This window comes from Chlorocebus sabaeus, chromosome 7 (assembly GCF_047675955.1).
Source record: "Chlorocebus sabaeus isolate Y175 chromosome 7, mChlSab1.0.hap1, whole genome shotgun sequence".
NCBI lineage: Eukaryota > Metazoa > Chordata > Mammalia > Primates > Cercopithecidae > Chlorocebus > Chlorocebus sabaeus.
The window spans coordinates 120,612,125-120,684,213 of record NC_132910.1 but is presented as its reverse complement, the minus strand read 5'-3'; the positions used below and the strand labels follow the sequence as shown (position 1 = coordinate 120,684,213).

At 42.3% G+C, this 72,089-nt stretch overlaps 1 protein-coding gene across 3 annotated transcripts; it reads left to right on the top strand.

Annotated features, from left to right (window-relative positions):
• Positions 1 to 16,606: 16,606 nt before the first annotated feature.
• On the top strand, positions 16,607 to 56,744 carry MFAP3L (microfibril associated protein 3 like). Of its 3 annotated transcripts, XM_008000250.3 has the most exons (4): positions 16,607 to 16,924; positions 36,932 to 36,969; positions 37,051 to 37,362; positions 50,997 to 56,744. In XM_008000250.3, exons 1-4 carry the CDS (start codon positions 16,878 to 16,880, stop codon positions 51,926 to 51,928), a joined length of 1,329 nt encoding a protein of 442 aa, XP_007998441.1. In that variant the 5' UTR covers positions 16,607 to 16,877; the 3' UTR covers positions 51,929 to 56,744. The 3 variants fall into 3 exon arrangements, with proteins under 3 accessions (XP_007998441.1, XP_037849697.1, XP_007998445.1); XM_037993769.2 differs by lacking the exon at positions 36,932 to 36,969; XM_008000254.3 differs by lacking the exons at positions 36,932 to 36,969; positions 37,051 to 37,362.
• The last annotated feature ends 15,345 nt before the right edge of the window (positions 56,745 to 72,089 follow it).

The following is a 72,089-nucleotide window of genomic DNA, read 5'->3' as shown; positions in this document are numbered from 1 at the left end:
ACTGGTGCTAACCCTCCGTAGGCTGGTTATTGTCATTGTGTCCCCTCAAAATTCATGTCAACATCCTAACCCCAAGAACCTCAGAAGTTCAGCTTATTTGGCTGTAAGGTTGTTGCAGATGTAATTAGTTATGATGAGGTCATGCTGGAGTAGGGTGGGCCTTAAATTCAATACGACTGGTGTTCTCATAAAATGGGAATATGTGGATACAGATGCACACAAAGGGAGAATGCTGTGTGAAGACTGGAGTTTGCTGCCACAAGACAAGGAACTACCAGAAGTTGGGAGAGAAGCCTGGAACAGATGATTCCTTAGTGCCTTCAGCGGGAGCATGGCCCTGCAGACACCTTCATTGTGGACTTCTAGCCTCCAGATCTGTCAGACGATACATTTCTGTTGTTTGAGCCACGTCTGTGTCCACATATTCCTGTTTTATCGGAACACCAGTCATATTGAAATTAAGGGCCCAACCTACTCCAGCATGACCATGTCATAACTAATTACATCTGCAACAACCTTATATCCAAATAAGCTGACATTCTAAGCCTCTTGGGGTTAGGATATCAACATGAATTTTGGGGGGACACAATGACAATAACCAACCCATGGAGAGTTAGCACCAGTAGGATTCTGGAAGATTCTTGGGTGCAACCTGTTTATGGTACTTTGTTCCAGCAATCATAGCAGACTAATAACACCTATCAATCAAAACACACTGCTTTTATCTCAATATTTTATACATATAAACATATACAGTGAAGTCCAACATAAGCAGTCAGAGGTAGTCACCCCATTAGACTTGGAGATTGGGGAGAAACTCATGCAGAGGACTCTAAGTAAATTCTCATTCACCAATTTATTTATTTATATTTATTTATTTTGAGATGGAGTTATTATTATCTCATTATCTGTTAACCGTATTTCCCTATAGCAGGCTCAATAACAAAATATAACTCCTTATGTAGGAAAACTCACTTTGTGAAAAATGTTTTGTGTATGTGTGTTTCTGACTTGCTCTTGTTGCCCAGGCTGGAGTGTAATGGGGTGATCTCGGCTCACTGCAACCTCTGCCTCCCAGGTTCAAGCAATTCTCCTGCCTCAGTCTCCTGAGTAGCTGGGATTACAGGCACACACCACCAGGCCCAGCTAATTTTTTTTTTTTTTTTTTTTTTAGTAGAGACAGGGTTTCACCATGTTGGCCAGGCTGGTCTCGAACTCCTGACCTCAGGTGATCCACCTGCCTCGGCCTCCCAAAGTGCTGGGATTACAGTCGTGAGCCACTGCACCAATTTGAAATTAAGTGTGGCTGGTGGTGGAGGCCAGCGAAAAAGTAGCAAAAGGGTCCATATGAGGCTACTTTCTGGGTTTCGCAGGAGGTAGAAGGCTGGTTGCACCAATGCTCTATAAATCATCAGCTTGTTAGAACATCATCCTGGCTTTAGGTGTCCACACTAGCTTTCGAGTCATTTTTCTTCTTCTCGGCCAAACATTGCCTCAGCTGATTCATGTACCCTGTGCAGTGGAACTGGGCTTTTAGCTTGGACTACCACTCTGCAAGATGATCCAGAATGCCCCTGATACTGATCTTCAAACCTATGACTCTCCATCTTCAGGGTTAGTACTGTGCTGATTCTGAGAAGAAAAAAAAAAAAATCTGTCCATATATCCTTGTTTATTTAGTGTACTTATTTCATTGGCATCCCTGTTTCCAAAAAGGACTTGAAATGACTTACAATAAAAACACCTGGCCAAGATGAACATTATCAACCACGTGGCTTGAAACGGACAGGGTAGTTACACATTCTGTCCAGTCAGCTTTCATGGAACGGTAAGTTCTACTCAGATACCAAATGGAAATGCATGCCTGGTCTGTGCTATTAGAGCAACATAGGATTATGTTTTGGGATCTTTGGGGTGCTGCTGCTTCTTTGGAGTGTCCGGTGGCACCTTTGCCCAAGTTCTTGTCCTACGTCCAGGAAGAATCCAGGAAGAATGAGGTATGTAGACAAATGAAGGGTGAACAGGACCAAGAGGAGCTTTATTAAGTGCTGGAACAGCTCAGTGGAGAGTCACAGTGGGTGGCTCCTTTCTACAGGAAGGTTGTCCCATCAACTCTGCAGCTCTCAGCAGAGAGGAGGCTCCTCCCAACGGGTGCTCAGCTCTCAGCAGATAGGGTAGCTCCTCTCTGCAGCTAGTCGTCCCATCATCTTCCCAGCTCTCCACAGAGAGGGCAGCTCTTCTCTGCAGCTGGTCCTCTAGGGACTCTTCGTCCTCTGCTCTGTTCTGGCTGAGCTGGGGGGCGGGGTGGGGGTTGCGTTTATGGACCTCATAGGGTAGGAAGCATGTGCCAGTTGGTTCATGGGCAGGTCCAGAAAAGGCACCACAAGTCCCCACTCCAGTCGGTAGATCTGGAAGCCCCTTCTGCAGGCTTCCAGCCCTCCCTGGCCCCTTCCACCCAGGAATCTGTCTGCCTCCTGCCATTCATGGCACCCAGGCTTGGCCAGACTTTGCTCCAAGATCAGAGCTGGTGCCAATAGTAGGGAGAAGCCACGCAGCAGGAGCAGGGACTTCCAAGCCTGCAAGGGCAGGGGAGCCTTCCTGGGCTCCCAAGAGTGCAAGAGTATCTAAGTCTGCAGCCACTGGTTTGGGCACCTGCAGCTGCGAAGCAGATAGGAACAAGGGCAGGGCTTCGCCTTCTCCCAGCCCCTAAGAGCCCCCAGCTGCACATTGGGATCCCTCTCTGCCTGATCTCCCTGCTCCCCTGTTGTGCTGCTCCCCCCTGCAAGCTGTGGGGGAAAGCGAGTGGGCTGTCCGCCTCCTCCCCATGCCCTGCAGCAGCTGGTGTGACGGTAGCCGCACAAGACAGCTGCTGCCGCTGCCATCACTTTCAAAGCCTGAAACAAGTTTTATCTGCCAGGACATTACTTTTTACATAAAGCAGCTAATCAGAGATAAATTGGTCAATATAATGGCAGAGAAAAGTGGGGGGATGTTCTCATTTCTCATTCTTATTATCTGTTAACCATATTTCCATATACCAGGCTCAATAACAAAATATAACTCCTTATGTAGGAAAACTCACTTTGTGAAAAATGTTTCATGTATATGTGTTTCTAACTTGCTCTTGCATATACTTTTTTTTTTTTTTTTTTTTTTTTTTGAGATAAGGTCTCACTGTCTTGCTCAGGCTGGAGTGCAGTGGCATGATGACAGCTCCCTGCAGCCTAAAACTCCCAGGCCCAAGCAATCCTCCCACCTCAGCCTCCAGAGTAGCTGGGCCCAGAGGCATGCACCACCCTACCCAGCTAATTTTCTTATTTTTTGTAGAGACAGGGTCTCCCTATGTTACCCTGGCTGGTCTCAAACTCCTAGGCTCAAGCAATCCTATTGCCTTGGCCTCCCAAAGTGCTGGGATTACAGGCATGAGCCACCACGACTGGCATTTGTATGTACTCTTAAGTGACAGCACTAAAAAACAAGACACAGAAAAAACTATAATCTGAACCAGTTGTATAACAGGAAAACAAGGAATACAAAAAAAAAAAAAAAAAACCAGTAGAAATAAAAATGAATTAAGTCAGTGAATAAATAATTGTTTCTAAGGAAATAACAATACAAGCACTACAAACACAGTTCAAGAAAAGAGGTAGGGGTAGGGAATGATTTATGTAATTTAAATATTTTAACAAACTAATTTTGATTTTAAAAGAAGAAATCAGAGCCCAATAATTTATTTTAGAAAGAGCCAAATGATCATGGGCCTTTTCTCTCAGATATCTTGAATTATACTAAAGTGTCCCAAAACAAACTAACAAAAAAGAACCATTCTTCAAAAATACATATATACAGTAGGGTTGCATTTGAAACACAATTCCACATGTACCACCTACACATTACTCCATGGCAACATGGCATGCTCTACTCTGACAGCTTCATTAAATCACATCCTTGCAGAAAGAAAAACTCAGCCAGTCATCTCAGCAGCCCATTGCACTAACATGACACTAATATTGGCCCCTTCTTGAATTGTTAATCCATTGTCTTGTTGTAAGCCAATTCCTCTGTACTGGCAGACTTGAGTCACAGTAAGACTGATGAAGGTTGACACTATGTCTGTTTTGGATGAATGTTTTCTATTTCTTTCTTTCTTTCTTTTTGGGACAGGGTCTTTCCCTGTTGCAGAGGCTGGAGTGCAGTGGTGCAATCTCGGCTCACTGCAGCCTCCTCCTCCTGGGCTCAAGTGGATTCTCCCACTTCATCTTGTCCAGTAGCTGGGACTACAGGCATGCAGCACCAGACTTGGCTAATTGTTTATATTTTTTGTAGAGACAAGGTCTCACTATATTGCCCAGGCTGGATGAAAGTTTTCTTCTGCTCATATGTGCACAGTTGTCACACAAACCCAGCAGAACTGAACCCATGACTTTTGAGTCTGCAATCCAGGCTGTGATTGTGCTAACCATACCACCACTAAAGTCATGGGACACTTTTATATGGAGCTTCACTTTCAAATGGTGCACTCCACACTTACATACATGAGGTCACAAGCATCTGAGAGAAAGACCATTATCCCCATTGTGGAAATGAGGTGATGACTCAAAAGGTGGGAACACACAGGCGCGAGGAGAGAAGGGTGCATTGCAGGCTGGCCAAGGATGCTGGCTGGAGGGCCGTCTGCAGAAGACTCCTTCTCCTGAGCAATTCAGTGCATTGGGGGGCAGCTACTCTGCCTCCATGTAATGCCAGCCCATTGGAAAGGAGTTTATTATATTGCACTCTAGGTTGGAGGTATGAAGTGAAATGAAAATGAGAAGAGCACAAAAATTTATGGAGCCCATAGAATCATGCTCTCCATCACTTCATTTTTGCTCAACAGTGTGGCAAATGAAAGTGCTCTTGTGACCCCCAGGAAACCATTCTGAAGCTGAAGCTCTTCATAGAATTTTCAGGAATAAATCTCATTGCTCATCAGGTCGCCATGGTTGCTGATATCTGGAGCTCAAACTTAAGTCAGCATTCCTGGCAACTAAACCATTGTTTCAGGACAAAACTTGCACGAGTTTGACCATACAGGTTCTTCATGCCCCGAAATACAAACAAGCTACAAACAAGGCCCTGGATAGGCCTTAAATTAGTAAGGATCTCATTAAAAGAAAGGCTGAGAAATGTACAGCAGGCTCACACCAATGGACAGAAATACTCCATCTCTGCCCCAAAACAGTAGTGATGAACTTTGGATGCATAATCCACTTTAGACTGCTCACCAGATTTTGCATGTTTTCCCCAATCATGGTGACACATTGCACTAGTACACTATGCCTTATACGGTCCCATGGCCATCTTAAGATGGTTGGACAAAGTCTTCCTAAGACCCAGAATAACGTGAAATTAAATTTCAAACATAAATGATATTTTGGTTTTACTGTCATACTGTAGTTCATCATGATCTGAGAGCAGTAACCAATCAAACAGGACTTCATCAAGCAATTCTTTACTGGGTCAAAACTTCTCTGAGCAAACCCCACTCCAGGATGGCTAAAGCATGAAGCTCTAGCAACTGTGAAAGGATGGAACTGAATCCGAAAACTGCCATGGATCTCCAGTCTCCTTTCACATCAGATAAAACCATATTCATAAGATAAAGGGCAGCAGGCTCCCTGACTTGAGCATCTGGCCCTTCCCTCCATAACACACAGAAAAGGCGACTCCTTATCAGTTTTAAACCTCATAGTGATACATATTAAAGCCATCACGGTTTAATATTAAGGCTGAATGGAGTAAATTCTGTGGGCAAGCAGGAGCCCCTGGGACATCTCGCCCTAGCCTTTGCTTACCTGGCAATTTGACAAATCCCTTCAAGACAGATGGCTCTGATTGTCACCCAGACATTGGCATAGGGACTTCCCTTTTATCCCTCATTTTGGAAGTTTTTGTGTGCATAAGAATTACTGCATAGATTATACACTCAAACATATGTTAAATTTTATGGTCAATGCAAGGGATTTTCTAGATTCATTTTTACTATGTACTAACTTTGGAACCTAAACCTCCCTGAGAAGCCACCTCCGTGAATACCAACTGGCTTCTAACCAAATAATCTTTTCTTTTTTCTTTTTAGAAAGGAAGAAAGAACAGCTACTCAAAATGAAGTCATTGCCTTTCTTTCACATATCTAGCTCCTAATATAGAACAGTTTATTTGAAAACTGTGTACATCAATAGTAAGTTTATATTTTCACTAACAGGCACTCAGCAATACCTTTATGTGTAAGACAATACCTGGATGCAACAGCTGCAAGAACGTGAGCTGTGTCCTTTGTTCTCAAGGGGCTTTAGTCCTAGTTTGGGAAGATGGGCAATGTACATTAATATAGTTTGCATAATGAAACAATTTTAATCTGAGTGATAAAAATAATATCACTTATTTTGTTGTGCAGCAAAATTCTTCAGACTGATTAAAAATGTAAAATTCATTTTATTTTTATTGTTGCTGGTATTTTTTTTTCTGTAATTCTGTCACTGAAAATACATTCCTCACGCTTAATGTTTTTATTAATCTTCCACCATAAATAAATCATGGGATAAGAGTCACTGTCCAATTTATTTTACGGCTTAAAAAAAAGGCACTCTAGTTCTTTCATAAATGAACTGTCACAATAAATTATGCAATGTTCCTAAACTGTTAGACAAATCTGGCATATTTATTTTAAATGAATTAAAATGTATGCAATGGACTAGATTTCCCCACTTATTCACAATACTCGTTTCACTGGTCCGAAATATTGAATCTAATCCATTCTAAAATGCATGAATCATATGGCTAATTTCTCGTGGTGACATTAAGAGCAAATCGTACTGAAGCTCATACAATATTTCCCAATTTACCACTTCAGAGACACAGTGGTGATGTGTAGTCATCTTAATGTCTAGAATGATACAGTCTGAGAGTTAATATGCAACAAATGAAAAATATTCTCTCCCCAAAACAATCAATATGCATTTGTTTATATTAAATATATTGATTCCATTAAAAAGTTACACTTGGTTGACAAGAGCATAAGATGAAGACATACCTACCTGCTTCTTAAATTCTGTTTCCTGTCATTCCAGGGTCCCACCCCTAGGCCTCTCTCAAGCAACTTCTTGTTCTAACTGTAACCCCAGACAGAGCTGCAATTCTGAGAGGAAGACTAGATTTTAGGGGATTCTGAGGAAATCCCCAGGGGTCATCCATAGCACCCAAGGTATCTTGAATAAAACTGGGGCAGGTGTAACAGTGCCTGAAGAAACTGGCAAGAAATTAGCAAGCCCGCAGCCCATGCTCGGGGAAGCAGGGACAAGAAGAGGAGAGTGGAAGAGTCCTTTCAGCCCCAACCCCGGGCTTCAACCTCTTCTGCCATCAGGAGGGGCTGGGAGGCCATTGGGTAGTTAAGGGCAGTGGTGAATGACTACCTCATTCTTCCATCATCCTCAACCCTGGTGATCAAGGACAGGGGCCAGGAAGTGGCTGGAGCATGAAGCAGGGTAGGACACTCCTGACCAAAGGTGACCTTGAGCACTCAATAGGCCTCCATCCTCCTGGACTGCTTCTCAGCTTCCAGGCCCCCAGGCACTGCTTGCAGAAAGGTATACTCACACCATGGCCTTCTCCTTGAGGAAGTGAGACCCTGATGGAGCCAGGGGCAGAGGCACTTTAGGGGAAGCTGGGGACCTTAAAAGGGAGTTGGTAATACAGCAGCCTCTTTGAAGCAGGCAATATTGATTTCTTAACAGTTAAATGCATTCTGTAGGTTGATCTCACAGATAAACAAATGGTATATTCATGGTGAGTTGAAGAGCCAGAGATCCTTGAATTATGTAACTTATGTGTTCCTGACTTTGTATCATATCTTATATCTAATGCCTTAGGTTAGACAACAACTGCTATTTAAACAAACCTATGCCTGAGCCAGTGTCTTATAGGAAATAATCAACCATTTATGCCTGTAGCCTTTGAAAACTGTCCTGGAAGTCAGGCCGACAGGAATGCTGTTGGAGGCTACAACCTGGCTTACATCTGAGAAGTCTCTCGGACGCTTCTAGTAATGGTTTTGGTTCCTCATTTTCCCATAAGTCTTCCTACAATATTATGAAAGAGGGCAAATAACGTTCTCAAGAAAAATAAGTAGCATGAGAGTTAATGCGAGCAAAAACAAGAAGTAGAGACAGAAAACCAGATTAAGCCCTTTATAACTTGAAGCTTCCAAGTACCAAAACTAGCAGGCAGTCAACGCACAAACAAGTCCAAGCCATAAAATGAGTGTAAGGCAGGGCGGAGGAGCGTGATTGGTCTGTGATGACTATTTTGGTACTCTTTTGTAACATTGACTTTTTTAGAGCTGTCTTTGATTCTCCCACTTTTCTGGTGCCCTCAGAACGGGGGCCTGGTGCTGGGTGAATCACAGGCTGGTTACTGGCTAAGCAATAACCAGCAGTTTTGCTCGGAGTAAACTCATTACCTACCCTGTCTCTTATGGGCAATAAGCTACAGTTGACTTTCAATATAATTAAATGTAATATTAATGTAACAGTCCAAGACTCCTGAAGGCATCTGGCAATTCCCTTTTTAATCTTAGTCCATTTTCAGTAATTAGTACTACAGGCCAAAAGCACATACACACACAGCAGTATACATCACTGAAATCAATCACATTGACAGAGATCTGCAGGGTCCTTTTATACTCCACTTTCTCTCTCTCCCCATCATTGCTAACCCACATCATTATGCTTATTTGCAATTCTTAACTGCCCTTCTTACCCTATGCTCCATACTTCCGAGCAGCAAGTTGTAATTTCTATTCATTTTAGGAAACTGTCCCATTTCATTCATAAACACAATGACAACATTCTTCAAATTTTAGGGATGGTTAATTTCCACATGCTTTTAAAATTCCTATTAAAGCTGCAAGGAAGGCTCACTGGAATTAGTAGTGAGGAAGGCTCACTGGAACAAGTAGCAAGGAGGGCTCACTGGATTTAGCAGCAAGGAAGACATTGGAATTAGCAGAAGAAATGCCCACCTATGACGAGAGAGCCCATAAACCATGATGCTGAAAAAACAGTCATTGCTTCAAGGTCATCTGTACATTCGGCCATACGTTCATCGTGGGTTAATCAATTTTGTCTTTTTGCTGGATGACTGAAGTCAGGGAGAAACATGCTGGTAACAGATCTGAAACATGTCACTAGAGAGAAAAGCAGAATCAATACCGAATAGACTTGAGGCCAAAGTCTGAATGATATTTCAGACAAACCAAGTGGACTGATGGTTATCTGTATTTTAAAATGCCTTCCTCCAGGATTCTCCAGCATGAGGTTCTACCAGCAACTTCCAGCAGATAATTCAACAAAATGTATTGGCATCTCTTGTGTGCCAGAAACTCTACTAGATTAGACCAAAAAGACTCCTACAGAAAAGCTGCAAAGCTTATAAATGCCTGAATATCATAAAAGAAACATAATTTCTTAAGAAATTAGGTCCAAATAAAGAAACCTACTTCCTCAGCTGGATAATTGCAGTTATGATATATGCTCCACATAATCCATAAATAAAGAAAAATTACTGATAAGCATATTTCTCCATGATGGAGAACAAAACAAACCAGCCAATCATTCCTGGAATGAAGGATAGAAATGGTATTTATTACTTTGGGAAGACAAGGCCAGTATCATACTGAAGGTGACAGCATTTGGCCTCTTATGATGGGGGAAAAAAAAGGTTCAATTTGTTAGGAAACTTCATTTCTGGGGTTGGATCAAGTCAAAATTGTGACATCATCTAAAATAGACTTTAGTGTCAAACACACTTTCCCATTGTGACAATCCACTTGCACGTGGTCTGGGTCTTTGGGCTCCCCACTGTGGAGCCTCTCACAGTGGACCCAGGCTTTGGATAGCTGGCTCCATGCTCTAGCAAAGCCTCACTTAGCACTGGGGAGGTCCCAAGAAGAGAAACCAGATACCCATATAAAGCAAGCCTGCTTAGCCTTCCAGGGTCCTTCAGCTCTTCCCAAATGAAAGCCAGCTTGCTCCACCTACTGCCAAGCCAGCATCTTATTCTCCCCATTCTTGTCTCTGTAAGTCCCCCAGATACCACTACAAAGGCCTTTGTACACCTCTACCATCCACTTCAGCCTCATCCCTCCCGGCCTTGCCCATACCTTGGGGCTTCTCCTCAGCCTCTGCCTTCAAAAGAGCCACTGTGCCCACACTAGGATTTTTGGCGTCACGACTATCCAAAAGATCAAAAGACAAGGCTGGGTGTAGTAGTCCATGCCTGTAATCCCAGCAGTACTTTGGGAAGCCAAGGTGGGAGGATCACTTGAGGCAGGAGTTGGAGACCAGCCTGGGAAACATAGCAAGACACCCATCTCTACAAAAAATTGAAAAATTAGCCGGGCATGACAGTGTGCACCTGTAGTTCCAGCTACTTAGGTGGCCCAGGTGGGAGGACTGCCTGAGTCCAGAAGTTGGAGGCTGCAGTGAGCCATGATTGCACCACTGTACTCCAGCATGGGCAACAGAGCGAGACCCTGTCTCAAAATAAACAAACAAACAAACAAACAGAATTCTGTTTCTTCTCTCTTAATTCTAGTAAACAACTACTCAAAAAAAGAGAGCCATGAAAGTTACCAGCCTAGAAAATTACAATCAACTTCATGAGCTTCATTTGGATTTCTCATCATGCTATAGCAAAGTCACAGTTATTCCTACTAAGATCACAATGGCGCTGTCAGAGCCTCCCCTGAGCTTGAGAGCACCCCTCTTCTAAGCAGCATTTGGAGGTGAGTGGCACGGCCTCCCTGTCAAGTCTGGGGACAAAGGATTCACCTGGTGGGCCGCACTCCTGGAGAATATGTTGGCATCTTTGTATGTTTCTTTTCCCATATGTTGACTGCTGATGTTTGTTTCCTTGCTTGTTTGTTTACTTGGGTCACCCAACTCCAACATCCTCCATTGTATAGTGGGAAAGTGGATGTCTGGCTTTCCTTCCTTCCTGAGGAAATTATGAACTAGAAGAACAAACTCCAAGCTAAATACAAGTCATGACTTTTCCAGAATCCAAAAGCAAAGTAACTGTGAAGTCAGATTCTTTACAAAGGGGTCCCCTCTAGAGCTCAGCCATCCCCCTACTCGGAGCCTCCAGGGCTCTGTTTCATACTTCTCTCACCAAGACATTCCTTTTCTAACCTTCCTCTGCAAATATCCACCCACCTTTCAAGAAATGCCACCCCTACACACAGGAGGCAAAGTTCCAGATGCATCCTTTCTCCTGCCAATAATCCATGGCCCCACATCTGCGTTACTGACTAAAGTGAAACCCTGGTGGGGTGGGAGGCTCAGCTGTGATGGTCATTAATGTCCCAAGCTGGCAAACTGTTCAGGAGGCAAGGGCTTTGGTGTGGTCTCAGAGTGAGGTCCAGGAAGGATGTGAGCCTTCACGCTGGGTCTTCTGCCCGCTGTGAGTTGCAAGCATGCAATTTGATCTCCTGATTCTTCCAGCTGGATAACCACTTAACCCACACACATGCACACCCCTCCAAGGGACCAACGTCAATGCTGAGTCCAAACTCAGAATGAGGAAGGGGAACATCTTCCTAATGCAGTATTGACTCAGCCTTTTCAAGAGGCCTTGCTCTCCTTAACCAGCAAATCACAAGACTAGAGAGAAGTACGGGCTTTCTTTCATTCTTCCCCTAACCCTCCTTCTAATTGTGCTGTTTCAAACTCCCAGGAATAAGGGAAAGCCTAATGTAGGTAGGATCATACACGTTTTAGTGTCCTCTTCCAGGAAGAGTGTGAAGTCAAAACTTCCAATGCTCCACTCACTCTGTTGGAGGGGTTAGAATTTAGGAGAAACTGGAGAGTACAACTGGGCCTTGCATCGATTACCAAGTAAAATCTCTCTGTGGTTCAACAAGTGGAAACACAAGCAACTACTTTACCAGCTTACTCTTCTATGTTCTCCAGACCCTCTAATATAAGCCAAAGCTATGTAATAAGCACAGATATAAATAACGCTTTTATTAATGGGCAGATACCTCTCCCACCCACATAGATCTCTCTGCCAAAGAAAACCCAATACAGGGGCTACTTGAAGTTTTTGACCAAGAGTTATTATTCTTCCTTTTATCCATATGACTTAGAACTGTTTCTCACAAAGAGTATGTAGAGTCACCAGGAAGACTTGTTAAAAATCACTGCCTCCTGGACTACTCTATCCAGAGGTCTGGAATGGGAACTTCATCCCCCAGGTGATCCTGAAGCTGGTGATCAGTTCGCCCACCCATAGTGAGTACCAGGTGCCCCCAGCAGACACTATGAGCTGATAGAACTGTAAAAATTATGCTCATTCCCAAAAGGCTAGTCTGCCCTCCTGGGGTGCCATGCTTTCAACAGAAAAAAATAAACTAAATCTGTTCTAAGGAGTAACCACATAATTAGAAGGTTATTACTACATTGTGGAAAGAAATAAATACAGTGATAAAGAAGAATGGAATCTGCGGGTTAATTAGTACTACAGTGCTGAGCTTCATGCAGTTACAGACCAATAAAACAAGGACATCAGACTGGCTCACAAAATACTTCCTCATTTCTGAAGCTGAAGAAAATTCATTGGGCTTAAGGAGGTCAAATTTGACAGCTCACTTTTCTTAGTCTCCTAACTTAGGGTTAGGAGCATAACCATTCAGCAAATATGATGTGACTTCATTCTGGCATTTTTGCTTTGCAATCTGTTTATAATTCTCAGCAATAATTTTTTTTAATTAATAAACTTTAAACATTATATCAGTCCATATGTTTAATATTCATTTATTAAGTAAAATTCTATTGAAGACTAAGAACGAAGATACAAAGATTGCTGAGACACAGCCCTTGCAATCAGGTTGCCTACAGTGTAGCGGAGGAGATGAAAGAAAATCAATCAAGGTTAGGTGTCAAATGAAAACAGGTGAAATACTCAAGAGGAGTTCACCTTGGGAAGATCAGAGGACACCCTGCCTGAACTGGATCTCCAAGGCTTAACAGCTTGTCAGGTGAACAAAGCAGAAAGAGAGACAAAAGATCTAACAGGCATATGGAGGCGTGAATTCACATGGCAGGTAATTTGGACTGGTGAGGATATGGGATATTAGGAGACACAGGCTGGAGACTAATCTGGAAAGGAAGGCAGCAGCCAGTTCATGCTTCAAGTTTGGACCTTATCCTGAAGGCATTATGAATTCACTTCAGGATCTTTAGCAGACATATTGTAATATAATTTGCTTAAAAAAAAAAAAGTCTGGGGAGCTATGGAGGACGGACTGGAGGAGACAGAGAGAGGATCCATCTAGGAGTCTCTTGGTCTGTGGTTGATCAGGAAGATGATGGGGACTGAAGTGAGCAAGACAGGCAATGAGGCAAGGAAGGGAGGTGTTCAGAGATTAATAAGGACGGGATAGATGATGCCAGGCGACCAGCTGGATGATGGGGGAAAGGCAGATGGATGAATCAAGGGTAACGCCAAGATTCGTAATGTAAGTGACTGAGAAGAAAGGGGTACCTGCTAACCAAGCTAGGAAATACAAGCAGAAGAGTAATTGCAGGTCATGAGTTCTGTTTGGGTCATACTGCGTTCAGTTTCCTGAGGATCATACCAGTTAAGATATTTGGTAGATCACATATGAAAATCTGAACTCGGGGAGATGTGGAGAGGAAGATGTGATTTAGGATAAAGATGACATCCAAAATATTAACAAACAGGCCTGTAATCCCAGAACTTTGGGAGGCTGAAATGTGTGTATCATTTGAGGTCAGGAGTTCTAGACCAGCCTGGCCAACATGGTGAAACCCTGTCTCTACTAAAAATACAAAACAATTAGCCAGGCATGGTGGTGGGCGCCTGTAGTCCCAGCTACTTGGGAGGCTGAGGCAGGAGAAGTGCTTGAACGAACCTGGGAGGCGGAGGTTGCAGTGAGTCAAGATCATGTCACCGCACTCCAGCCTGAGCAACAGAGTCAGACTCCATCTCAAAAATAATAATTATACACACACACACACACACACACACACACACACAGAGTATGGATAAAGGGAAGATGCTGACCAATCTGAACATCTACCTGATCAACCAGAAAGGATTCCAGAAACGAACACCTAGCATGCCCATGTGAGAACATACCAGCTAACACCCCTTTGACAGCGGCAATCATCAGAGAGGATGACAGCCCTCAGGGAGAAGAGACCACAGAACACCTACAATGGGGTGGTGCAAAGGATGAAAACCTGGAGGAGGAGGATGAGAAGAAACAGTCAGAGAGAGAGGTAAGAGAACCAAGAAAGATTAATGTCATGACAGACTCAGCAACAGAAAGCTTCAGATGGATAGAAGTGGCAGTAAAGACTGTTGAAAAGACATCTTGTCCACCTTTGTAAGGCTAGGCTATTCGTGGTGTGAATGTCAAGGGGCACCTGGTTCAAGGGCAATGCTCAGGGCATACCAGCAACAATGGATTCTCAAAGCACAGGAGGAGGACGAAGGGGACACTCCAGCACAAGCTAGGATTCCATGGTGGAAGCAGCTAAGTAAATGTATCCTTCCAGTGACCTTCCATAGAGATAGTGTCTCTGACCAGGCTGAAGCTGAACTGGAGCTGGGCAAGGCAGAGAGGTTCAAATGAAGGGTGACTCCCACTATCATACCAAGCCTCACTGGGCAGCTGTCCTGCTCATCCTCTCCCTCCTTAAGACAGAAGGCGAATTCCATTCGCCTTCCTGCTCTCAATGAAAAGCTCTCTTTGGGTTCTTTACTAATCTCGAAACTGTAAAAGTATTTTCCCTGTGACTTTTCTCTATTTCAGTGCTGTCTTCTCTAAATGAGAATTAAAAGCAAGTTCCCCACGCCGACCTCAAGTGGTTTCTAAGATAGCAAGAGTGCATTTTGCAGGTTCTGAGAATTTAAAAGAGACGGGGGAGGGGAGGAAATAGAGTGAATGCAGAAATGCTGAAGAAAACGTGATATAATACTGCGGAATATTTTCATAGTGGGGACACAAATGTAACAATCAATAAAGCAGGTGGAAAGTTTGTGCTCTGGTGCAATTGTAAAGAATGTTTATTAAATACTTAAAAACAAAGAAGATTTACGTTTCTCGAAAGAACAGCTGAAAAATCCCTTGAGCTAAAATGTGTTGCTATTCGAGATGCCATAAAACTGTTAAAATATGATATCTCATTTCAATCTTTTTGGGGGAAAAAAATCAGGCTTTGACTCACTCGTAAGACAGATCCCACGCACCCACCCACCAACATGGCCCTTGGCATGGGCGACCTGCCCACGTGTCGATGCAATCGTGCCTCTCTAGAGCCCTGCTTCCATCCGTTTCCCGAGCTTCAATGTCGTGACGAGAGACCGCGGCTACATCAACCTTGGGCAACCAGATGCAGCCGCGTGCGGCAGCCTGGCACTGCCCGGAGCATGCTCAGTCGGGTCCTGACCCACTTCTGCAGGTCCGACCTGGGGGCGTGGGGTCAGAGGCATTACTTTGTCAGTTTGCCAGGAACAGAGAGGAGCAGAGAGACTGAGAGTTGCTAAAGCTCCTCTCTTGACACAGCAATCCCTGACCCGGCGGCGGAACATGCCCAGTCTGGCTGCCGGAGTCGCCAGGCGCATCAATGTGCAAAGTCCACCTTTCCGGGTCTTCGCAGCAACCCACCGGGAAGAGGGCGGAACCGGAGTAAAAGGACCGGAGTGGGGCGTGGCCAAGGGGGCGGGCACTAAAAAGCCTGGGGGAGGAGCCTGGTCCCGCCCCAGAAATTGAGTCTCTCTTTTTAAAATTAAAAAAAAAAAAAAAAAAAAAAAAAAAAGACGGGAGGTAAAGAGGGGAGGAAGCCACTTACATTGCAGGATCGTGAGGCAAAACTTCTGTAGGTACTTAATAATTTTAGAGTACTCTACTTTTTAATTAAAAAATCAACTTATGGTTTATCAGAAAAAAAGTCGAAATTACAAATAATATTTTTAAAGAAAATGAAAAAAAAAATTCCTGGAACCCCACCACTCATAAGTCACCAGGGAACGTGCCGTTGGGTTTTCTTCCAGACTCTTTCATCTGTGAACTTTGCTGTAAGAGACGTTTAAGGCTGACAACGCAGTCGCCTGGGAAGGCCTGAGAAGCTTTTGGATGCAAGGCGGTTTGCTCGTGATCGCATTTGATTGCAAGGAGACAGGGTAGGCTTGGGGGTGGACTGATTGGTTCCCATTCAGTGCCCCAGCATAGGACCTTAAGAAGCCTTTTCCTGGGTGTCCTTGAACACGAGTGCGATAAGACGCCCACAAAAGTTGCGGTGGAAGCCCCGGGAGCGCCCCGCCCCACGACGAGGGTCAGTCGCGTCGCCCCGGCGGGAGAGAGAGTGGAGTGAGAGTTCCGCGCTGCCGCGGGGGCCCTGGGCTTGCGGGTGCCGGGCTGAGGGGGCCGCCGAGGCCCGGCCCAGAGGCTGAGCGGACTGAACGCTGGACTCCCCGGTCACGACAGCCTACGCTGGCTCCTCCACTGGGCCGGTCCGCTGTTCCGACTGGCTCGCCCTGCACCGCCCGCACCGCCCGCCCCGCTGCCCCCGCCCGCGGCTGTAGCGAAAACCCGGAGGCTACACCCGCGCCTCCGCGCCGCCCGGAGAGCCGCACTGGGCATGCTCGGCTCCGGCCGGCCCAGGCTCCTGTAGGTGGGAAGCTCCGCGCTCCCGGCAGCCGGCGGCGCAGCCCGCAACGCTGTGAGGCGCCGGCGGAGGCGGCTCGACCGCAGTAGGCGCTACCGGGCGTCCGGCGCAGAGTGCGGCGCAGCGGCCGCTCTCGGGCTGGCCATGGCGAGGGGTGCACAGCGGCCACCTGAGTGGCGCGGCGGTGTCAGGTTAGCTGGGGGCACCCGGAGGGATGGGGCGGAGGGGCACAGGTGGGGGCCAGCCCCGCACCGGGTCGGCGCCGGGGCCGCGGAACTTTCGGGTGTTTGGGCTGACTGAGACTGCGGCGGAGGCTGCGCTGCGAGGCGCCGCGTGGTCCCGGCAGCGGGCTCCAGGGGGTCGCAGGATGCTTCGAGATCCGTGCGGGGCGGGGGCTGGCCGTTTGGGGACCGCCGCATCCCGGGCTCGAACCGTAATCTTCCGAGGGCGAGGAGCGCGGAATCCACTGCCAGCTGCCAGCGAGCCTCCTGGATGTCCTGGGGGAAGGGGACGCCGAGCAGCTGTGGGGGCTTTCGCTGGGCTCCAGATCCCTCGCGTCACTGTGCCTCAGTTTCCCCGGACAGGGAGGAGGGTAAGCTGGCCAGGGCTCCGGAGAACGTGAATGCGGGTTCCGCGTCGGGAGGGCGCGGTGTCCTGATGCCGCAGGAGTGCGGGCGGCTGTGGGTGCTGTGAGCCGCCGCCTCGCGACTGAAGCTCTCGGAGTTTGTCGCATTTGACTCCATAACAAGTTGACATCGAATGGCTTCATGGCGTGGAATGGGGAAACGTGCTTCATCGGATTAAAATACAGAGTGATTTCAGAACCGATTTATTTTAAGCTTGATCATTAATCTGTCTTCTCCATCCCTGAAAAAAAAAACTTACCTTGCAAGATTTATAAAGCAAGCTAGCAAAAAAAGGTTTGTAGGTGTATTATCTGCTCACGTTGTAGAAGACAGTTAAGATACGATCGAACTGTCATTATTTTTAAGGATACTTAGCAGAAAAGTTTGGTTACTGTGGCAATCTTTATTTTGCATTATCTTCGATTTAATGTTAAAATCTTGGAAACCGAGCATTGCAGAAGCTCAGTGTTTTTTGTAGTTTTCTCACTTTTGTTTCTAGATGAAACACATTTTTTTTTCAGTTGCTACTATGCTGAACATAGTAAAATCCTTCAGGATGAAATACAAGACGGAAAAAAATGTCTTTTCATGAGACCATAAGTTATAGGAGTGTAGTTCTTCTGACATTTTACTTACACAGAAAGTGCAATTTGCAGGTCCCACTGTGGTTTCTACAGTTGTTTCTTCCTGAAGCATTTAGTACCATTAACACTATTAGGATTATTGTATCTAATAGGGGCAAGATAAACAATCCTGTTCTAGCGGGAACGAGTTCTGCTAACTAAAGCTAAATTCTCAAGCCTCTTTCTATAAGTAGCACTTAGTGGGTTCAGTTGTTTTATTCATTAAGCTTATTACAAAACTTCTAGTTTACAATCTTAATAGACCTTAATAGACTTTAGAAATGCATAGACTTTTCATTGAGTTGTGGATAGGCTTTAAGGTTGGTGCTTGCTTGCGAGCCTGAGATGACTCCAGCTCTAATTCTGGATACTCTCTGGGGTGATTTCCCCCAGTATAGAGTTCGCTCTGTCCTGTGATGCTACATAACCGAGGTTTAATAATAGGAAAGGCTTGAAACGTCCAGACAACAACAGCAGTAGCAACAACATGATTACCATTTTTATGAATTAGAACCTGCAGTCCCCCATTTTAGCCAAATAGTCTGGTTAGTGATGTTCACTGCTCCTAAATTTATTTCTAAATACATTTAAAGAAAAAGAAGTTTGAAAACCCCAACACAAATATTGAATAACTGTGCTTCTCTTTTCTATAAAAATGCATCAAGTTTAAAATCTTTCATGAAGTATTGCCTGGATGTACACCTTATTCTGTACAGTAGGTCTCGTATCCTCAGGTGACATTTCCCTGTAGAAGTAGCTAGAGTCTCTCCTTAGCCTTGGGTTCTTCCTGACCTGGAGGAAGCAGCAAGTCCTCAGTTTACTTTTTGTGAATGTGAGGTTTAATACAGATCAATAGGCCCCCTTCTTGATCCAGAAATCCTAAGTACAAATCCTAAGTATTTTCTCAGTGTTAAGAGACACGATGAAATTTAATCAAAGGCTTATTTACATACTGCCCTTGGCTTCAAAAAGTCCACATTTCTCTAACCTAAAACTCAAACAACAACCGGAGTTAGGTTGAAAAGGGGTTTTATTACTGCTCATGAAGAAAAAAATAGACTTTTAGGCATGTTACAAAAAAAAGATGATCATTTCTTCTCTTTTGTAGTTAACTGTTGGGTTCTTGCAGCTCACTTGCTAGGCACGTGATTTTTAGGTTTATTTCCATGTGTTTAGATTTCTATACTGTATGATGATGTTGGTGACATTAGACATTTACAGCAAATTACTCCCTTTAAAAATAGATCTACCCCCAATCCCTGTGACCTTAATTTATCCAGCTCCTATTTGGCTTGCAATTTGAATACTCAAGGCATTTTAAATTGTGTTTAATTTGGCCTTTTTATTCTACTTTTTAATGCAAGAACTTTTAGATACTGGAATACAAATAAATATTGTAGCCAAGTTGCTTTTAATCTCAACACGGCCTAGTCAGATTTGTTAAAGAAGTGTTGATTTAGTTTTTGGAATTTAGAATTGCTGATACTATCACTCCCCTGAGTTGGCATCTAACCCAGCACTTGGGGTGTGACTTGTCTTTTCTAGCCAAGGCCAGGAGGACACTTAAAACTTTGACAATGTTTTCAATCTATGGCATATCACATTACGGTTAGAAATGGCCTTAAAATGCCAGTGGTTAATTTTAAATTTGGCAGAATACCTCCCTGGCATGGTTAAAAGATGGTTACAAAGGGTTTGCTTGATTGGGTCTTGGTGTAACCACTTAAGAGCTATCAGAAGTAGTTTATAAGTTATGCTCCAAACAGAAATCCTGTGAATTTATTGGTCTTGCCTCTGCTTCCACCTGAGGTTTTTACTCATTAAAATATCACATTAATTTTTTTCCCACAGACTTTTGTAGTTAGGCTCCTAAGGCCACAAAAATGAGTAAGAGTAACTCACAGTCAAGTGAGAGAGAGATGCTTGAGGACAAATAAAACACAGTACAGGATGAGTGCTCCAGAGAGGTATGTACATGGGACTGAGGAGGCGGGAGAATGAACCCCATAGATTGGAGGAGGAGAGGACCTCATGCTTGGAGTGACATTTCCATGGGAAATGATACTTCGTTAAGGAATGCCCGGAGAGTTAGAAGTCTTCTAAACAGAGAAGTAGACACTCCAAGAAGAAGGAACACCATTGGGATAGGCAGAATAATGCCCCCTACCAAAGGTGTCCACTTTGGAATCAGTTAATGGTCTTGCCATGGGGAGGTTATTCAGGATTATACAGCTGGGCCCAATGCACTTCTGTGGTGTGGGAGTTCAACATGGGTCTTAGTGGGCAAAAGTCAGGGACTCTGCAGGGCCTTGTTCCTTCGGGAGGCCCTAAGGGAGAATCTGTTTCTTTGCCTTTGCCACCTTCTAGAGGCCACCCACATTCCTTGTTTTGTAGCCCCATCCGTCTTCAAAGCTCAGAATGGCCAGTCCAGTCTCTCTTGTGGGGCATCACTCTGATGCTGACTTCTGCTTCCCTCTTTCACATGAAAGAACCTTTGTGATTACATTGGGCCCACCTGAATGATGGCTCTTCAAGACCCATTTGAATTTCCATTCCCCAGAACTGCAAGATAAATTTGTATTAAATCCCTCAGTCTGTGGAAATCTGTTACAGGAGCCATGGAAAGCAAATACAGCTATATCCACCGAAAGGTTTGGTGCAGTGGACTAATAGGCAAGGGCAGGAGGAGAGGAACGAAGTGGTCCTTTTACTGTGATGAGTTCAGTGTCATGTGAAGGAGTTTGGATTCTGTCCTATCATAGATAAAATATGGGAAACTGGAACATGAAATCAACAGACTGATGCCAAATTTACTTCCTAAAACCACGGTGAATAACTAAACCCCAGGTTTCACAGGGCAGCTCGATAAAGAAAGTCCAGCCAGAGGTGGTCAGTGGCCAGTAGAGGTCTGAAACCAGCATGCTGTAATTCAGGTCTCTGAATTCATCTGAAATGGAAGCACTTGTATGCATGTATGAAGTTAATAGCTTAAAACTTTGATTCACCATAAGAAGGACATCATAAAGCAGCAGAGGCAAGTCATGTTTCACTTTGTTTCTGCTCATTGTCCTCTAACAGTAGTCAGCTGTTCTGCTGTCTGTGTACCATGCACATGTGAGCAAGGGGCTGTGAAAGCTAAAATTCATAATTAACTTGAGAATGATGAGAAATCACATGGGCCAACTCTGACCAGTTCGTAATAGCTGCTTGCAATGTCGAGGGCTTGTGTTGATTCAGCTGGGAAATTGCCACAATCAATCACCAATGTTGGGATGGGCTCCATATTTGACATTGGCGTTGGGGGATGTGGGAGTTGACAGCTATAATACTAGATGAACTAACTTCTGGGTTTGAATATTAGAAATGTAATTATTTTCAAACATATTCATTTAGTCTCTTTTATGTACAAGGCCTCAATATCTACCTTGCAAAAAATATGTTGTCTCCTGGTTAAGTTGACGTCTTTGTGTCCGGAAAACCTAAACTGAAGGATTCATCTACCTTAGTGTTATATGAGTGGCTTTGAATTGAAACTGAACTCTACGTAAGAAAAACAGATTTTTCAGACAATGTGGTAAAAGAAGCCCTGGGTTAGCAGTATCTGATACTGGAAACAACAGTATGACTTGACTAAAATGTATCCTAATAAAAACAAAACTTTATATTGTATAGCTAGCATCCATTTGTATAACTTCATAAGACTTTTACCCAAATGTTCTCGTAGAATGTTGCAGAAATAATTGTTTTCTATTGTAAAGTACTAGGTCAGTGTAAACCATTCCCTCTCTCTTAAATTTTAATAGGGAAAAACCAGGATGTGGTAGCCGGATATTTAGGAGTGAGAACCACCAGTGGTAGAATTGTACTCTATCTGTGGGCAGGGAAGGAAAGGAGGCATTTTAAACAACTCCCATGTAGTTAATTGGGTTATCTGTGTCAGGCTCTGCAGGAGTGCAGAGGGCCCACCTGCTGTGGCCTTTGGAATACTGTACCCTTAACTGTTCCCAAGTTTTGTTTTTTATTGCTCTTTCTCTGAGGGCTTGTCCTCTGCTTTCCCCAGGTTCTAACCTGGGTCCTCTTGTCTTGCTTGTGGCCCTCTGTGTTCTTTCTGGCTGACTTATTTTTCCTCATGACTGTATCAGTCACCCATGCACCAGTGTCCAGCCTTTCTCAATCCATTCATTGATTCATTCAACAAGTAGTGACAGGTTGAGATTTTAATCTAATGAAGGGTCAAATGTGCAAAAAGACAATTAGAGCGAAAATAGGAAGTTAGGAGTAAAAGGTGGTGAGAAAAGGAGTGTCGGGCTACCTGGGGAGTCCTGGAGTGCTACTGAACCAAGACCTCAAAGCTAGGGGTTTGCCAGATGTGCAAGGTAAGGAAGGGAACTTGGCTGGATGTGGAGCTGTGGGGAACTACTGGGAATTCAGGAAAGAGAACTTGCTGGGGTTGGGGGGATGGGAGGAGGGAGAGTCGGAAAGGGAGGCTCTGGAGATGCAGTCAGGGAGGTGGATGGGAGTCCAAATGTGAAGAATCACCTAGGTCCTTCATAGGACTTGAGTTTCACACTGTTTACACAACGAAGACATGGAATATGCTTTAGATCTTTCAGAGTCAGCTGACTTTAGTAATGACATGGTACGTGGATTGGAGGCAGGTCAGCAAGGAAGGAGTCCAGTACAGATGATAAGCACATAACCCAGGGGAAGCCCAGGATGTGGCAGCCCGATATTGAGGAGTGAGAATCATTAGAACTCAGTGATTGATTTGTTTCTCAGGTCAGGGAAGGAAAGGGGACATTTTAAACAATGCCTTTGTAGTGAATTGGATTCTGTCTCTGGTACAGCAGAAATGTGGAAGGCCCACCTGTCTCAAGGGATAGTGGGGTCACAGCGTCTCTCAGGGGTTTTCCTACCAAAGGCAAGACTTTGCAGCACCAGAGAGACTAACTTCCACCGCCTGTACTTAACCAGAAGACTTCAGGCAGGGAAGGAGCTGTAAAGCCCACCACACAGCACCATATGTGAGGGAAGAAGTCAGAACCTTATCACAGGGCACAGACTTTGTAAGAGAGACATAAAAGAAAAAAGAAATTAATTCCGTGATGGTCCCTTTTGGGCTGAAGCATTGGGGACTTGCTAGTGAGATTGAAAGAAAATTGTTGTGGGTTGGGCTTCTCTAATTCTGGATTGAGAGGGTGACTTACTTAGAGGCTGTGCTGAAATTGACTCTGGAGTCAACAGGAAAGAGGAAAGCTTGCTGAGCAGATACTGAATATAATCCCAACCCCTTCCTTCCACTGAGGATTTGAGTTTGCTGATGGTGTGAGGAAGAGCATAAGGGAAGGGTTTGCTCCTTGAGGAAATACATGGGTTAGAATAAAGTGCTCCAGAATTGTCCACTTCTGGGACCCACTCAGTTCAGGTGCAGGCTGAGACTAATTCAAATCATTCTCCTCGGTTTACAAAAGTAGTACGTCTCCTTAACAAGATAGAATGCATCTGTTCTCAAGTCTTTACCTTTCATATGTGTGTGTGTATAGATGAGGTCTTGCTGTGTTGCCCAGGCTGGAGTACAGTGGTATGATCATGGCTCACCGTAGCCTCAAACTCCTGGGCTCAAGTGATCCTCTTAACCTCCAGAGTAGCTGGGATTACAGGCACATGCCACCATGCCCAGCTAATTAATTTTTTTGTAGAGATGAAGTCTTGCTGTGTTGCCCAAGCTGGTCTCAAACTCCTGGCCTCAAGCTGTCTCCAGACTCAGCCTCCCACAGTGCTGGGATTGCAAACATGAGCCATTGCACCAGGCTGCATCTGTATCTTTCTGTTCCTCCTTGAAATTAGCAAGGGCTCTATATTTGTGGCAGTAATGACCACCCTGAGGAGATCAGCCAACTCCTTTTTTCTCCAAAGGCCAGAGTCCCCTGCAAGGAAGTAGATAGATATACAGCAACTGTGCTTAAAGATTCAAAACCCATTTTCTCTGGTCCTAGGCAGGGAAAGGTATTTGAGTGAAGACTAAGTTAGTGTTTGACTCCCAGCACTTCCTGTTTGATCTTTACTGCCCAGGATGGCTGTGGGTAGCATCAACTCTTTAGTAACCAGTGAGCGTTCTTGCTTCTCAGCTGCTGTTATTAAGTTCATCTTGAAAATTGCTGCTTACCTGCTAAAGCTAGGTGCTGGGCTTCACTGTCCCACCCCCGGCCAGGCCTGCACTTCTGTCTGACGACTCCCTGCCATTTCTGCTGGCAGCCCTACGTTGGTGGGAAGGTGGTTTTTTGTTGTTGTTGTTGTTGTTGTTTTGTTTTTCTTCAAGGTTTGGACAATCCTAGATTACTTGGTCTTTGAGTCCTGCTCTGGTTAGAACTTCTCAAAGGTAACCTGTTTTTCTCCATTTCAAAACACTTTTGCGGAACTTGAAATTCATTTCCAGAAAACATCTGAGTATTACCGATCCTTTGCCTTAATGGGGGCTGATCATTTCTCCCTGTGCCTCTGTACCCAGGACCTGCAGTGGACTTTTGATTTCTTCTTGCCTTTGTAAGGCATCTCATCTCTACCTCCAAGTTATGGCCGCCTCTCCTCCTTTCACTGGGGTGTTAGTTCTTGTGCCTAAGTAGTGGATCAAATGTCCCAAAGTCCTCTTTATCGTTTCTCCTAAGACGCCCCAGAGGCCTTCTTCTGGAATAGAATTTCTGAAGGAGTTCCCTGCTGTCCCAGAGCTCTCCAGACAGCCTTCCACAGCAGATCCACTGCATGATGCTTGCAAAAACCAATGCCACCTAGGTTTTTATTACTAGCATGCTGTGTTTCTTTCTACCCTTATTTGTCTAGACTAAACCATTACTCTTGCTAGGAGAACGGTCTGGTCTCCTTTTATACATTCTGTTATCTTCCCAGCTTGGCCTCCTCTGAATTTCTATGGCATTTACCTAGTTTAGCACATGATTGCATATTGCTTTGTATGCAGGTGTCTCCACCAAGATTCTAAGCACCTTTGGGGTAAAGGCCTGGTCTTAAACTGTTTTTAATCCCCATAGTAATTGGTACTAAATGGATAATAGTGGCCTCATAAGTACTTTGAGTTCATTTAATTGATATGACTTGCTCCTAATTGTGTTTATCACTTAGATAAAGTTGACTGCCCAATGGAGAGATCGTTGAGATCACCTGGAAAGTGTGCTCAGCCTAACAGGGCCTCTTTCCATCGAAGCTGAGAGAAAAGCAAAGTGGAAACCACTAAAGCCCTATTTTCACCTTTCTTCTGGTGGTTTTGTTTAATTGCAACAATTTGCCATGTTGTCACACTGAAAAACACTTAGGTGGAAGACTGACCTTAACCACTAACGTCAGGAAGAAGATTATTAAGATGGAATCAAATTCTGAAAAAGATTGCTTTTATGAACAAAATTGTAAAATAATTAGTTACACTGTTATGAGGGTTGCTGAGGCTTTGGCATGCACTCAGTGACCACCGTGTGCAGGTAACAGGAGCCCTGGACTGAGAGAAGATGTGGGCTCTGCAAGGGGCTTTTTCTGTAGCGTTGGTGACTTGGCCCTGGATTCTTACACTGTTGTGTGAGCAGAGTCACAGGCCTGTCCCGACCTTAGAGTGGTGCTGAGGCTCCGATGAGATATCATCCGTCGGGGTGTTTTGTAAGCCATAAATGCTAAGTGAATTGTAAGGGAAGTTATCATAGCACTCTTAGTAAGAATTAAATCCAGTAGGGCTTGAATTACAGGATCTCTTCTGTTTTTCACCGAGATCCAGTTCTTAGTGAAAGAGCCTATAATGACACTTTACATGGGAGATTCAGGGAAGTGTTCACCATGCAATTCCACTTTGTGATAATGGGCTGGTAAAAAGGAAGGAGGAAATGCTATTTAACTACCCTCTCCAGTTATTGAGTGCATCTTTTCAAATAGATGAAATTTTATCCTGATGAAAGAGGAAACCCTAGGTGATCCAGTTCCTATGCTGTGAATTTGAATGGTCTTAATCAAACAACTGCAGACACAGGAGTGAGGGACAGTTCGACATTTTGAAATATAAATTAAGTAGGCGATTGCTTTTCACTTCAACAATAACAAGAGCATACATTCTAGCATCTCCGCCTCCTCTTCTGTGTTACCCTGAGCCTCTGTTCTCAGGCCTGTCTTTATTACCAGGCTCTCAAATTCCACTGTAAGCAAATGATGCATTTCTGTGGACTCACTTAAAGAAATCTCGGTTTATACTTAGTTCTGTGGTTAAAGAATAGACATTTTCTAAAACTGTCTAAGAAATGAATAGAATTTGTACCAAAGGCGAGCAGTAAGTTAGTAATAGGTCTAACTTAAAGGGCATATAAGTAGAATAAATTCACTCAGCAGATATTCAGGTGTTTGTTTTGAGCAAAGTGTGTTTCCCAACAGTGGGGATACATCAGTAAACAGCAGCAATGACAGGAGCACAGCCCTCTGGGAGCTCTCATCCTAATGGGGGTACAGTATGTAAATACATAGTAGTTAATGCTCTAAAGACAAAGGCCAGGGTCAAGGTAGATAGAGCATGATGGGGTGAGCATTGTTTCATATAGGTGACCAGGAAGGGCCTCGCTGATTAAAGGGTTCCAAAGGAAATGTTCCAGGTATCCCAGAACTCATTTCAGATGGTGGAAATAGTAAGTTCAAGGATTCCAGGGTTTACCCATTCCAGGATTAGCACAGCCCAGGGAGGGTGGTGGGGAGTGAGCGAGTGTAGAGAGGTTGGATATGGAGGCTGTGAGTCTGCCAGAGGCCTACTGTCAGGCCATAGCAAGGCTGCCTCTGGCTTTTACACTGAATGATGAACTGCTGGGAAAATGTACGTTGTAATAATTTAAGAATTTTAGCGTTTTATTTTCATTATATTTTGAGACATTCCCCATGCACAGATTGTTACTAATCGTTAAATAATAAAAGTAATGAATGCATGGTGCTAAGCACCATCAACAAATATTTGAATGCCAACCCTTTTTTTAATGGGAGAATTTTGTTGATGATAAAAATTACATTCCCAAATTGCCGGAGTAGACACAAGGCCTCTCTGAATTATCAAGTGAAATGAAGATTTCAAGGCCCAAAGACACTGGCCTTGGTCAGACCCCCTGTGGAATAGCTGAGATTTACACAACCAGCAGTTCTTGGTCTAAAGAGGAAAAGTTGGGTCTGTGGCATGGCCACAGGCACTCGGTTCATCACCTGCCCTTAGTCCAGGTAACAAGGTAAAAGTAGTGAGGCTCAGGCTTCACTCCAGGCTGCTCTGGAAGTGAAGTTGGAGGGAGAAACCTGCAGCTGTGCCCAAGAGGACTGGCCCATCCTCCATATAGGAAGTCCTAGAGGAATCTGGGCTGATTCACATCTGCAGTGAGATGAGGACATCTGGAGAGGGTATGAATGGAGTGTCCTAATACTTTGAGAGCTTGAATCCATTTATTCCCTCATTTTATTGTCCAGAATGTAAGCGACACACAAGAAGTTGTCTTGCCTGTGGAGGACAAGTTCTCACGGGCTGCGTGGTGCACAAGCTGTGTCTGTGGCCATCTGCCAAGTCACAAATGGCTTGGCCATCACAGTGCTTTGTCCTATTTGTATTTACTGCAATGGAATTTTTAGCAGTGCACCAAGAACTCCCTTGTTCTTTCCCTTTTCTCTTTACCCCTCACCATTTCTTCCCTTTGCCAGCGCAGTCTTACTCCTGGTTGTCATGATCATATTATGATAGATTTGGAAAGGACCTAAGAGATGAGTCTACAGTTCGGAGAGATCAGCTGACTCCCAGGGGTCATCTCGTAAATGAAAAATTGAGGAAAGGAGTGAGTATCCTCACTCCCAGCTTGTGGGTCTTAATCCTAAAATTCTAAGTAGGTCTCCTCTTCACATGTCACCCCAGAATTTCTGTTCTTGACCTTAACCTCAGAGCCCAACCCATCTCTCATCCCAGGCACCTGATCCTATCGTTTGCTGTATTATAATCTCAGCTCCACGACTGCAGGGAGACCTGCAGTGAATTCTTCACTCTGGCTGTCACTAAGAACACTCTATGTGTTTCTGTTAGAAGTTGTTCTGTGTCTCGGTTGGGTACTATTAATACTATCTTTCAGGCTCATGATGAGTTAAGTAGCTTTATTCTGAGCTGTCCCACCACAAAATAATTAACCACCCTTAGTAAGATTGTATGTGAAATTACCTTACCAGTTCCAGAAAAGGGAGTTTTGTTTGGCCAGTTGGAAAGCCATGTGTGCACAATCAAATAGGTGGGAGAGGTAGGAATTGAGAAAGGCACTTTCATTATCAAAGGATCCAGAATTAGCAAGAAAATGTGAACTCACAATTATTTCAGGTCCTGAGTCATATTAGGAAAGCATATTAAGAAGATTGCCCTCTGATTTATAGACAGTGTGCTGTGTGGGCTGTAGAGAAGACAGGGTTTGCTTCCTCCATCCAGGCAGAGCGTGGGCAGCCTGGACTTGTGGGCAGGCAGCCAGGGATCAGCACCTCCATAAAGCACCTCCCTGGTGCATGGCATCCTCTAGCCATTTTTCTAGCCAAAGAAGAGTTCTGACTCACTGATGTGTCCAGGCTTCCAGACATCCATCAGCTCCTGCCTGGTTTCACTCTGAATATAGGAGCTTCACACTAAATACATCAGGAACTTCTTGGAAAATGGGCTTGAGATCAAATAAAAATAATTGAAAGCTGGCAGAAGTAGTGCCATCTACAGATTAGCAGGTGACATAAATTCATTGGACTGGAATGAAAATTCAAATCTCTACATGCATACTCCAAATGAGTAGGAAGAATGTTTTGAAAGGACATAATTTTTTAAAGGAGGGAAGTGTTGGAAAAATATTCTAATGAAAAGAAAGACAGCAGCTAGAGATGCTTCTGTTCCAGCTTAGATTGAATATAGACTCTAATAAGGATGGTGTCAAAGATCAAAGAAAAATGTGAATACAGCATTGTAACCCTTTGATGTGGATTGTGATCCGTTTTAGGGATTGGCCTGGCAGCATAAAGGCCCCATGCACCAGTGTGTCTGTCCCATTTCTATTCAGTTTCCAGATTTGACTAATTCCTTGGATCACCAGATTTCTGGAGAAATGTATCTCTGATCAATTAAGGATGACCCAATTAATACAATGAACTATGATGGTGCCACTGCACTCCAGCCTGGGTGACAGTGAGATGCTATCTTAATACGTGAATGAATGAATAAGAATAAAAATTTGACATTAAGTATGTGCTGAAACATCAATAAACTTCCAAATGATATACCTGTGATTAGAATAGCCTTCATTGCACGTTTCAAGTGCTAGAACAATTTAATAATTGCCTTTATGGAACTAAGAAAACAATCCCAGTCCTGACCTGGGATTATTATTAGCCATCAAGGTCTTTTTATTTTGGTTCTAAGCCACTAAATTAATTGCATGCCCATGTGCAATACCATACCTTCTCTAGGCCTCAATTTTTTAGAATAAAGAAAAAGCTTTATGAAAAGATACCCAAGTTTTTCCAAGTCTAATGTTCTAGTTCTGAGAAGAGATGTATAGATGTGTTTTTATCTTGCTTGATAATTATATATCTATAGAGAGCAACCTTTAATGTAATTTTTCCCTCCTCCTTTATAAGGGTTTGTGATTCTCTTTTTCTCTTCAAAAGACTGTAATAAAGGTCCCTTGAATGTCTCCCTTCTGATGATCAGGCTTAACCAACATTTATGTTTAGTAGGATATCAGCAGTATGTCATCTCCATATTAGAGTGATTTTTTAAAATAATGATTGGATGACCCTGGGCAATTTAAACAGTATATTTCTGAGAGCTTTATTTTGTATTATTTTTAATCAGAAAAACATACCATGTGAACAAAGTATGGAGATTCAAGAATGATTTCTTAATATTATGCCCCATTAAAAATAAAGTTTTATGAAGATGGCATCTCTGGGCCTGTAGTTTGTTTTTAGGTTTGAAAAACAGTGATTTAACACAGATCAGTTTTTGAAAAAGTACGTGCCTTCTGTGTATTAAAAAAAAATAATAACAGCATAAAATAAAATTCTGTAGAGGCCGAACGTTAGCGTAGTTGGAGTAATAATGTTGTGGCCCCTCTCAGTTGTTCCACGGGCTTTAACAGTTCAGCAGGTGGCTGTTCACAGCAATCCAGCAAGTCTGGGTGTATATTTAGTTCTACCCATTAAGTAGCTGGAAATTTTCCTAACACTACACAATTAATAAGTGCATGTGGTACCAAGAATGCCATGAGGTTTCTCCTGAGTCTCATTTTCCTCCTGAGGGACAACTACTTTAAAAAGGCTCTGATTCTTCTCATGGTGTGCTGCTGTATAGCTCTTAATTTGTGAGTTTTTATATTTAAATGTCATGACTGTGGCTTGTCATCACAACACCATCCATCAGCCAGGGGTACAGAGAGAGGAGATGGTGAAGCTAGGAGGAGCAGTGAGGAACCAGGCGGGAGCGACCATGTATTCTGCCAGGTCGCTGCTAGCAGACAGGCCCTCATCCAAGAGTGGCAGCGGAGTGCTGCCCAAGGGAGTGGTTTGTTTGAATTTCTTAATTTGTGTATTCCACTGACAGTGCCAGGCATTGGTTTTTAGCAAATGAGACACTCCCTTCCTAAGAGCTGTCTGTATAATCATAGATGCTCCTGGTCAGGAGGTCTTGTACTACTTCAACCTGTTATCAAATAATCATTCTGTACATTCTAATTCCTGTACTTCTTTGCATCTGCCCACTTCTTTCCTTCCCCGCTGCTTTTGGTTCAGGCCCCTGTTCATTTCCTTCCTGGATATTGTATAATACTAGTCTCCTAGCCAGCTCTGCATTGCAGCCATATGAGGATCAAGCTGATTTTTGTAAACACACTTCTGCCACTTCTGCTTTTCAAAACCTATGAGTGCCCCCATCCTTGGCATTGCATACTATCTGGTCATTATCTGGGCCAGCCTGCCTTTCCCGCCTACTTCCCCCTCCTGTGTTCTTGCACACACTACCTGGCCATCGATGCCTAATTACAGACATTTCCCCAGGTTCTCTGTAATCACCATTTCTTTCAATATTCTATTCCTCTTTTGGGTCAGCTTCTCTCCCCTGGTCCACTTGGGGACTTCTTTAAAAAATCACTTCCAGAAAATTCTTCCTGGCTCATCCAAACTATATATTAATACTTTGATCTCTTGTCTGGTGCTTCAGTGGATCTTTGACACCCAGTGATGGGCAGCTGTCACACTGTCTTATAATTGTCCATATGTGTTCCTCTGTCCCCTGCCGGATTCTGACAAGAGGGGAAAGGCCTGAGTCTCACCTCTGTGCACCTCAACCCCTGGCAGTGCGCCCAGGGTCATTTCTCAGGTAATGCATATCGATTTGGATTAAACTGATCCCCTTTAGATGCTTCTAAAAGTAACCTAAAAGCAATGCCCTTTCATACTTTCCTGTGATTATCACATTTGCCATCATCTGAATTAGGTGTTACCTTTGTGTGATTAGAGGCTTCAAGAATCTCTGTACAGAAATAGACTCTAGAACATGGACAAGAAAGGGCAATATGAATCTCTGTAGTAGGAATTTGGACATTGAGATAAGACTTAGCTGATTTATCACTTAAATGATTTGACTCTGGACTGCAGTAATGGCTAAAGGAACATTCTTGTTCCATAGATTTCTTGGCCCTTGACTTTAGATTCCCATATGTATCTGTTTTCATGCTGCCAATAAAGACATACCTGAGACTAGGTAATTTATAAAGCAAAGAGGTCTTATTGATTCACAGTTCCACATGGCTGGGGAGGCCTCACAATCATGGCGGAAGGCAAAGGAGGAGCAAAGGCATGTCTTACATGGCGGCAGGCAAGAAAAGAGCTTGTGCAGGGGAACTCCCATTTATAAAACCATTAGATCTCATGAGACTTACTACCACAAGGAAAATATGGGGGAAACCACCCCCATGATTTAATTATCTCCACGTGGCCCCGCCCTTGACACATGGGGATTATTACAATTCAAGGTGAGATTTGGGTGGGGACACAGCCAAACCATATCACCATGGTTTATATTCAGAGATCACCCTAATTACCTAAAATTCAGTATAGTTGATGCTTGAACAACATGGGTTGGGGCAACCACCCCCTCCCCATGCAGTTGGAAATCTGTGTATAATTTTTGACCCAGAACTTAACTACTAATAGCCAGTTGTTGACCAGAAGGCTTTCTGATGACATGAACAGCTCATTAACACATATTTTGTATGCTATGTGTATTATATACCGTATTCCTACAATAAAATAAGCTAGAGAAAAGACAATGTTATTAAGAAAACCTTAAGAAGGAGAAAATATATTTGCCATTCACTAAGGGAAGTGGATCATCATAAATGTCTTCAGCCTCGCCATCTTCGAGTTGAGTAGACTGAGGAGGAGGAGGAGGGGCTGGTTTTGCTGTCTCATATGTGGTAGATGTGGAAGAGGTGGAAGGAGAGGCAGGCACACTCGGTGTAACTTCTGTTAAAAAAAAAGAAACCTGCATATAAGTGGACTGAGCGATTCAGACCCATGTTGTTCAAGAGACTCTATGCTGATCCTGAAAGATGTTAGGTGGGATAGAATGGGCCTATGAGAATTTTGTTCTCATTATTTTTTTTAATTGCAAAAAAAAATTTTAATTTTTGTTTAAAAAAGACATGGATATTTTGAATTCATTATGATATATGGGAAAGGAAGTGGCAGAAACATATTCATAACTGAAATGGCTTGAGTTGACTACCAGTTTTGAAAAGATAGCATTCATGTCTTAATGAGTCTTTTATTGCCACTTTCCAATTCATATGAAATTGGGCTTTCCCCTCCATGCTTCATGAGTGTAACCCTATGAAGAATGTGTTTTCATGTAGAAGGTAGCTTATGTGCCTGTGGCATCATGCCCACACAAATTAAAATAGGGGTAACTCTCAGTAGGTGTTGCAACAAAATCCAGTTGTATCACTCTACGAATTATTCATCAGAGTAGATGGGGCAATGCCCAAATTGACTCTGCCAAGGAAAAACAATAATATTCATTTAGTACAAAACACCCCTTACACAAGAGTTCCTTTTCCTTCTAGCTCCAGAAATACATGGGCAACAGTCTTATTGATTATAGGTGGAGAAAGAAGAAATAGGACTGAAAAAAGCATTTTATTAAACATTTTTAGATAAAATACAATGGCTGGGAGGTAGGGAAGGGGTCAAAATAGAGAACATTTGATATTTGTTGAATATTTCTCTTTTGTTTTATTTATAGAAAATAAAGTAGTCTATCAAAGTTTTCCCAGATATTATGAGGTTTAACAACTTGTCCATTGTAGCTTTTGTTAAGCCTGCTTTGGAAATCTGTGGTCTTTGTTCTTGTATTTTGAAGGACTGCATTTTAAGCTGCTGGATTATAGTACTTAGGGTTTACTCTTTGCTGGCTCAAATCCCTTTCACAATGTTAGATTGTTATTTTACTCTTTGCTGGCTCAAATGTCTTTCACAATGTTAGATTGTTATCAGCTAAACTGTTTTTTTTTTTTTTTTTTGAAACAGCGTCTCGCTCTGTCGCCCAGGCTGGAGTGCAGTGGTGCCATGTTGGCTCACTGCAACCTCCGCCTCCCAGGTTCAAGTGATTCTCCTGCCCAGCCTCTCAAGTAGCTGGGACTACAAGAGTGCACCACCACGCCCAACTAATTTTTGTATTTTTAGTAGAGATGGGGTTTCACCATATTAGTGATCCACCCACCTCAGCCTCCCAAAGTGCTAGGATTACAGGAGTGAGCCACTATGCCTGGCTCAGCCAAACTTTTCGTGGTGCTGTCTGTAAGATCCTAATCAAACAAGCTGAAAAAGTACATTTGCAGAATATTTTGCCAGCATCCAAAGTCATGTGATATCTTATGTTCTTCAGGCAACACATTGTAATTTGTTCTTCAATAATTGCCACTGGATTCCATATGAGCATGGCTTCATACAGCAAGTGTATAAACATGATTATGGGTGCCTAGCAATATGGAAATCCTCCTGAACTATATGTGTAAGTTTTTGCTATCCAGGAGCTCTCCTTGTAATCGAGAAGAAATTTCCTCAACACAAAACAGAAAAGTGCAAGATCATACACCAGGGTGCAGTGTCAAGTTTGGTAGGTGCACATGCCGTGGGGTGATGAGAAAGACTAGAAGTTTCTACCCTGTGAGCTCCGGGACTTGCAGAAAGGAAAGGCAGAAGAGGGCCTGGATGCTGGATGAGTGGTCAGCAAACATCATCTCTAGGTGGCACCCAAGCTATTCGGTGCCCCTCCTTCCTACCCAACTCCAAGCCCATAGCACCTAGAGAACATAGTGAAGTTATCTGTACATCTTTCCCCTACTAGACTGTGAGTGGACATGGTCTGTGGTTTATTGAGCTTTGTGGCACTTCCCATCCCCTAAATCCTGGCAGTGTGCCCAGCACATAATAAATACCTTTTGAAAAATCTGAAGTGAAAGAGTAAATTGAGAGTGAATTCTTACTGAAACTGTTAATTCATTAGTGTTAATTTGGTGCTTTACTTTGAATCAATTTTCACAGAATTTTAGAGTAAAACACTTTTATACAAACAACCTGTAAATGATGCATTATTTCTGTACCTTAGTAACTCTTCCAGATGGGAGAGGATGAGAGTAAAAATGAGGAAGAGGGAAACTATTTTGCTAACTGAAATTCCTGCATAAAATGAAAGTCTCTGCTTCTGTATCATAAGGTCTCTAAGGGAACTAGATTCCATTTCAGAACAGTTGCTGTGTTTGTAGCCCAAAGCACCTACTGACATTATTAAAATATAATAGCACAGCAGTGTCCCCTTCTCTTTACTCTGCTAGCACAATGTGTTTGCAAGTAGAAAGCCAAATATGGAGAGCCTCTGTTTGAAAACAGAGTATCTTGAGATACGCACTTTAAAATTCAGTTTGATTTTCCATTTGTTGCATTCTCTTTAATTGGGGGAAAAAGTTGTATTTACCACCCATATTTATTAGAACCTATCTCCCAACCTGTCTTGTCTCTGATTCTCCCCCATGGTGTTTAGCCAGGCATCTGCTATGGCTTGGGCACCAGGGAGTCAATAATGAGTGACCCAGCTCTTGCCCTCAATATGCTCACCACAGAATACACCTAAGGGGGCAGCTCATGCCTTCTCAGACTTGAGCCCCTGCAAAGGACCCAGTGCTGAAAGTCATTTATAATTATTTATAATTTATAATAACATTTGAAAGAAAACTCAAGGTCTGGCTTTTAGAAGACATAACTTAAAAACACATTCGAGAAGCATAATTTCAATAAAGGATGCTTTATACAATGTGCTAATAATTCTTGTTTATCAAGGCAACAGTACATACATGTTTGATATACATTTGATTGTGAATCCTTATAATTGTCTTGTACCTGCCCAAGACACACAGCCAGTGAAAGTGGTTCTGTCCAGAATCCTGGCCTTGTCTCTCTCTCACCCGAGGCCATGCTCTTCACAGCTGTTCTGTATTCAATAGGTTAGCTTTCCAACCACAAAGGAAACCACAAGTTTAGCCAAGTAAAGAAAGACATTTGCAAAGTCATGGCAGGGTGTCTATCATGCCACTGCAGTCTGTGCTATCTCCCTTGGCCACAGGGTTTCGGCTGGTGGCGTAATGTGTTGGCTTCCTAGGGCAGGAAAGCACTCCAGTTTAGTGGGTGTATGGAAATCTATGACAAAACAAAACTCTTTTCTTTCCTACTGAAAAAAAATATGATCTGAAGCTAATTTATCATCACCAGGGGCCCCTTCAGTGTTACTGTAAGCAGAATTGAAATAACAACTTCCACCTTTGAAGAAGGCATGACTGTAGGATTAGAATGAAATGGAGGATAGAGGACTAGGTGAAGGTTAGATCTTTGGATATAGAAGTGCAGCCAACCATAATGTCTGGTGATGTTCCCCGGCCTGTGGAAGGCAGATGAGATTGAAACCAGGGCGTACATGAGTGATCTGGAGCCTGTAAGTAACAGTAACACAGAGCAGAGAGCGCTAGATGAGGTGGAGCTCATAGGAGCATGGGAAGTTGAATGAGACAGTAAGGAACATTCTGGAAGCTGTAATGGGGAGTTAGGAGAATGCCAGAGTGATCTGATGCAGTCCTTCCAGATGCCGGCAGAGCCCAAGCCGTGACCAGTGACATAGACTAGAAGTCACGTTTATTGGGAGAGAAGAGGTTAAGGAGCACCCAGGTGAACAATTAGGTCCTCCACAATGAAGGCAGGTAATGTGGAGGAAAGAGGGCTTGTAATGGTAAATGAAAGCAGCCTGAATCCGTTTTTGAGCTCTATGAAGTAAAATACAAATTTAATATACAAAATATATTTGTTCCTATAAAAGCTATATGTTTTGATAGCAAAAAACAAAATTATGATTTCTGTGAGAAATATGATTCACATCCAGAACATCTTATGGTTGTGTTTTGTTTAAAAAGTACGTAGGTTTGACTGGGTGCGGTGGCTGACGCCTGTAATCCCAGCACTTTGAGAGGCCGAGGCAGGTGGATCACCTGAGGTCAGGAGTTTGAGACCAGCCTGGCCAATATGGTGAAACCCCATCTCTACTAAAAATACAAAAATTAGCCAGACATGTTGGTGGGCACCTGTAATCCCAGCTACTTGGGAGGCTGAGGCAGGAGGATTGCTTAAACTTGGGAAGCGGAGGTTTCAGTGAGTCAGGATCGCCCCACCGCACTCCAGCATAGGTGACAGAGCGAGACTCCATATCAAAAAAAAAAAAAAAGTATGTAGATGTTTGTATTTTAGCTGCATTGCTAACATTTTATAGTATTTTTAATGGATGAATGCTAATGTTTATGTATATATATTTTTGTTTCCTTAAAAACAGGTTCTTGCTCAAGTACCAAGTCTATGGACCCAGGACAGGTTTGTCCCATGACCTGCTGTGAACAGTGTGTTGTCTGATAGAAGATTCGGTTGGCAAACCATCTCTCTATTGCCTTACAGAGCAAGCAAAGAAGATGGATCGATTGAAGAGCCATCTGAGTGTGTGCTTTCTACCTTCTGTGCCCTTTTTAATCCTAGTATCCACTCTGGCCACCGCTAAGAGTGTGACTAACAGCACTTTAAATGGCACTAACGTGGTCTTGGGCTCTGTGCCCGTAATCATTGCCAGAACTGACCATATCATAGTCAAGGAAGGGAACAGTGCCTTGATTAATTGTAGTGTTTATGGCATCCCTGACCCACAGTTCAAGTGGTATAATTCCATTGGCAAGCTGCTGAAAGAAGAAGAGGATGAGAAGGAGAGAGGAGGAGGTAGGCTTTAAAGTTGTATCAAATGTCATAATAAAATATAAACAGGAGCTTTGGAGCCAGCACCCATGATGTTAGTTCTTCTCATGCAAATGATTTAAAGATCTCATCTTGTCTTGTTTTTCTAAGGCAGGAGAGCGAATATATGTCCTTAAGGATTCAAAGAAGCAATTAATTCATTTTTTTCATTCATTGACACAAAGACAAAGGACAAACACAGAAGTCTTTTAAAAGGCTTCTTGGAATTTTGTAATATAATACATCCAATACATTATAGAGACAAATGTAAAATGGGTTTTCCTAAGTAATATATTCAATTTTTAAGGGAGTTTTGTTTTCTTTCATGGAGATGGCTGGAATTAACAATATAGCCATTGTTTATCATTAAATGTTCATTTAATTCATTGGCTGTGGATTTAAAGAGCACACTTCTGAAAAGAAACCTCAGTGCAAGTCTCAGCCACTGGCTGGGATCCTTCTGTATTCCTGGAGACCTGGCTGCAGTTTCTAGGCTGAGGCAGGGAGGGAGGGAGGATGCAATAACAAGGAAGGATGTGGGGCAACAGGAGACTGCTTGGTTTTTAATAAATGCATTTGTGACCAAAAAGTGTGAATCACCTCACTCTGGGAAAGACTAGCCAGAGAGAGGATTGGGTCTTCGGGAATCAGTGCATTTCTTGTTTTAGATGCGAGAAGTAATTGTCTGAAAACCCAAGCCTGGTCAGATTGACCAGAAGGAGTTAATCTGCTTTCCTAGGCATTTACTGTGTGAAGTAGAGGGGTTGGGGTGGGGGAGTGAAAAGACCATTGTTCTGAAGTAGCAGCTTATTAGTTTCTTCCATTCACATTGGCCTCCTGTTCCACAATTCTTTAACCAATGAGCAATCCCCAGAAGATTTTCTGCTCCAGGAAAACCTACATTTCAGATCTCTTTCCCTCATGTTATCTTAATTGCCCTGAAAAAAGAATAGAGGCTAATGCTCTATATCTCCTTAGGAGCTAAGTGAATGGAGTTTTCTTGCAGTTGCCTACTTCTGGTTCACAGCTGTCTTCCAAATGGTTAAGGCTGCTAGCTGTCTAATTGGCCGGATTGTGGGGTTTGCTGTAGTGCTGTCACTCACATTGCTTTTGGTTAGCCAGTCAAGGTTGTAGAGCATTATAAAGCTTCTTCCTTTAAGTCAAAAACATTATATATTATGAATCGTGTTTAACCTAGGAGAGTCGAACTTTTACCCACTAAGAGGAATTGTGGGACCATAACAAAGGTAAATTAGAAGGCACCTTGGAGATGTTATAGTTCAAATGCCCCTTTACTGAAATTTGCCCAAAGTCCTGCTGTTACTAAGTGACTATGACTAGGCCTGTAATCCCAGCACTTTGGGAGGCTGAGGCAGGCGGATCACCTGAGATCCAGAGTTTGTGACCAGCCTGGCCAACGTGGTGAAACCCCATCTCTACTAAAATTACAAAACTTAGCTGGGCACGGTGGCACGCACCTGTAATTCCAGTTACTCAGGAAGCTGAGGCAGAATAATCTCTTGAACCCAGGAGGCAGGGGTTGCAGTGAGCAGAGATCACGCCACTGCACTACAGCCTGGGCGACAGAGTGAGACTCTGTCTCAATTTTAAAAAGTGGCTATGACCAGAACCTTTACTACTGACAGTGGAAAGATGAGGGAACACAGCCCCCAGCCCACAGTGGTTTTGGTTCCTACAGCCCCTTCCTCCAGGACAAGTCAGAAGGCAGTGATGTCACACTTGTGAACAGAGGGCAGTAGCCATGGTAACAAAGACACTGCAGCCCAGGTACCTTAGCAGGTCTTTCTGCAGGGCTGAGCCATCGCTAGGGAACCCAGGGCAACTGAATCAAAGGGAACAAAGACCCCAGACCTGGATCTCCCTTTTACATGGACCCTGAAGCAAAGGTTATCCCTGGGTATTAAAGAGCTGGGTTGGGGCACTGAACTCCTCAGTACTAGAGAGGAAGAGAACTGTGGGAAAAGCATAGTGCTGGGGCCTGAATTTCAGTTCCAACATTTTAAGGATTATCCCAAAGTGTAGTATCTTACTGCTTCTGTGTTACATATGTGGTGTCTTAGCAAAAAGGTCCTTAGAACTGCTGACTCAGCATTGGCAAGCTGACTCTGCACCATGCCTCCTTCATCTGTATATTGAGGGCGTTGAACTAGTTCGTAGCTGTATTTGGCTCCATTTTCTTTTGTTTGTGGGTGCTAAGATGGACTATAGTAGTAGCCTGTCAGTAGACTCCAGCCTAGTGGCTGCCAGTCAAAAGCCTTTGGCGCAGAGAACCGCTCCATCAGAATTCAGCACTCTGGTTTGTAGCCAGCAGCCTTGCTGATAAATCAGTTAGCTATTTTAAATCTCTTTAAAACTTTCAAGTTTTAAAAAGAACTCGTGATACTAGTACTTGATGTTCCAGCTCAGCTTTTGTAATTACAATGCATGATGGTAATTTCAGAGCATAAACAACATGGGATAATATACAAAGCAGTGTACCTAACAACCAGGCAATACGCAGAAAACAACAGAAACGAGAGATTCTTGCTCATAAAATATCAGAATCTGAGAGCTGGAATGGCCTATTGGTAAACCCATAGTCTTTAACTTTTCATTTTCGATGGGGGAAATGCCCATATTATAACGTGGACATAGATTTCCATTTTTCAGGCCAATAGGCTAGAAGTTTAAATGGAGCGGTGTTTTTTTTTGTTTTTTGTTTTTTTTTTTAAATAACAAAGAGGTGATTGAATATAGTATGAAAAACACTGGGCCAGGCACGGTGGCTCACGCCTGTAATCCCAGCACTTTGGGAGGCCGAGGTGGGTGGATCACGAGGTCAGGAGATTGAGACCATCCTGACCAACATGGTGAAACCCCATCTCTGCTAAAAATACAAAAATTAGCTGGGTGTGGCAGCACACGTCTGTAATCCCAGCTACTCAGGAGGCTGAGGCAGGAGAATCACTTGCACCTGGGAGGCCGAGGTTGCGGTGAGCCGAGATCGCGCCACTGCACCCGAGCCTGGTGACAGAGTGAGACTCCATCTTAAAAAAAAAAAAAAAAAGGAAAAAGAAAAGAAAAATGATACTAATATCCTAGAACCTTATACACTAAGACTACTGTTAGAACCAAACTAACAAAATTATAATTTTCATTAACAACTGCCATTTACTAAGTCCCTGCACCAAGTGACATGTATTATTTCTAATCCTTATAATAAGCCCGACAGTGAAGTGTTGTTAATCCTCATGTATACAGATGAGAAACCAGGTGAAACCAGAGGATATGACACAACCAGAGTGTGGCCAGCAGGTATTCATTTTCCCTCCGTGACCCACCACATCATCCTTTAGATTCCCATAGGTGAAAAATGGTGAAGAGCCTCTCACCCAGACTGAGTGAATGTGAGAAGAATTCCTAGATGGAAAAGGCATCCTCACTACCAATAGCAAGGTCAGACAGCGTTAGGATTTGTGCCGGAACGTGTGTGTGTACATGGCATGCACCTGCACAAAAAGGCGCTCAAAATCATCGGCGAGTCACTCAGGGAGCACTTGCCATTCGCTTTGTGATTAGACTGGAAAGGAGCAATTTCATGTCTTGTTTCTGCTGAAAAGCTGAGAGAGCTGTTATTCCTGCCGGCCCCTCCAGGCCCAGAGAGAATGGGGCTATTTCCTGTCATTGGCAGGAGCAGCAGCTGGTTTGCTTTGCTTGCCTGGTGCTGTCACTTCAATTCCACAGATCAGGAGAGGCTCATGTGTGATCTCTATCTGGAAGACTTTTGTTTTTGTAGTTCAGCGAGATCCTGTTTGGGGTAGTCCATCCACCATAAAGCAGACAACATGCAACAAGCAATAACCACAAATGGCCATGAAATACACTGTTTTCGGTTTTCCTTTTGCTAGAAGGGAGTAGAAATGTATAGTAGCCAGGAATTAAGTCCTATTTCAGACACTAATTATCCAGTGTATTTTCACTGTTGCTTCTTACTGTGACTTTAAACCATTTACATTAACATTAGCACCTAAGATAAGTAACAAGGGTTTCAAGAAAATCAACTGGTTTCAGCCCTTGTATAAGTTTGAAATTCTTCCATTAAGTTAGGTTTTTTACTTTTGTGGATTTGTTTTCTGTACTCCTCTAGTGCCTGGTTGCCAAAAACAAGCACTGAGTCCACAATTGTCACAACTGCTACTATAGTGCTAGGGAATTCATTATTATAAATTTTGCCTCTAGTTTACATTGCTCTATTGTTTTTATCCCTCTACTTTTGCAGGTTTCTTTGAATAGATTGTAATATGCCTTTTAACTAATTCTGCAAGGGACCATGACAAGCTGTGTCAGCTAGTGTATAGACTGTAGTTACCACCTCCCTACTTAATATTTATATATCAAGAGGTCAGTGTCCATGGCATTAAATGTAAATTATCCTTTACCTCTAAGATCAGTGTAAAGTCCTATATTAACCTGTTATACTGAATTCTTGTTTAGTATATTAAATATTTGAGATTTAAAACAACTCATCAAGGCCAGATGCAGTGGCTCATGGCTATAAGCCCAGCACTTTGGGAGCCCAAGATGGGAGGGTCACTTGAGCCCAGGAATTCAAGATCAGCCTGGGCAACATAGTGAGACCCTGTCTCTATGGAAAGAAAAAAAGTTAGCAGGGCTTGGTGGCACACATCTGTAGTCCCTGCTACTGGGAAGGCTGAGATGGGAGGATTGCATGAGCTTGGGAGTTTGCGGCTGCAGTGAGCCTTGATCACAACACTGCTTTCCAGCCTGGGCAATAGCAAGATCCTATCTCAAAAACACAACATCAAATGGTACCAAACACAATTTATAATTTGTGAACATATTATTTATATATTATTGGAAAATATGTAATTATTAATATATGATTGGAAATTCAGAAGAATCACACTATATAGTCTTTAAGGAAGTTCTTTGACTTTTCTGAACCATGGTTTTCTTGTCTGTGAAATAGAGATAATCCTTTTTTACTAAAAGTGGGATTGTGAGTCTTAAATGCTTAGCAGAGGTACCTGGAACATAGCAAGCTCTCAGTAACTGGCACTGCTATTATTATTGTTAATATTGTACTATATCCTCACAATAATATGTTTCAATTGCTGAAATCCCTGTTTCTTAATACAGTGTGTTTTGTAAAGAAAGGAAAGAGTTTTCTGGGTAATTTAATATTCTCTCAATTTCTCAACCTTTTCAAAACTCAATAAATGCAAAACAAATTCGTATCCCTTAAATGTTATTTGAAATTTCAAAATAATGTCCTGACTGCTATGACAGTGAGTTTGGGATTCTCACCAGAGGCCTCCTTTCCTGGTGCATCACTTCTGCATACAAAGGGCCTTTGATATCTAATGTGCTGCTACCTCAGAAGAAAGCAGTGTATGTGGAAATTACAAAGTATTACGCACCAGATGAACTTTGCATTTGCCTAACCCTGTGGTTCTCAGCTGGAACCGATTTTCTCCACAGAGGACATGTGGCCAAGTCTGGAGACATTTTTGGTTGTCATAACCAGTGGGATCAGGCGGGTTGTGCTCCTGGCTTCAAGTGGGTACAGGCCAGGGGTGCTGCTAAACAGCCTACATTGCACAAGACAGACCCCTACAATAAACAATTATCCAGCCCCAAATGTCAATAGTACCTGAGTTGAGAGACTCTGCTCCTAACCCAAAGGAGCAACCCCTTGGCTAACTAAAGAATCATTCCAAAGTAGATCCCATAGAAGCAGTTTAATTTACATTACTAAGGTTAATTTTCTGAATTGAGCCATATCAAGTGCCAACCTGGTGACCACCGTTTGTGTGTTTCTTCAGTGAACTGTGCTCCACTTGGGATGTGAGCCCAGATAGCTTTAGTCTTAGCAGTGAAAAGACCCTTCCAGATCCATCTCAGATACGGTGACAGCTAAGATTCCCAAAACAGAAGTGATTTATGTGAACTAAGTGTAGGGTGCTCTGATTTTGGAGGACCACCTGTAGCTACTCTCTAGAAAAGACTATTATGAACCCACATGGAATTACATACTTGGCACTTTAAATATTAAGATTACCAGATCAAATTAGCTAGAGGAACAGATGTTTTCTTTTCCAGGAAATAAAAAGACAGTAGGTTCTTTTCAGATATTAATACCTTAAAGTAGAACAGAACTACAGATTCTGAACAGCAAAATCCTTCCATCCCCACCTTCCTGAGTGAAAGCTTAGCTAAGCCTGTATTATCCCAGGCCACCTTTGCTCCGCATGATGTAAGAAATAGCTTGTTAGAGCTGCCCCAGTCCTCTCTGAAGAGGTCTCTTGGGAGGGTTGTGGGTGGGGTTGGGAAGGCACAAGAGCACTTGCAGCTTCTGGGATTCATAACCTGATGCTGCAGTGGCTTCAAGGAGCTGTCATCTTCTGCAGAAGCCTTGTAACAGGTGCAGCCGTGCAGTGCTAAATTTACTTTCAATTATGTTTGGTAAAAAGGCATGAATCCTTTCTCTTCGGTAGCCTATATTTCACAAAATATGTGCCACATTTATAGACACAAACACATATGCACACATCTTGTGCTTCTTCGAAGGGTGCTGATTCTACGCAATCCTTGTTTGAGTGAATGTTGTATTTCATTTATTGTTTGCATAAACATTTATTGGAACTCTCACTATCTGAATGTTTTTAAGTTGGTTTCAAGAAACTGACATACTTGTTTTGGCAGATTTAAATTCTTCTCCTGGAAAAGCATGGGTGTGTGAGGCTTAAGAGCCAAAGTGTCTAAACAGGATAGTTAATACAGTTTTAATCCGTTTATACCACTCATTGGGAATATAGACAAACCACACGTCCATCACTGTTTACACACACACATTCATAAAAAGATGTCTCTGAGGAAAAATAGGTCCTTTTTTTCAAATAAGTGATTGGAAATTTTAAGAGCTTAGCATTTGGGTATAATGTTAATTTTTTTTTTCAGTCAGCTTTCTCAAGTTGAATGTGTAATTTTTAATGCTCAGTGATCCTAAGGTAAACCTGGAAAGATTTAAGGTTTCGGTAGAAGTGATGTTTGGAGAAAAGCTATGATTACAGGATCTGTGGAGGTTGTGCTCTCACTTCCCGTGTGATTCTTCAGTTCAGAATGCATTGCTCATTGCTGCTCCTTGCTGTACAGCAATAATTTACTCAGAAGTTGTTTGTGTGAGCGTTAGTTCTGATGTTGTTGTATGTTGGTTTTGCACTAAGTCACAGTCACCCCTGGACTGTAGAATCTCTTGCTGTTTACAGGTTTAATTGTAACCATAGGATGCTGTTGATCTGTTCTCTCATTGCTAGATGGGCTACCTGGCACTGTCCTGTTGAGGAGACATTGGGCCATACCACGTGGGCATCTCAGGTCAGCTGCCTTCCTGGTGTGGAACTGACCATGGTTATGGCTTCTCCCAGAGAAAGTGAGCTGGGGAGGAAAGCTCTGAACTGTGTCCCTGGGAAGAAACACTGTTCTTAAAAAGATATTTTTATATTACCTTGGTTTGTTTACATCATTAAGTGTTTTTCCAGTCAACCTAGGCTTGCCTGATTTGAAGAATTTCAAGAAGTCTAAGAGTGAGTCATAGGCTACTTTCATTTTAAGTTGTGATCAAATCAACCTTCCAACAGTGTTACCAGCCTGACAACTACCTGCAGTGCATGGGAGTGCCCCTTACCCTACATTCTCAGCAACATTTAAAAAAAAAAAAAAAGGAAAAGCATTAATGAAAGAAGGCTGAGCTAGGCAGGAGTCAGCCATCCAGGCTGCGGTGAGTTGTGTGTGATAGAAGGGCCATGAGCTACTGGGCCTGCCCCTCACACCTACCCAGTCAGGCAGCCGTCACTTTCCACTGCCAGCAATGTCATTAGCGACTCCCCTATATTCTGGCAACCTGAAAGTTGAAAAAGTTGTTTTAAAAATGACTGTAATCTCTATAAATGTAATCATAATTTACATATTAGTGATTTTCTACACAGACACCATTCACATTTCTTGTTTTTGCCAATGATCTGTTCATAGCCTTTTCCTGTTTTTTCTTTTGGGTTTGTCTTGACTTGCTTGATTTATAGTTGTTCATTATGTTTTAGAGTCATTAAGCATTTGTCTGTCAAACATTCTAGAATTTTCTCCCGGTTCGTCATTTGCTTTTAACTTTAATATGGCATATTTTATAGGGAAAAAAATTAATTTAGTGGAAATCTGATCCACTGGTGTTTTCCTTTACAGCTTCTGAGGTGCTTGAAATGCTTTAAAAAGGACTTCCTATTTCAAGGTTATAAAAATATTTTATATCCTCTATTAATTTTATACTTTTAATTTTACATTTAGATCTTCAGAGTAGTTGGAATTTATTTTTATGTATCACATAAAGTAGGAATTTGCCTTTATTTTCTTGCAAATGAACAGTCATCTATCCCAATAGTCTTCCACCCCACCCCCCCCCCCACCCCGCAATTTGAAACGCAGTCGTCTTCATGTTTAAACTTCCTATGCTTGGCTGCATCTGCTTCTGGACTTTCAGGTTTCCTCCACTGATTTAATCAGAGTTCACACAAGGCCTTATTGGGAAATGGAGCAAGACTTGAGGATAGGGTCTTAACTGGGGTAAGTGTGTGAGCCTGGGACTTGGGGTGGGGAGAAAGGAGGTCTTGCAGGCGAAAGGGAGCATGTGGGAAGGTCCTGTGGCCCCTCTTAAGAAATACAGTAAGGCAAACCTGTCAGGGGAAAAGTCATATAAATGAGGTTGGGAAGCAGGCGGGGCTCCCGTTCTCCTGCAGGATAGATATAAAGCTCTTGCACATTTGGGGGCCCTCCTGTAATCTGGCCCTGCCTTCCTCCATCTGAGCCCTTCTCGGTTTTCTAGTGGTCAGCTCCAGCGGCTCACAGTGTTCTCTCTCGTGCTCATGTGCTCCCTGTGACCTCAAAAGTTCTTTCTCTTTTACTCCCATTCCTCTCCCTACCTGTGCCAGCGGATCTGGGTTACCAGTGGCCTCCTCTAGGAAGCCCTTGCTCTCTGTCCCCTTTAGTCCCTCCCAGATGCCATTATACTTACCACATGATGCTGTGGTTGTGTCTCAGCATCTGTTTTTCTTTTGGAACTTGATTTTTTTTATTGCAGTCAGGGGTCATGTCTAACTCATCTTTGTGTTCTCATCATCCAGCATGGAGCTTGAAACATAGACAGTTTGCTCAATGATATTTGTTGACTGAATTAGTGAACAAGATAAAAAAAGATCACTGCCCTTCTACAAATGTCAGCTTTGTTGTGTGGCATAACCCATGCACTGCAGTACAGCTCAGAAACAACATCTGCTAGCTTTTGTCTTTGCAAAGGAGAGACTATCACCACAACACTGTTATCCACCTCTAGGAGATTTTCACATTTAACTCTTGTGCCTGGAGTTTCTTGGTGAAGACTGTGACAGGTCTCTGGCAATTTCTAGTCTCCAGGAGACATGAGATGCAGCAGCCTTTGTCCTGCAGCTTGTGTGAGCATTTTAGTCTAAAGCCTCAGGTGTGCATCACCTTCCAGAACAGGAGCAGAGAGAGAGGGGATGGACGAAGGGCATTTCCGGGGGGGGGGGGGGGGGGGAGGGGGGCGTGGCTACAGTCTGCCCAAGGAACAGGAAGTGTGTGACTGAGCCCAAGTGCAGGAGGAGCGTGAGAGTCTTTCTTCTTCTATTCAGAAGGTCATAGCGAAATGGCTGCCTCTGTTGTTTCCTCCAAAATCATCGCATGTAGAACTGAGTTGGCATCCACTGCTGACATTTTGAGTTTTATTTCTGCTGAAGTGATGCAGCTTCATGAACATTCAGTGCATAAGCTTGACATTCCCACTCAGTTACAGTTTAAAATGCATGGGAACTGCACTGTGTATCCCCACTTCACGTGTAAAGCACCGAAGATCTGTGATAGTCACCGTAGGTGTTCGTATAACTTTCTGGCAGCTGAAGTCGGGACCCTTCTAGAATGAGTCGCAGGGCCAGGTATTTATAGACGGATGCAAATGGTAACATGCAGCAGCAAGAACGTTTTCGAGATGTTCCTGTCTGGACAGGTGCCGTGTGGATGGAGATTCTTCTTGAGCATGAGTCCAAAGCTGATGTGGGAGGAGTCTCCAAACAGAATTTGCACCATCTTTAGTTTTCGGAGCTGTATATGGCAGTGGAATGTGCAGAAATCTTTATTTTTCACTAATGAAAGGGCAGGCTGAGGCTGAGAGGAAATATTTGGGGTCTTGGTTCCCAGAACAAATTAATGTATTGGCCTTTACAAAAAAAGGGGGTGGGGAATACAGACATACATAACCTTCGAGGCTGCAGGACCTTAGTTTCCTTCTATGCTAGTCTTAGAACTGTGTTGACTTGCAAAAACTTGGGCTGCTTTGTGGTCTGGTAATAGTATATTCTCATCCAGGTCACATACTCATTTTACCATATCTCACCCAACAGAATTCTAAGTGACATTAACATTACATTAACCTGGCCAGGTGCGGTGGCTCACGCTTGTAATCCCAGCACTTTGGGAGGCCGAGGTAGGTGGATCACGAGGTCAGGAGATCGAGACCATCCTGGCTAACACGGTGAAACTCCGTCTCTACTAAAAATACAAAAAAAATTAGCCGGGCGAGGTGGCAGACGCCTGTAGTCTCAGCTACTCGGGAGGCTGAGGCAGGAGAATGGCGTGAACCCAGGAGGCGGAGCTTGCAGTGAGCCGAGATTGCACCACTGCATGCCAGCCTGGGCGACAGAGTGAGACTCCATCCAAAAAAAAAAAAAAATTATCTTAACCCATAAAATACAGATTATTGTTTCAAGAGGAATCTAGTAATGGACTGAAAACGAAAGAGATGTTTTGGTATCCTTGTCCTCCATTGGAAACAGGAAATTGCTGGCAGAGAGAGCTGTGATGATCTCATTTAGCTAGTTTGTTAGCGTACAGCGCTATAGGTAATAACCCAACTGCTTTAGGATTATAATATGTGCATTCGTATTTGTCGTGGTTTATAGTTAATATAGTTCACAGATACATGACTGGGCTTTAAACTTTCAGAATAAATAAAATTAAGTATTGGATAAAGTATATGGAAACCATTAAGTCTGGGGACCCACTGTGCTGGGTTAAGAATCTGAATATAGTCCTAAGTAGTAATTTATCTGTTAGACATCTCACAGATTGCCCCAAAACGAACTACACATGTCACCGAATTAGACTGCATTTGATTCCAAGCTATGCCCCTTTTAACAGTGTCATAAGGAACGTTTGAAGGGTCTGTAAGTAGTTGTCTGAATTGAACTGTTTGGTTGTAGATTAGATAAATACATATCAGTAGACAATTAAAAGCATATCTGAAAACTCTAAAAGTTCACGTTCAGGAACATTTTAAAATATTCAATAGAGGAAAGCATTGGGATGTTGTAACTCGTATTTTCACATTTTATGTTTCTGTAACACTTAGAACATAATTATTACTAAAGTTGTTACTTAGGTTTGGGGGAAAAGCTGTTGATACTACCATCAGATGCCTGTCTTGTTAGTGTTCTCTTCTTCTGTATCCAGGTTCAGACTACTTTTTCCTTATATTTATAGATAATTGTTCCAAAAAGTGGTACAGATGGGGAGGAGGTAAACAAACTGATCCTAACCATTCTTCACACAAATAACCTCACCTTCTCACCCTCCTCCACTCTATTTTCTGCTATATTTTCCAACAAAAGGAAGGTAAATATGAGAAACTGCAAGCATAGCCTGTAAGTCTCTAGAACCCAATGTCTTCTGTATGGAATAAGCTTTCAATCAGTTAGTTTTGTTCTGTTTTTGTCCATGCCTGCTGCAGTCTACTTTTATGAGACATGCAAATTATAAGAAAATAAATTGAAAAGTATTTACCTTAAAAAAGGTAACTTTCCTGGCCTCAGGTCATTGTATATTTGAATAAATCTGCAGCTGAAATATCAAAATCTGTGTTCCTGGAATGAAAGTGGTAGAAGCCTTGCCCATGCCCCATCTGAATTAGCGAGAATTTCACAGACCGAGTAGGTTGGTTTGTTCATACACATTCACAAGAAGCTGAAAATTCACTCGATTTTCCAAACCAGTGTATTCTACTCTTGGAGGAAATACACTGACTGAATTGTTAGAAGAGGGTTACTCAGGGACACCAGAAACTGCTCTTCACAGATGTTCTTTCAGAAGGCACAGTCATGTGACAACATCCACCAAGAGGCTCCCACCGGATTTGCCCTGGCCAGTGGGCAGGAGGAACTGTAGAACCCCAGGAGGTACCTCATTGGCGCATCCAGCTTCCTTAAGAAAGTTCCTTGGAGCAGAGGACACTGCGGGAGAACAGGCCTTCTGTTGCCTTATTCCATAGTCCACTGGATTAACAAAACAAAAAAAAATGCTTTTGGGAATTACCAGGCCTTCTATTAGAATTAAAACAATACCATAAGGAGAGCAAACAAATAATATACAGTGCAATAATAGATACTTAAAAGGAAACTATGTGTTCAGTTGCCCCAGCTCTCAGGAGAGGTTTCTCTGGTCGGCTCCGGGAACTAGAATGTTTTTATGGAGAAATATCTGCCTGTTCCTTAGAACTCCCCAAAAACCTAACTGGGATCTTCATTTGCTCTATGGGACAGTCCAGGGAGGTAGCAGGGTTTCAGAAGGGCTGAGACCTAACACCCTGAAGCCACACCTAGTATCGTGTTTCACAGGGGTCTTTGACCTACAGGTAGATGGGCAGGCTAAATTCAAACCAAAGTGTTTCACTGGATTCAAAATACCATTCCAGAGGCAATGCTAGATCCTTTCCAGAGAGGGCAGTGGGGATAAGAAAACTCGCATGTATTATCAATATGTGTCCTCCTTCGTGTCAAGCTTATTTTCAACTTGATGGATCTGTAATTTATTTGCAAGGCTAAACCAAATTGATATTAATTCCTATCCAGCCTCTGAATACTCACATTGTTAGCTTGTAACTTTAAATAGTATAGATAATTGCGGAGTCTCAAAATGAATGACACAAATTATGTTTTCATTAACTGAGATCATACAAGGATTACTTCAGTCTTAAATTAGAGAAACTCAGGTAAACAATTTAATTGCATTAACCTCCCCAGTGAACATATATTCAATAGAGGCATGCTTACTGGCAGGTTAGAGAATCAGTTGCTTTTGAAGTTAAGGAGCTCTTCAATAAGAGCACAGTGCTTTCCAGATTGTTTATTTCTCTCTTTTTTCACTAGGATGTAGAGTTAGACAATGTGGTTTGGTAGTTAAGAGTGCAGCCTCTGGAACTCGAGTTCATCTTCCAGTTCTACGGCTTCCAAGCTGGTGCCCTTGGGAATGTTGTCTAACCTGACTGTGCCTCAGTTTCCTCATCTTGTAAAACAGAGGCAGTGTCAGGGGCCACCTTGCAGAGTTATTGTGAGGATTCAATGAGCTGATGCATGTCACTGCCTGCCACATAGTAAGCACGTGAAGTAGATGTTCATAGTAGTAGATATTCTTAGACACGTGTCAGTTTGTAGTCATGGGAGCTCTGTGTCCTTGGTTGAATTTTCTTCTCTCCCTTCCGACAGGAAAATGGCAAATGCACGACAGCGGCCTTCTGAACATCACCAAGGTATCCTTCTCAGACCGAGGTAAATACACGTGCGTGGCTTCCAACATCTACGGCACTGTGAACAACACGGTGACCTTGCGCGTCATCTTCACCTCTGGAGACATGGGTGTCTACTACATGGTCGTGTGCCTGGTGGCCTTCACCATCGTCATGGTCCTCAATATCACCCGCCTGTGCATGATGAGCAGCCACCTAAAGAAGACCGAGAAGGCCATCAATGAGTTCTTTAGGACCGAAGGTGCAGAGAAGCTGCAGAAGGCGTTCGAGATCGCCAAGCGCATCCCCATCATCACCTCTGCCAAAACTCTAGAGCTTGCCAAAGTCACCCAGTTCAAAACCATGGAGTTCGCCCGCTACATCGAAGAGCTTGCCAGGAGCGTGCCTCTGCCGCCTCTCATTATGAACTGCAGGACTATCATGGAGGAGATTATGGAGGTGGTTGGGCTGGAGGAGCAGGGGCAGAATTTTGTGAGGCATACTCCAGAGGGCCAGGAGGCTGCAGACAGGGATGAGGTCTACACAATCCCCAACTCTCTGAAGCGGAGCGACTCCCCCGCCGCCGACTCGGATGCCTCATCGCTGCACGAGCAGCCTCAGCAAATTGCCATCAAGGTGTCAGTTCACCCACAGTCCAAAAAAGAGCATGCAGATGACCAAGAGGGTGGACAGTTTGAAGTCAAAGATGTAGAGGAGACAGAACCGTCGGCTGAGCATTCCCCTGAAACTGCAGAGCCTTCTACTGATGTCACATCCACCGAGCTAACATCAGAAGAGCCAACACCTGTTGAGGTACCAGATAAGGTACTGCCGCCAGCTTACCTGGAAGCCACAGAGCCAGCAGTGACACATGACAAAAACACCTGCATTATTTACGAAAGCCATGTCTAATACCAACCCCGAAAAGCTATGCATATCAAGAAAATCAGGGGCTGCTCCTTGTAATACAGATGTAGTACGCACTTGCCGCTAAGCCTTACCAGGAGACTCTCATCCGTTAGGTAGGAGTGATGCCACTTTAAAAGGAGAAACACCTGCCTGCAGTGAATGGGACTGGAATTTCCCCAGTAGAAAAGGATGCGAGAAACATCAGGGTGCAGAATTGATATCAGACAGAAGGTGTCTATGTGATAATGAGTTTTAGAGGCCGATCTCTGCCAAATACCTTAATTGGTGATGCCTTCTTGGCAAAGAGTACACCACTGTAAGATATTCTGAGCTCAAGAACCCTGTCCAATGCACCCTGAATTGCTTTTCCTTTTAAAAAGTGTAGGTCTGCTACAATAGCAAATGCACATATGTGGGTTTTTTGCACTTTCTTCTCAGTTTTGATTACTTTCGCTGTTCCTTTATAATGGGGTCATTGTTATTAATACTGATTGTTCTTTCTGGTTTAGTCCTCATTGCCATTTTTGTCCTCATTTTCCCCTAGAACACGTACCTCAGAGACTTTGGTATCAGTCACCAGTACCAGGGCTGATATCTACAAGTCACATTACATTTGTCATGTTCCAAAGTAGTTATGAGGCTTGTTTGTTTGTTTGTTTGTTTGTTTTTTTCATTCCCCAGGCCTATTTTCATAGATTGCTTTTTTTTGTTTGTTTCCAACGAAGCTGCTGTTGTGAAACTGAGAAAAACTTTGCCCCGGAATAGCACTTTAATAGTTAAAAATGTGTTTACCTGTCTGATTCAGAGAGCCTTTTGGTGAGTTCAGCTGAGATGTAGAGGGAGATTGTAAAAGATTAAATATACCCACACCACCCACGAAAGTCACTTTTTATGTTGAAGTTACATCATCCTCCAAATAAAGACTGATTCTTTACCTGGAAAATGTATTGCTTCCAAAGACATAGGATTCAATGTATTCCTGTAGGTTATAGAATATTGGTTGGCTTCCAAACAGGCTTGCAGGGACCAAATGCTGTTGGATGACACATAACCAGGTCCAGTTTTTGTGAACTGCATAGCTGACTTGGTTGTCCTTAAAGGGGAGAGTGAAAGGTTAGGGTAATAGCAAAGGGAACTGTGCCATCAAATTTTATGCCAAAATTGTTGAATAATTATTCAGTCCTGCAAGAAAGTGGTTATATGTGAGGTGCATGACCTTATGGAAAGAAGACAAAATTAGTCATCCAAAGGCTTAATACCCACTGTGCCAATAACCAGCTGCCTGACTTTTGACAAGTCTGGGCCTCAGGTCCCTTATCCATAGAAGGGGCAGATGAGATGAGCTCTGAGCACCATTGGAATGGTCTCGCTGTCTCACAGAACCAAACCGATATTAACATCCTTGCTCCTTTTCACAATCACTTTAAAGTTTTTTGCATTCATCTCTTGGTCCACCTAACATTTTCATGCTGCATTACTTAAATATGTTGGTTTTCAGAAATTGTAGCATTTTAAACAAATTGTGGATCTTCTCCTTCCAAAAAAACCATTAGGACCACATCTGCAATTAAGATTTAATATTGGTGAGAATGAGTGGTGTTATTTAATTTTCCCTTATAAGCAAAGGAGACAGTAACCTTAATACACTCATAGGGGCCTTGGCCACATCAGGTAGTGGGGTTGTGATGTCCAAGATTGCATGGACCACATTGGTGATGAGAGTAGACCCAGATGTTTAGTCCTCACTCTGTCACCATCTGAGGAAGTGACCTTGGACAACTCCTTTCCTCTCTCTGGGGTTTAATCTTTTTCATCTGTAAAATATGCAGGTAGTATTCGAGGGTCTACAGGATCCCTTCTATTGGAAACATTTATAGTTTTATGGAAAGTTTGCAGTCTTCCAGGATAACCTACCCCCATTACATGAGACAAGCAAAAATGGGTCCATGAAGTTGGGTGCTTTTGCCATCCAAACTTTACAACGAACATTATCTGGCTCTGTAATTGAGGGCAGTGGGTTTGGCTTTAAACTTAGCCTTGATTTGTTTATGTATAGATAACTGTTGTAGAAGGTGATAGGACTAGTTATGGAGTTTGATTAGACATCTCTTGAAAAGTACTGAACTGTTGACTTCTGGTTAGAAGTGCTTTGGGCAGTCACATAAAGAAATGAGCAGTGAGAAATCAGGAGAAATTATGACTCCTGTTCAGGCTCTCAGGACTAGCATCATATGTTTTTGGGTTGCGGAAAAGTTTTAACGCCACCTCTTAGGATATAAAAATTTTCCAGTTGTCATGGAGGTCCACAAATTTATTTACCATGGGTTTATATGTCCAAAGCGACAACAGAGGACTTACGTTCATTTTGTGATAATGTATGAATGTTACCCCATTCTATTCCGTTGTCATTCCACCCAAACCCGTGTGCAGGTTTCCACATGGAAGCAACAGGAGAAGGCATCCATTCCACCTAGACACTGAATAGTGATAATAAGCTAAAAGTGGGCAGATTTTCAGTGGAGCAAGAGCAGAAATACGTGGCCAAAGAATGTTTCCCGATTGGTTTTGCTGCTTTAGACTGCAGTGGGAAGAGCTTATGTAGATTTTCAAAACTTTCTCCCTCTTGAAGGCATCGTAATGCTCTCAGTTTTGATAGTAGCTGACATAAAGGGAGGTTGACTTAAAATGGGAATTTCTCCTTCCAAAAATGCTACACTCTTCCTATCCATCCTACAGCTTCTTTATGAGATAAGAGAGGCCCTCCTGCTAGAATATGAAATGCAGAAGACCTCACGACTTTCAGCTGATTTTTCAAATACAAAGTGAACTGTTCAGCTTCATAGTAATTCATGTGAGCGTGACCGAACGTGTGTGCATACACACTCATGCACATTGGACTCATTTGGGCAGTTTTAAAAGCTTGACACTAAATCCAAAGCCTCGTCCTTTGGGTCGTATGTAGTCATTCGTAAAATCAACTTCTGGCTTCTGAGTCATCCTGCTCCTATCTCTAGCAATGTTTTTCTTGAAATTCTGAAAATGATTCAAATATGTGTGTATATTTAATTCACTTAGATGATCTGTAAACTTGGATGGTATTTATTCTAAATGGGGAAAACAATTTTATATGGAAAATCTATGTAATTTATAATGGTTTTGTTTTATATATTATATTTTCATATCTTTAGGGCACATCTACTATCCTCATCTTTTTGTATACCATACTTAGCAAAAAGAAATACTAATACTTGACTAAAATCTCTAGGAACCAAATGGGATACTTGTGATATATAACTTATAGAAATCGCTCTAAAAATCTCTGAATGTCTCATCCATCCCAAGCATTACTGTGCTATGTCATTATGTCCAGAATGATTTGTCTTGGACGCTTATGAGCATTCCTTTTTCACAACTAAGGCTGAAAGACCTGACATCTCACACAATGGGGTTCTGGAATTCCCCTTTCCTCATTTATCTGTTTTTATTGTTTGTTTCATTTTTAATTGCACAAGTCTATGTTGTCTAAACTTTGTTTTGAAGGGCAAGTGTGAGATAACAAGAAAGCAATGTGATAGAAAGACTGAATGAATTTAACCATGGCTATGTAAATTATTTTAATGGACTGGTAAGATGTTTCAAGTCTAATGCTTGGATCTTTATTTACTGGTGATCTAGGATCTGCTCAGCTCTTTAGCACATGAAGAAAATGTCAGGTGCAAAGGACATTTGCATGTTTTGAACAGCACGCTCTAAGCCCAGTGCAGCCAACACAGATTGACTTGACTATAGAAACACCAATTCCAGCTGCTGGAAGAACTGGTTTAGAGGGGCAAACCAGATACCTTTTATTCTGCCCTAGGAAATACAGTGTTGATCAGTGCTAAAACTCTTCAGTAGTAGTCACTGTGGTTCTTTTCCTTTCAGTGTTTCATTTGGTACCAAAATGGAGCATTTACCTTATATTTCAGATACTCTGTTTTCTTAGCATTGTTCAGATACTTTCCTTTATTGCTCTTCACATCTCCTTTTGGCAGTCACTTGAGTAATTCTATAAATGTTTCTATTCTTGGTTTTTAAACCAAGTTGTTCGTAGTCTTTAAATACCTACCAAATCTCATCATATTTTCACACCCATATCTTGGGCATCAAGATACTGGTCATTTAAAAAAATCCTTTAGTAGATAACGCAGTTTATTTTCCTAATGACATTTTTGGGGTTTCTTCATTGATCAACCAGGTTTGGGTTAAACAAATCAATTGTGGGGGAAAAATCAGATAAAACAATTGCTTATTGTATTTTCTAAAGGACTGAGCATTTATCTTTTATTCAAGAAGATACCATATGAGAATGATAATGATCTTTAACAGATTTTTTGGAGATGGAATTTATAAAGAGGCTAATACTAAGAATACTACAATCAAAATTGAAGCTAGAGAATGTAAAAATAGAAAGTAAATAGTTCTGATAATATTCTGGCATAAATTATTTTTATTTAGCCAATAAAATAGCCTCCAAATGTGTATCTCAGACACCATAGAGCTGCTAACAGTGAGAGTCAAGGAAGATGTTTGTACTTAGATTTCGTTTGTTGTATTTCACTAGTTCTGGATGTCCTTTGTTAAAATTGGAAAATGGAAAAATGCCTCTAGACAGAAATGTCAATCTGGTGATTTTGTGAACTGTAAAATGTTCCCTTTTAAAAATAAAGATGTAAACAAATGACTCATACATAAGTTGATATTACAGTAGCAAAAACAGAAAACCATGTGATCCATCCTGTATTTTGATTGATGCTTTAATAAAGGGTTTGCACAGGTGTGTGGAATGTGTGTTGTGTCCCACCTGAAGGGTGTGTAACTGTGGCTTGACTCATTCTTTCCAGTGGTATAAAACCTGCAATCTGTTCTTACCCCTACCTTGTGCATCTGCAGCATTTCTTGGGAAAAGAGAAAAATGAAGTAATTTGTATTTAAAACCTGCATAATTTTGTCCCACTACAGAAGCCTAACTCTGTACTGACAAATCTTATAGCAATCGATTTTAATCTATATCAAGAAATAATTTTTAGCACATCACATCGAGCTAGGTTTAGAGAATCCAAGAAAGAAACTCACATCCCTAAAACATTCCACAGGGAGAAGGCATCAGTAGCAGAAATGCCACGAAGCATCTAAACAACACCAAATCCAAGAACATGCTAAGTAGGTTCATTTGACAATCAGTAAACAGCAAAGATGAAATTCCTCTTGGATGAGATGATTTTGTGGAGTGTATATAAGTGAACCAAGAAAGGAGACTACCAAATGGAGAGTGCAACAAAAGAAATGGGTGGCAAATCAGTATTGTGCAGGGCAGACCAAACAGGCAAACCGAATAGCTGAGTGAGTTATCCAATAAACAGTGCTTGTAGCCATCCACAGGTTTGCTCAGGTGAAAAAGGATTTAAGCAGATTTCACTGGCATAAATGGAAAAACTAACAGCGTGTCATCACAAACGAGGAAACAGGAAACTTTTGTCCTAACAGGAAATTCTTGCTGATCCCTATTTTCAAGACCAGAACAAACTGCTAATTTTTTTTTTTTTTTCAGGTTTTGGAATGCCATGTTCTGCGTGGGTCTAAAAGGGATGTATCAGCCAGGCTTAACATTAACAAATGATTTTCAAAGATGCGTGTAGTCACAGAGTTGGAAAATACATGTGAGGGTATCTGATTTATTTCAAGATTTGTATTATACAAATTTATTCTACAATATCCCTGGCAAGTAGTAGTTCAGCTCTGTCTGAAAATCTCTGAGAAAGGGGGAGCATATGATCTCATGTGTGTTCTGTTGTTAGGTGTTAAGTGCTGAGTTAAAAATCCTAATAGGTTCCCCACCAGTCCTTGTTGAGACATCTGGAGCTGGAAGCATGAGTTAGTCCTGCCACAATAAAATTGTCTTTACTGTCAAGACAAAACTAAAATTATAAATATATATAAAAGATTACAAAAAAAGATTGGGTGCGCCTGATACTACTACATTAGTTATGTGCCATGTGGTAAACACCCTTTTGAGTGAATGGTTTCTGCCAACAGGGATGTTAAAGACAATCAGTTATACCCCTCACCCCTTGAGATGCAGTAAAGCTACAGCTCCTTAAAGAGTTGTTCAGTAACCAGGGAAGAAAATGAGCGAACCAGCAGATTAATTGCCTCAGTTGATTAGTATGTTTTTGAAGGACCATTAGAATTGACTTCCTGAAAGAAGGACAAATTAGATAGATAGAGAGATAGATGATAGATACAGCTATAGATAAATATGTGTATGAAGTGGCATATTGGCGTATTTTAAAATAGCAATTGAAGTATAGCCGGCACCAATTGCATTTACACTGTTAGATAAAATAAGGACACAAGGGGAAAATAATTTTCCTAAAATATGAAGTAACAAATATTACATAATCTTTAAAAATGAAGGTTGATACAGTAATACGAGTTTTTCAAAAACAAATTTCGCGCTACTGATGTATTTTCTACTTCTGGCCCAGTTCATTGAAAGAGGTGAATTGTTTTGGTGAGCCCTTGCAGCTAACTAAACAAAGTGGATTTTCTTGCAATTGATTTGTGTTTTAAAGTTCATTATGGAATAGAAATCCCAGTGAACCATGCAAAAAATCACCTGAGCATAGAAATCCAACATGGGGACTTTTTGCTGTTCAGCATAAATGGTGCACAGCATCTATTTCCCGAAAGTTTTCATGATTTATATGAAGCTGATGTACATTGGCGACCCCTTAAGTGATGAGTGCCTCTGATTTAAGTCAGATTTACTACTGTGTCTGCTGGTGCTGTAGACTTCTGTTTAGACACTTGGTGAGGTGGATGAACAAAGTCCCAAAGCTTTACGAGGAGTCATAATTCCACAAACCACCAAAGTTTTTACACAAAATGGAAAGAAAAACGTGCGTCTGAAGAAGGTAAAAGTAATCCTGCAACAGCTGCATAGATTCCCTCATAGTTAGCTGGTATTTTCTATTCTCTTTCCTGCTAGCATGACCTCAGCTGTCTGACCAGCAGACCAACTTCTTATGCGTAATGTAAAATACTTGGTTATAGAATAGATTCCAAGAGAAAATTCATCTACTGTGTAGCAGGCCTTTTATCAGTTTAACGCTGTGTGTGTCTGAAATTATTTAAAACCTTACAAAAACTAGGACCTGGCATCACATTTATGGAAGTGTTTTCATCTAATAAGAAATTCGATCTGTGATGATTGTTGAGAAAAGAAAAAAGAAAATGTTTTAAATAATCTGAAAGTGGTAAGACCTCAGAAAATTTAATTGCATAGTCTACATTCTATTTGTAGGGAAAAAATGGCAGTCAATAAGAGGGATCTGTGACTGTTAGCTTGTTTAATGTGCAGAATAACTCTGTATCAGTTCAGCCTAAATTATTTGTTTTCACAATAATAGTTGAGATGCACTGATGATATTTCTGAACCCTGTCAGATCCTGAAAAAAAAATCCAAATTTAAAAATAACTATTTTAGTATCATGTTTTTGTTACCTTATCTCGTTCCATAATGAATTTGAGGTGATTGGATTAAAATATATTCGACTTCCTTTGAATCCTTTGAAATTGGTAATTGCTGTGTTTCATACAAGCTCACAAACTCTCAGTAACTTATTAGTCAAACATTTTACTCCCAATCATTTTGAATCAATGAGAGATTTACAGTATAATTATAAAAGCAGAGCAGGTGGGTGATCTATAAATGTTTCTTTAGGAGATGGATCGCTGGAACAGGGTCACAATGACACTGGAAGGGTTCTCATTCAAAGCCACTGAAATGTCACCATGAAAGGTTTATTTTTTCAGTAGAACATTGTTCTTTTTATGCAAACGCCCTAAACTTGTAATCACCATTAGCCCATGTCAGGAATTATTAATTTGTAGTATGAGCTGATTTAATCCTATGACTCTACCTAACAACCCACTGAAATCAGAGAGCCTAGGGGGACCGGGATGTTGGAGAGGGTAGAGAAGAAGAGGGGTGCTCACTGCTGCAGGACTTCTGGGAGGGCTGGCCTGGCTGGAGGACCTGAACAGACAGAAAGCATCAGAAATGGGGACCTCTTGGAAGCACAGGACACGAGTTGCCTAAGAGAAGCATGAGAAAACTGAAAAATAACTTCTACTTCATCCTGCTCCCCAGGATCAGCCATGCCCGGATAGCAATGAATTTTTAAAATACAGCAAATATTCTGTCTGCTTAATGTAAATTAATCCTTACAATCACAGAAAGTTATACTCATTAACCTAATTTCTAGTCAAGATATCCCTTCGGTCTGAATCTTGGTTGTCTCCTCAATGATACAAACCTCAATTCTTTTTTTTTTTTTTTTTTATTATTATACTTTAAGTTCTAGGGTACATGTGCATAACGTGCAGGTTTGTTACATATGTATACTTGTGCCATCTTGCTGTGCTGCACCCATCAACTCGTCAGCACCCATCAACTCGTCATTTACATCAGCAAACCTCAATTCTTAAAAGCATTTTGGTCTAAGCTATCTGGTGTCCTGTTATAAAAATTAACTTGTTGCTGGGTGTGGTGGCTCATGCCTGTAATCCCAGCACTTTGAATAACGGAGGCAGGAGATTACTTGAGGCCAGGAGTTCAAAACCAGCCTGGCCAACATGGTAAAACCCCATCTCTACTAAAAATATAAAAATTAGCCGGAAATCACTTGAACCCAAGAGGCAGAGGTTGCAGTTGAGCTGAGATGGTGCCACTGCACTCCAGCCTGGACAACAGAGCGAGACTCCGTCTCAAAATAAATAAAATAAAAATACAAAAATTAGCCTGGCGTGGTGGTAGGTGCCTGTAATCCCAGCTACCTGGGAGGCTGAGGCAGGAGAATCGCTTGAACCCGGGAGGTGGAGGTTGCAGTGAGCTGAGAGCCAAGATCATGCCACTGTACTCCAGCCTGGGTGACAGAGCAAGATTCTCAAAAAAAAAAAAAAAAAGTTAACTTGGCAAATCATTTCCAAGAAATTATTCCCTGGGATAGTGGAGGGCCGCTTGTCAGTTAAGTAGCAACATTAAAGCATTCTTCAAATGCTCATTTATTTTGAGAGTGATAAACTAAGATATTTTATTTCCATTAAGCTCAAAAATGTTATTTATACTTGTAGCCTCAATAACATTGCTATACTGTATTTTCCACTCAAAACTCAGGATTCAGCACAAAAATCTAGAGTCCACACTCCAACTATGATGTTTAATTTTATTCAGTAATACCTAACTTTTGTTCTATTTTCTCTGCACATGATGTATTTCAGTTTTTCAAAAGTGTTTATATTCATTTATCAACAGCAGGATGTAACATTTCCATCATTTTTTTGGTATCAAAGAGTATTTAGATAAAACCAGGTAAACCCTTAAGTCTTTGCTTTACCCTCTGTAACAATATTCACTCTCCTTGCTCCTTGTCTTACTGGTAGTTCAGCTCAAGTAACAGATAGTCCCATATTCTAAAGAATGAAAAGGTGAAGTAATTTTCCCAAGTCCGTAATAGATTCTGCAGCTACTGGCTATGAGCTCTGTACAAGCGGAGATCAAACCCCTATCTCCACAATGCTTCCCAGGGAATTTTAAGGATTGCTGGCTTTAGTACATTTAATAAAATGAAAACAATATGTCCTCCAGCTAATTAGGATTTGGGGGGACTGGATTAAATGTGTTTATTCATAAGGCCCAGTGAAAGGTTAAAAGTACGTTTTGAAGAAACTCTTTGGACCTAAAACCATGCTTGTCCAGACCCCTTTTCCTGGGATGGTTGCTCTGGTCTGGATGTCTGTGTCCCCCCAGTGCAATAAAAAGGTGGGGCCTTTAGGAGCAGATTAGGGCATGGAGGTGAAGCCCTCATGAATAGGATTAATTCCTTTATGAAAGAGACCCCTTTCCTTTGCCCCTTCTATCATGTGAGAACAAAACAAGAAGTCATCATCTATGACAAAACGGGCCCTCACTATGTCAGCCAGCACCTTGATCAGAAATGTACTGCTCACAGTTCCAAGCAACTTACTGCTCACCTTGATCTCGAGGGAGATTGAGAAGGGAGTAGATATAGACATTACTTCTTGAGAAGGGAGCAGATATAGACATTACTGGCATGCCTCGGGCTGGGCAGTCCAAGTCCAGCAATCCAGTCCAAGCCTTGGAACTGTGAGCAATAAATTTCTGTTGTTTATAATCCACTCGGGCTATGCTATTACAGCAGCCCAGAGAGACTAAGACAATGGTTTCTCTGGGTAGATTTCCTTTTTCGAGAATAGAATGTAACTTCCCCCGCCCTCGCCCGCCCCCGCCCCGCCATGCCATTTTCTTGTCTTTGTTACTTGGACCTAGTATTTGAAAGGGATGTTTAAAAGACTTTTGTCCACTCCAGTTTTGTCATGGCGAGATTATTTTCTACAATTAGAAATCTGCAGTGAATTCAAGAGAAATAAATTGTGACACTGAAATTGCTTTCATGTCATTACATGTCATAGTCTCTCCAAGCACTTGACAGTCACTGGAGGGTCGAGCAGAATAAAACCACATCCTTTCCGCAGTGCAGATATTGTCAGGGACGGTAAATGCACCGCGACTCTAGGTTAACACATTCACTGTCCGTGGTGCCTTCCTGTGTTCTAGGTTTCTTTTCCCTCAAAAGAAACAAAGCAAAATTCTAGTGGAAAACAGAATTGCAGAATCCAGTTTCCAGACCCTGTTCTGCCTTTTCTGCAATCCTCATCAAGCTAGACTGCCTTCAGTAGAAAAGTAACCGGCCAGGTGCGATGGCTCACGCCTGTAATCCCAACACTTTGGGAAACGGAGACGGGCAGACCACTTGAGGTCAGGAGCGTGAGACCAGCCTGCTCAACATAGTGAAACCCCGCCTCTACTAAAAAGACAAAAATTAGTCAGCCGTGTTGGTGGGTACCTGTAATTCCAGCTACTCAAGAGGCTGAGGCGGGAGAATCGCTTGAACCCCTGAGGCGGAGGTTGTTGCAGTGAGCGGAGATCATGCCATCGCACTCCAGCCTGGATAACAGAGCGAGTCTTTTCTGAAGAAAGAAAGAAAAAGAAAGAAAGTGAGAGAGAGAGGAAAGAAGGAAGGAAAGAAAGCCCACAAGCAGCTGATGAGTTTAAGTTTTCTTTTCCTAAATGAGAAGGTGTATATCTTCCATGATTTGCTTTCAGGCCACAAACAGGGCAGCGTTGGACATGAATCTCATTGCTGCAAGAAGAGGAAAATACGACTCATTAAGTGAGGGAATTATTTCAAGATTGAGACGGGAGCAGATATAAACATAACTAGCATGATATGCCAATTTAAACATGTATTGACTCCAAAATCTCGAGCCTGTGCGTTTTGATATTGATCACATTTCGTTTTACCCAGCCAGTGCCTGTGGGTGTTCATGAGCACGGTTCACACCGCTCATGGAAAGAGGGACTTCTGCAGCTTGCTGCCACTTCATTTATCCAAGAAATTACCATTACCTCTTGCTTCCTCAGAGAAGTCCAGTTTCTCCTTGTCTTCTTTTATTGACAGATAATAATTAACACATATTCATGGGGCACCATAGTGATGTTTTAGTACATAAAATGTACAGTGATCAGATCAAGATAACTAGCATATCCATTTTCTCAAACATGTATCATTTCTTTTTTTCTTTTTCTTTTTCTTTTTCTTTTTTTTTTTTTTTTTTTTTTTTGAGACGTTGTCTCACTCTGTTGCCCAGGCTGGAGTGCAGGGGTGCAATCTCGGCTCACTGCAACCTCCGCCCTACGGGTTCAAGCGATTCTCCTGTCTCAGCCTTCTGAGTAGCTGAGATTACAGGCGCTCACCACCAAGTTCCACTAATTTTTGTATTTTTAGTAGAGACAGAATTTCGCCATGTTGACCAGGCTGATCTCAAACTCCTGACCTCAGGTGATCCACCCACCTCAGCTTCCCAAAGTACTGGGATTACAGGCGTGAGCCACTGCACCTGGCCATTTATCATTTCTTTGTGTTGGGAACATTCAATATCCTCCTTCCAGCTATTTGAAAATATGTAATATATAATTGCTAACTTTAGTCATTATATATTCAGGCCTAATTTATCTCCACTCACCTGACTCCTTCTTATTGTCCTGATCCCTGGACCTCATAACTCATTTTAACTTTTCCCTTTCCGAGCCTCCACTGACATGCACTCCGCTGCTGTCACCACCATGAGAACCCTGCCTTTGTTCACCTTTGTTCTTCAGGACAAGTAAACTCATCTCAGAGGCCTCAAGCTATTGGGCCCTGAACTGCTTCCCTATGTGACAGACTGCGTACACACCCATGTGCCCCTTCCCATCATACCTGCACGTATTCATGTGTGCACGTGCACACACTTCACACATTTTCAACCCAGCACTTCACTGCGGCCAGAGGCAGGTAAGAAGGAGAAAGAAGTGCTGACAGGTTGGTGATTCATTCTGATTGTTCTCAGAAACAGTCACTATATCAAGAGAACTGATCCTATAATGGCAGAACCCATCATCCTATAACACACATGAAATCTCCCTATCCCCTCTCACGTCCCGCATGGCACAGCATGTGGACAGAAACGTCCTCTCATCCAAAGACAGTTCTTTGTCGTGGTTCTGACACTCCTCTCCTCAAGTTTAATGACATTCTAGAGGCAGCAGTGAGGGTGGGATTCAGAGCCAGATTCAAAACTTATTTCTGCTAGAGGCCATCTGCCACCACTCTGTCACACTCTCCTAAATGGCTGAACTCTATCATCGCTGCTCCAGGAGTCTGAGAAGGGCCTTGGATCTCTGAGCTCCTGGCTGACCTGGCATCTGGCAGTGTGTGTGGCTCAGTGGCTGCTTTCTTATGTAACATCAGCCCCGCCCAACCTCGCTGTAAATCCTCTTTCCCAGCATTTGCAGGGTCACAAGAGTCTGGACTCTAGGTATTATTTAACTAAATGGTAGAAATCCTTTTGAACTCTCCATGTAAATCACTTCTTTCTACTTATTTGCTGTGCTTCTCTGAGTGCCTCGTGACCTCTTTATCACCACCTGTTGAAGGAAATGTTAGATCCAGATATGGATGGAAGGTGGACTCAGTTGGTTTTTACTTTTATGAGAATATTGTGCAAATAAAATCTTCCTTGTTCTTACTACTCAGGAATTTAATTTCACCAATTATAAAAGGGCTTACTTTGTAATCTGTTCTTAAACTGAGTGGGAACAAATCCTATTGTGGTATGGAGTTACATTCTCTTCTTACCCAGTAAGCAATCAGTTCATAGAAATGAATAGGGCGTATTTATCCTGATCAGTTTCTCTGATCTAATAACCCTGGGTCTATTTCTACTTCATACTCTACTGTGTATTAAATTTAAGATAAATAGCTGGAAAAATGTGTAAGGATAAGAAAATATGGACAGTGATTCCAGATATTTCTCATAATTCCCCCATGCCCGCCTGTGTGTTGCGTTGTTTTTCTGCAGACCAGCTGATTAGGGCTTCCCGAAGTTCCACAGGATGTTCTTTATGTTAATTGGTAACTAGGTAATTGTGTGTCTCATCAGGATTCCTACAAGTGAACAGTAGTGCACTAATTCTGATGAGCAGGAAAGTTGGCCAGGAAAAAAATAGACATTTGTTTTTATAAAAATATCCCTCATCTTGATATTGGTATATCTTGACTCGCCAGAAAGTAATGTTTCTCAGTGAAGCAAAGCAATCATCCTTTTGTAAAGTTCAAGTAATAATCTTCAGATGAAAGCCAAAAAAGTACTTATAAATTTGGTGAATAATCCTGAAGCACTTATGTTATTAAAAGTGTCTTTCTGATTAAGACGATCTCTGAAACAGAGAACTAAGGTATCCTATTTTGTAGCTGGCGTAACTCTCAATTCATCACTCCTTAAAGAAATCTCCCTCATGACTGATCAGCTGAACAAAATAATTTTCCTTTTTTTCTTTATTACATTTTAATTAATCAGATGATAAGGTTTGGACACACAGAAGAAGCAGAAAGCCAGTCACTTTGCAGTCATTCAACTTTCTTTATTGGGGTTGCAATAGTCAAGGAAATACCATGCTCCAAAGAGAACACAAAAGTGAACAAAAATGGTTCCTGTCCTGAAGGACTTCACCTTTTTGGAGACTGCATCAGATATGCAGCAAATAACTAATATAAACAGAAAGTAGTAACTACCAGTAATAAACACCTTCATTGATAAAGAGATAAAATCTTAGTGAAATTCAAGGGAAAGCATAACATACTTCTGACTGGGAGGAATCAGGAGAACCTTGTGAAGAAAAAGATAATTTCAGATAGTCTGTGAATGGTAGATAAGATTTGAACAGATAAATGTGAGGAAGAAAGACTTTCCCAGAAAGAGATTCATTGTCAACTAAGAGGGCATGGTCATAAGGGCAAGGCTGCACTTGACCGGACTCTGGAATGTGATGCAGGCGGCATGAGGAAGAACGCTGGGCATCATCACCTGGAGCTGGCTCAGAGACCTTGAATGCCTGTGTGCAAGCTCCGGCCCTACCACTTGGACAGTGTGGACTCACTAAGAAGTGAGTGGAACTGACAGACCCCAGCTTTAGAATGATGAATGGAGAAAAAGTGGAGGCAAGAGGGCAGTTCAGGAGGCTGCTGATGAGGTCTGACCTAGGTTAGTGGCAGCAAGGGTGGTTCACAAGGAAGGGTTGTAAGAAAGATTTCTAAGATGGCATCATCAGGGACCCCGCAACAGATGGTTTCTGGCGCAACAGAGAGGGAGGAGCCGGCCGGGTGCAGTGGCTCACGCTTGTAATCCCAGCACTTTGGGAGGACAAGTTGGGTGGATTGCAAGGTCAGGAGTTCGAGACCAGCCTGATCAACATGGTGAAACCCCGTTTCTACTAAAAATACAAAAATTGCCTGGGCATGGTGGCATGAATCTGTAATCCCAGCTACTCAGGAGGCTGAGGCAGGAGAATCACTTGAACCTGGGAGGTGGAGGTTGCAGTGAGCCAAGATCACTCCATTGCACTCCAGCCTGGGCAACAGAGTGAGTCTCTATCTCAAAAAAAAAAAAAAAAAAAAAAAGAGAGAGGGAGAGGGAAAAGCCAAAAATTTATCAGAGATTTTAAGTGTGGATGACTAAGAGAATGATAGCACCATTAGCAGAAATAGGGAGGAGAACATAAAGGAAAGAGAATGTTTGGAACAATTATAAGTTATTATTGTGATTTTTAAAAATCCATTTTAGCTACTTAAGAGTGACATAGATACATTTATAAACATGGGATTTGACAGAAATGTTTTCTTTCTCCCAGTACATTTGGGATTATTAAATATCTTCTTGTCCTTGGATTTCTTCACATGGCAGTACTTTCAAGGCCTGCTGAAATAGAAAAATATGCAATGGCATTTTGTATAGTGAAAATACAATACAAAAACACTGAGTTTTCTAGCACTTAAAAATAGACTTCTGTTGGAAATGGAGGCTTAACATCTTGATAACTTGACATGATAATTACTAGAAAGTCTCATTGTTGTTCAGAAGTCCCCAAACCAGTGAAGAGAGGGGAATTAGAAATACAGGTCGAGCAAACAAGGAGAAATGAAATAGTTTAGGATGCTTTGAGCTTGGTAGTCACTAGGAGAAAACCCAACTCAAATGACTTAAATGATACTAGGATATTTTTTTTTTAATCTCACATAACAAGAACTCTGGAAGTAAAAGAGTTTTCCTGATTGGCAAACTCATCAGCACAATTAAGTACCAAGGTTTTCCTCCAGCCTTCACAGTCTCATTTTCTCCTTAGTCTTTCAACTAGGTTCCCTTATGGTGTCCAGATGGCCAAAGCACCTACAGGTGTTGTCTGATCACACCTGCCATTTAGAAATGAAAACACAAAAGGACTATTTTTGCTTCTTCTTGTTTGTTTGTTTGTTTGTTTGTCTCATTTTGTTTTAAGGAAGGAAAATTTTTCTCTTAAGTATGCCAGGCAGACTTCCCCTCCCATCTCATTGATGAGCACTGAGTGAAATGCTCTTCCCTAAATTGGTCACTGGCTTACGCCAACCATAGTAAACACCCTGTGGTTAGGGCCAGTCTTCCCTGAAATCAATAGCTACTAAAAGGGGCAGGCTGAGTGCTCTGGCTCACTCCTGTAATCCCAGCACTTTGGGAGGCAGGTAGATCTCTTGAGGCCGGGAGTTTGAGACCAGCTGGGGCAACATAGCAAGAACCTCATCTCTATAGAAAACACAAAACCTAGCTGGGCATGGTGGCATGTGCCTATAGTCCCAGCTACTTGGCAGCTGAGATGGGAGGATTGCTTGAGCCTGGGAGGTCGAGGCTGCAGGGAGCCAAGAGACAGAGCAAGACCCTGTCAAAAAAAAAAAAAAAAAAAGAGGTTATATGAGGGCTTACACGACGAAGGGTTACAGGAGGGATGAATGCATTTGAGGAGCAACAAGTGATATATCTACAATCCCAACAGTAGACGAGAGAGAGAAAAAGAGCGTGACCACAGGAGTACACCAAAAGAGAAAATAATCACCTTGAGAGTGAATTTAGGGGTGGATTTTTTTTAACATTTCATATCAATGAATTCAGAAATTGAGAACAATCTGCTCCTATTTTTTGCCACTGTTTCAAGGGATTTTCATAGCCATAGAAACGAGGACTGATTGGCACAAAGTTCCTGGGCTCTCCAGCCACAGTCGTCATTTGGAAGAGAATTCTAAGTCACCAGAGAGCTAACACTTATTCTTGGGAGAATGTGAGAGCAAACCCTCCTTACACTGCCAAACTGGCACAGGATAGTGCAGCCACTCTGCAAATGAACGGTGCACAAAAAACAGGCTAAGGGAGAAAGCTTGAAGTTCTAAAAGCCCTCTTGAGGGAAGAGAGAAGGCAGTTCCTGGGAACTGTGAACTAATGCCGTCAGAAAGTGGAATCATTGATCTCTATCATGAATGACTAATGATTGTGATGGTGTGGTTTAGAACAGAAGTGCAGCTTCTACGGCCTGAAGAACTACCGGCCTTGTCTCCTGTAATGTTCCATTTCTACTTGCTTAATAAAAGCATTCCAATAAATTAGACCATCTCACGTTTGTTTAAACTTGTACATTTCTGATTCATGAAGTATTTACCTATGAATCCAATTATCATTTTCATTTGCCATACCTCTAAGACTTTTTTTACTCAATTAAGGATGGCTGATACATGTATAAGGTTTGGGTAAGATAAATACTATGTATGCAGCTGATCTGTTGGTATCTTCATGTCAAAGCGCCCAGGATTTTTCGCATGCCTGTTTGATGGATTCATGCATTTGCTGTCACTAGGTAATATGAAAGCTTTGAAAAGTTCATGCTAAAGTATCCAAATCCAACTGAATCACCACCTGTCCTTGACCAGCAAGTTAATAGACCACCCTTTCCTGGATTCCCAACTCACTAGGCCGTATATGAGCACTACCGCAGCCAGGTAGTCAAGGACACCTCGGTCTGTTCGTTGGCTGTACCATTCTCCATTCTCCTCTATTCATGTTCTTGCAAATCAATAGGAATTATTTATTGGTATACCAAAATCAAAATATCCTACTATGGCAAATAATGGTGGTGATGATGAGGATGATTAAAGTGATCATTCATTAAACAAATGTTATTGATCACCTTTTAATGTATATGTGAGGTACTATTCCAGTTTCTGGAGATGCAGGAATGAACAAGGCAAAGTCCCTACCCTTATAGAGCTTATGATCCAGTCAGCACTGCCAGTAAACACATAACCAATTGAGTAAGATAACTCTAGAAAGAAATAAGTAATGTGAACAAAATAAATCAGTACAGTGGTGTATAAAGTTATTATATACATAATACGTTGTGTGTGTGTCTCTTCCCCCTCCATACATACGCACACAACACACATAAACTTGTATAGAAATTATTACTAAAATTTTTATTACAGATACACTTGCATCCATTCAGAAACCTCCTCTGCATTGGCCGCAATTCAAGATTATTTTACAACAATAACAAGTTGCATCAGAACAAGGGCATCAAATCTAACAATTATTTAATTCATTCAACAAATATTGACTATGGTATGCAACATACCAGGCAGACTCTGTTCTGGGCACTGGAGATATGGCCTCTAACAAAAGAAAGTTCCTTCCCCATGTAGCTAAAATTCTGGGGGGAGAAAACAGGCAATAAGGAAATATGCAAATCTATAGTATATTGGATGGTAGTAAGTGCTAAGGTGAAAAATAGTGCAGGGTAAAGAGAAAAGGAAGTATGGCAGGTGGGGCCAAGTCTGTGTTTCATGTAGGGATCTTTGTATGAAGGCCTCAATAAGAACAAGTGTAAAATCCCTAGAGGGACAGTGCTTAGGTTTCTCTAGGAACAGCAAGGATCCAGTATAGTTAGTGAGTAGGGAGCCAAAGGAGCAAAGGCAGGGGAGTCGAGGCAGCGCTTGCAGGATCTCATCAGCAATATTAAGAATTGTGGCTCTAATTTGAGATGGGAAGCCTCTGGAGGCTTTCGAGCATGTGAATACATGATCTAGGAAATCTGCGAGATAGGAAACTTAAGTACTATCTTAAAGTCCAAGGATTAAAATGAAATTGCATGGGGTAACAACCCTAAAGACTTGCCTTCATTCGACTGGCCCCAGTAGGGGATAGCACCTCCTTCTTGGAGCCCAGTTGCTTTGTACCACAGCATCTTCAACCTGTGTTCTCTGCAGAGTCTGACCAGGAGTAGTTTACTCCACTCATTTCCACACTTTGGCAATGCACCCTGGGGTGGATATTCTTTCGGCAGCTCAGGATCTAAACTCCTCTCCTGTCTTTGAGGAATCTCCCACCCCATGAGACAGAGTCTGCCTCTCACTCTAGAAGCTGAAAAAGCTTAATACTCTACCAGCTTCCCTTGCAACTGAGACATGGCTCCACAAATAAGATGATAACCTCCTTAGAGGTTGAATAGGAGAGCAGGGGCCACACAGCATCCGTCCTTTTGAGGGGGATCAGTGGTAGCACTCCACTGCTCCAGGACCAGCATTGACAGAGAATCTGCCATCCATGCTGGCATATGTGATGATGGCAGTACAAGTTGCTGTGTGTATATGCAGCCACTTAGGCTGTGTGTTGTTCTGGTTATCTATTGCTGAACAACAAACCTTCCTCATACTCACAGATTCTGTGGGACAGGAATTTGGACAAAACACAATAAGGATGACTTGTTGTTTCATGATAGCTGGCCTCTTGGATGAAACTCTAAAATGTCTAGAGGTGACTCTAATGTCTGGGGATTAGAGTCATCTGGAGACTTCATATGTCTAGGGCTGCGCTGGGATGACTCAAACAACTAGAAACTCACTGAACATTTCTTTCTATCTGTAATCATAGACCTTCTCCTTATTGTCTCTGTGCAAAACTAGGGAGAAGCTGGACCTTGTATGTGGTGACTCAGAGCTCTGAGAGCAAGTGACCTACCCTGGGAAGTCACATAGCATCATATCTGCTATAATGTATTTTTCAAAACAATCACAATGCCTATCAAAATACCAATGACATTCTTTACAGAAATAGGAAAAAACAATCCTAAAATCTCTATGGAATTGCAAAAGATCCAGAATAGCCAAGAAATCCTGAGGGAAAAGAACAAAGTTGGAGGTATCACATTAGCACACCTTAAAATATACCATAAAACTGCAGTAACCAAAACAGCATGTTACTGGAATAAATACAAACACATAGACCAGTGGAACAGAATAGAGAACCCAGAAATTAACCTACATATCTGCAGCCAACTGATTTTTGACAAAGGTGCCAAGAACAATCATTGGGGAAAGGACACCCTCTTCAGTAAATGATGCTGGGAAAACTGGATATTCATATTCAGAAGAATAAAATTAGACCCCCACTTTTGCCCTGTATAAAAATTAACTCAAAATGATTCTAAACCTAACTATAAGACTGAAGACTATAAAACTACTAAAAGAAAACATAAGGGAAATGCTTCAGAACATTGGTCTGGGAAAGGATTTTATGAATAAGACCTCAAAGGCACTAACAACAAAAGCAACAATAAACAAATGGGAGTATATGAAACTTAAGTATT

What these genes read in the sequence shown, in the direction of transcription:
- MFAP3L (XM_008000250.3), top strand. Translation starts at nt 16,878, where the DNA reads ATGGCGAGGGGTGCACAGCGGCCACCTGAGTGGCGCGGCGGTGTCAG. An exon ending in AGTCTATGGACCCAGGACAG is followed by an intron (nt 36,970 to 37,050) that starts GTTTGTCCCATG and finishes ATTGCCTTACAG; the next exon opens with AGCAAGCAAAGAAGATGGAT. An exon ending in TGAGAAGGAGAGAGGAGGAG is followed by an intron (nt 37,363 to 50,996) that starts GTAGGCTTTAAA and finishes CCCTTCCGACAG; the next exon opens with GAAAATGGCAAATGCACGAC.